The sequence below is a fragment of the Triticum aestivum genome, chromosome 6B (assembly GCF_018294505.1).
Source record: "Triticum aestivum cultivar Chinese Spring chromosome 6B, IWGSC CS RefSeq v2.1, whole genome shotgun sequence".
In the NCBI taxonomy this organism is placed as follows: Eukaryota; Viridiplantae; Streptophyta; class Magnoliopsida; order Poales; family Poaceae; genus Triticum; species Triticum aestivum.
Genome location: NC_057810.1, coordinates 60,271,477 through 60,343,565, shown reverse-complemented (window position 1 = coordinate 60,343,565; position 72,089 = coordinate 60,271,477).

The window sequence follows — 72,089 nt, the reverse complement described above, 5'->3', positions numbered from 1 at the left end:
GCCGCTCAAAATGTTATTCAATCTCTATTTTAAAATCGAGCTCTGGCACCTCTACAAATCCCTGCTTCCCTTTGCGAAGGGCCTATCTATTTACTTTTTATGTTGAGTCATCACCCTTCTTATTAAAAGCACCCGCTGGAGAGCACACTGTCATTTGCATTCATTATTACTAGTTTATATTGGGTATGACTTGACTGGATCTCTTTTACCATGAATTACAATGTTTAGTCAGTCCTTGATCTTTAAAGGTGCTCTGCATTTATGTTTTGCGGTCTCAAAAAGGGCTAGCGAGATACCATTTTGTTATATCATGTTATGATTAGTTTGAGAAAGTGTTGTCATCCGAGTTTTATTATTATGGCTCGCTAGCTGATTATGCTATTGATGTGAGTAACTGTGAGACCTATGTGTTATTGTGAGTATGGTTAGTTCATAATATTTGCTGAAACTTGAATGCTGGCTTTTCATGTTACAACAACAAGAGCAAACAGTGTTTGTAAAAGTTTTTCTTTATCACTTTCAGTTTATCAACTGAATTGCTTGAGGACAAGCAAAGGTTTAAGCTTGGCGGAGTTGATACGTCTCCAACGTATCTACTTTTCCAAACACATTTGCCCTTGTTTTGGACTCTAACTTGCATGATTTGAATGAAACTAACCCGGACTGACGCTGTTTTCAGCAGAACTACCATGATGTTGTTTTATGTGTAGAAAAGAAAAGTTCTCGGAATGTCCTGGAAATCCACGGAGGCACTTTTTGGAATTAATAAGAATTTTTGGTGAAAGAATTAATGCCAGGGGGCCCACAGCCTGTCCACGAGACAGGGGGGCGCCCCCCTAGGGCGCGGCCTCCTATCTCATGCCCCCCCTGGACCTCCACCGATGTCAACCCCAACTCCATATATTCCGTCTCGGGGAGAAAAAATCAGAGAGAAAGTTTCATCATGTTTTACGACACGGAGCTGCCGCCAAGCCCTAATCTCTCTCGGGAGGGCTGATCTGGAGTCCGTTCCGGGCTCCGGAGAGGGGGATTCGTCGTCGTCATCATCATCAACCATCCTCCATCACCAATTTCATGATGCTCACCGCCGTGTGTGAGTAATTCCATCATAGGCTTGCTGGACGGTGATGGTTGGATGAGATTTACCATGTAATCAAGTTAGTTTTGTTAGGGTTTGATCCCTAGTATCCACTATGTTCCGAGATTGATGTTGCTATGACTTTGCTATTCTTAATGCTTGTCACTAGGGCCCGAGTGCCATGATTTCAGATCTGAACCTATTATGTTTTCATGAATATATGTGTGTTCTTGATCCTATCTTGCAAGTCTATAGTCACCTATTATGTGTTATGATCCGACAACCCCGAAGTGACAATAATCGGTATACTTCTCGGTGATGACCGTAGTTTGAGGAGTTCATGTATTCATTATGTGTTAATGCTTTGGTCCGGTTCTTTATTAAAAGGAGGCCTTAATATCCCTTAGTTTCTGTAAGGACCCCACTGCAACGGGAGGGTAGGACAAAAGACGTCATACAAGTTCTTTTTCATAAGCACGTATGACTATTTACAAAATACATGCCTACATTACATTGATGAATTGGAGCTAGTTCTATATCACCCTATGTTATAACTATTGCATGAGGAATCGCATCCGGCATAATTATCCATCACTGATCCATTGCCTACGAGCTTTTCATATATTGTTCTTCGCTTATTTACTTTTCCGTTGCTACTGTTACAACTACTACAAAAACCCAAAAACATCTATCTTTACTTTTGGTACCGTTACCTTTATTATCATACTACTTTGCTACTGAATACCTTGCTGCAGATACTAAGTTATCCAGGTGTGGTTGAATTGACAACTCAACTGCTAATACTCAAGAATATTCTTTGGCTCCCCTTGTGTCCAATCAATAAATTTGGGTTGTACTTCACCCTTGAAAGTTGTTGCGATCCCCTACACTTGTGGGTTATCAGACGACGACGAGCGAAGCCACTTCCGGCCGACCCTCAGGTATGCTACCTCTTTTCTAACCATACCCTTGTTCTATTGCCCCATCTTCCATGTCGTTGCATGTGGATCTTTTTCCACTCCACCATCTTCCCAATTTTCTATCCTATGCTCTGCTGGCCACGCAGACGAAAACCATAATTTGCACTATTAAAGAAAACCTTACTTCATGTAGACTAATCCATGTCTGGGTTGAATAAGGAAAGGAAGGGAGACTCTACTGCCAAGAGAGTAGGCATCGAACCCGCATCTAGGTTGAAAAGGGGAAAATTAGTAGCTAAGGAACGAGTCTCGTGTCTCTTGGTTGAAGAAGGGTAGAAAGGTATGACAATGCAATAGAGAATGACCAGGTCGATCAGTTTGTTGTCCTCACATAGGAAAAAGGTGGCTAAAGAGAACAAAAATGGGACGTAATCCACATATGCTGTCTGGATATTTGTTGCTCTCGGCAACCATACCTCCCTCACCACTCTGCGTCCATGGAGGTACATTGTACTGGTGCGCACACTGCCTGAATGGGCCTCCCATGCTCTTATTGCCACTTTTTTTATGTTAGTATAATGCCAGCAGTCAAGTCAAGCAATGCTACTACTAAAGTGATGCCACATTTAACTAATGCCGCTCTCAGTCTAATGCCACCGATAAATTTAAGCAATGCCATTTAATGTCACTGGATTATTTCAGGGTTAGCTATTGATTGTGGATGTATTAAAGATTTTTCAGCTAAGGCATTCTAATGCAGTTGCACAGCCATTATACCAACGATGAAACTTGTTACTACCTTCAGATTTTTGCAATGTTAATGCTTATAGATTACATACCTCACTTTCATGAGATAAGTTAATTTTTTTGTACAGTGTCACCAAAATGCCAAGGCGCTGATGTCATTTTATTTTGGTTAAACTGCACAAACAATTATGAAGACAAGAGGAAAGGTCAAGAGTGGGCACCTCCTCCTCCGGCCGTTCTCTTGATTCATTCGATCAATTTTTTATGTTTGATCGATTATCAAGATTGGGATAGCAATTTTTAAGGCCCCCCGAATTTGAAATGATATTTACCTTGGAGGTACATGGTTTGCAATTTTTATATACTGTCATTAGTTAATAATGCTAGTTACCTTCAGACTTTTGTATTTGGTTTAATGCTCATGCACAGCTAGTATACCAATGCTAAAACTTGTTACCTTTACATTTTGTATTGTTAATTCTTATAGAAACCTTCTAGTGTTAGAGTTTATTGGAATCTATTCAGTAAAACCATTGTACTATACCCTGTAATAAACTAACTACTCCACTGTTGCACTAGCCACTGGATTAGTGTATATTTGTAGTATTTGAATGGTGTTGCATTAGCGTATGGACATAAATAAAGTGTGGCAAGCTTTCCCAGATATGTGCTCAAGAAAACTACTACCTGTTTTTCTAAATACTAGACGTTTGGGTACTTTAAATTGAACCGCAAAAATGTCTTATATTAAGGAATAGAGGGTGTAGAGTTCCCTCAAATTATCCCGGTAAAGCTAGTCACACCTTTGTTAAAATTAATGTTCATTATGTTATCGGAGGAGGTCTGTATGTTTGTCTCTAATGCATGTCGACTACATACCTGACATCATGATGTAATGTTAAGTCATTTCCTTTTGTACAGTGTCACTGAATTGTCAAGGAGGTGATGGCATTTTATTTTAGTAGAACTGCACAAAATTTGCTTAAAAGAGGAGGAAAGGTCAGGAATGGCTCAGTTTTTCAGAAAAAACTATGTATGCCTTCCTGACATCAGCCGTTGTTGCTTTATTTATTCCTTCAAACAGGTGGTTAGAAACAGTCTTGCTACCTTTTCCCATTAAGAAATTGGAATGCTTATATTTGTGAGTCTATGCTTCAACTAGTGTCAATTTTATAGTAATCACACTTTCAATATCTATGCAAACAGGGATGCTCGATTTTAGTGGAACTGCACAAAAAGTCCAACTAGTTCAACATTAGCAGCATGTTTTTTTTCCAAACCTTTATATCCAATTGGTGGCACTATGAGTTGATCATTACGAAGGTACATGGTTTGCTACTATCTTGCTACTCTTTTTGTACTGTCATTAGATAGTAATACTAGTGGTTTGCATGTGAATTTATTGGCAGGGTGGACCTACATTGGAGGTGCAGGACAGGATTCAATGATTGGATGATCAATTTCGGTTGTATCGATTTCACCTCTTCCATCACTGCGAACATGGATATCCTTGGTCTGATGAAGAATAGGCGCTATATATCTGCTCTGAACCAGCAAATCAATTCAGTATGAAATTGTCCAGGGCAAAACATAATTGTATCAGATTGTCCAGTGCAGAACATGACAGATGCTAAGCGGAAGAGACATGTTTAAACCGAAAATACATGGTGTGGTATATGTTTACTAGCTGCTTGATATTTGTGTAGACAGACATGTCTGCCCGTTGCTATTTGGCAAGTGTCCGCAATTTTGGTTGAACTGCACAAGAGAATAGTATAGTCACTGCATGCAGTGCAATTGAAAATAGAGACAGAAAGATTGGATAGTCACTTCATGGACTGATGAAAAGTAGTATTGTACTATTTATTGGCCAACACTAGGTGATTCATTGCTTTGGTCTGATTATACAATGGGCATCATTTTGCCTAAGTTAAAGTTTGTATTCCGAAAATAGTCTCGCGGTGTGATCGAGAGAAGACCAAATCATATTGTAGTGGATGTTCCTCCATCATGTGTGGTTCATTCTCATGGTTCCAGCTGTTGGTGAAACCACTTACGTTTGCAAGAGGAATTGTAGACTTCACAAACAAATTTGTCTTTCAGTCTGTACTGAATGTTGGCCAAGAGAAGCATCCATGTTAGTAGGAAGAACAGATGTTTTTGTTGGAAATATTCCCTAGAGGCAATAATAAATTAGTTATTATTATTATATTTCCTTGTTCATGATAAATGTTTATTATCCATGCTATAATTGTATTGATAGGAAACTCAGATACATGTGTGGGTACATAGACAACACCATGTCCATAGTAAGCCTCTAATTGACTAGCTCGTTGATCAATAGATGGTTACGGTTTCCTGACCATGGAAATTGGATGTTGTTGATAATGGGATCACATCATTAGGAGAATGATGTGATGGACAAGACCCAATTCTAAGCCTAGCACAAAGATCGTGTAGTTCGTATGCTAAAGCTTTTTTAATGTCAAGTATTATTTCCTTAGACCATGAGATTGTGTACCTCTCAGATACCGTAGGAATGCTTTGGGTGTACCAAACGTCACAACTTAACTGGGTGGCTATGAAGGTGCACTACGGGTATCTCCGAAAGTGTCTGTTGGGTTGGCACAAATCGAGACTGGGATTTGTCACTCCGTGTGATGGAGAGGTATCTCTGGGCCCACTCGGTAGGACATCATCATAATGTGCACAATGTTACCAAGGGGTTGATCATGGGATGATGTGTTACGGAACTAGTAAAGAGACTTGCTGGTAACGAGATTGAACAAGGTATCGGGATACCGACGATCGAATCTCGGGAAAGTACTATACCGCTAGACAAAGGGAATTGTATACGAGATTGATTAAATCTTTGACATTGTGGTTCATCCGATGAGATCATCGTGGAACATGTGGGAGCCAACATGGGTATCCAGATCCCACTGTTGGTTATTGACCGGAGAACGTCTCGGTCATGTCTGCATGATTCCCGAACTCGTAGGGTCTACACACTTAAGGTTCGATGACGCTAGGGTTATAGGGAATAGATATACGTTGTTACCGAAAGTTGTTCGGAGTCCCGGATGAGATCCCGGATGTCACGAGGAGTTCCGGAATGGTCCGGAGGTAAAGATTTATATATGGGAAGTCCTGTTTTGGTCACCGGAAAAGTTTCGGGTGCTATCGGTAACGTACCGGGACCACCGGGAGGGTCTCGGGGGTCCACCAGGTGGGGCCACCGGCCCCAGAGGGCTGCATGGGCCAAGTGTGGGAGGGGACCAGCCCCAGGTGGGCTGGTGCGCCCCCCCACCAGGGCCCAAGGCGCCTAGGGTTTGGGGAGGGGGCGCCTCCACCTTACTTGGGGGGCAAGTTTCCCCCTCTCCCCCCTTGGCCGCACCCTAGATGGGATCTAGGGGCTGCCGCACCCCTTGGGGCTGGAACCCTAGAGGGGTCGCAACCCCCTCCCTCTCCCCTATATATAGTTGAGGTCTTTGGGGCTGCCAACACATGATTTGGTCTCCCTCTTGGCGCAGCCCTACCTCTCTCCCTCCTCGTCTCTCGTAGTGCTTGGCGAAGCCCTACTGGAGTAGCGCGCTCCTCCACCACCACCACGCCATTGTGCTGCTGCTGGATGGAGTCTTCCCCAACCTCTCCCTCTCTTCTTGCTGGATCAAGGCGTGGAAGATGTCACCGGGCTGCACGTGTGTTGAACGCGGAGGTGCCGTCCGTTCGGCACTAGGATCTCTGGTGATTTGGATCACGACGAGTACGACTTCCTCAACCCCGTTCTCTTGAACGCTTCCGCTTAGCGATCTACAAGGGTATGTAGATGCACTCCACTCTCTCTCGTTGCTAGTCTCTAAATAGATAGATCTTGGTGACTCGTAGGAAAATTTTGAATTTCTGCTACGTTACCCAACAGTTTTTTCTATATCTTTGCTTTTGGAGCTACACATTTGTATATGATCTATGAATCATTGAGATGCATTAACATGTTGATCTTACGTATGGGAATCATACTAGTTAGTTTTAGTTGCGACACAAGATCTGAAGTGGCTGATCTTTTCTTTTGGAGCTACATATTTGTATATGATCTGTGAATCATTGAGATGCATTAACAGTTACTTATTTCTGTTCGCTCAGTGTTTACAAGTTACTGATCGATCACTAGCTAGCCTACAAATGCACTCCTGGCAGTTTTATTTGCGACACAAGATGCGAAGTGGCAGTTTTTTGAATAAAAATGCCTACCTCTCAAGAAACTGACAAGCTACACTATCGATCCTACACGGATAAAAATGCCTACCTCTGAAGAAACTGACAAGCTACACTATTGATCCTACATGGATAAATAGCGGATCATGCACATACTACCTCCTTTCCGGTTTGCAGGGCTCAATTCAAGAAACGACCTACTCAATCCTACACGAATAAATAGCGGATCACACACATACTAGTACCTCCTTTCCGGTTTGCAGGCCTTAATTCAAACCTCTCACCAACCGAGGTACTCCCTCCATCCGGGTTTATTAGTCCCGTGAGCAAAGCAGCAAGACCAAGGCATGGCAATAATTAACGGCATGCAGAAGTTTAAGCCTAATTAATTCCAGCAATTTAAGTGGCTGCATGTGTGCCCTCGGCTGCGACTCGTTGCATGCTGGTTCGCGTACTGCCTGTGAGCGATTCTGAGTGCCTGCATGCAGCCGGTCGTAATTAAGGCAGCTAAATGATGCGATAAAAGATACGCTTTAATTGTTGCAGGCTTTTTAAATCTGTGGAATCATTATTGACGAGGGAGATGATTCGAGTGCACTCGTTTGACCGCCATGCCGGCGTGCGACCCAGACGGGACGGGACGACACAGTCATAATTTCAGTTTCTCTAGTTTTCCACGGCAAGCTGGCGCGCTAAGCCATTATGCATTGAATTCCGATGACAGTCGCGCTACCTTCCGCCTATAAGTACTATTTCCCGGCCTTCTCCGGTGCCACCGTGACCCAACTCGCTATATCCTCATAAGCCCCCACCGGCCCGACATCGCTCGCCACATCCGCCATGCCTCCGCCCGTTAGCGGTAGGCAACGCCGGAGGCGGTCACCGCCGGAACTAGTGTTCGATTTCTCACCGGAAGGCAGACGAAGGGAGGAGGCATTCTATCCGTCTTTAGATGGCAATGCGGAGATCGAGGAGTTGTTGGAGTGCGACCGCATGGCGGAGGAGCAGGAGTTGTTGGAGCGCGACCACCTGGCGGAGGAGCAGCGTATCACCGATTTGCGCCGCCAGCAGGACATGGAGCAGTAGCGCACCGATGCTCTGAGTCGCGAGCAGAGCGCCCGCAACTGGGCCGACTACATGGAGGCCGGCGCCCGGCAAATAGCCCTGGAGGCTGTCGGGCACGCACGCGTTCGCGATGCCGATTTTTACTACCAGCTTATCAAGTGGGTTTCCCGCTTGGAAGCCGAAGCTTCAGTGGACCACGCCGGCATGGAAAGGGCCAACGCGTGCGAGCAACGCGCCCTATCGCACCTCTTACAAGTCTGAGGCGAGGCGCAGGACGCCGGTGCCGGCGTTTAGCGTGTACCACAGATGGCGGCCAGCATCGTGTAGTTAGCTAAGAGTTAGTTAGTACTTGTACGCTACTAGAGTATTAGTGGGAGTAGATAGTTAACTTGGCTATGATGGTTGTCAACGTGGAAGTTCAGTACTCTATATGTGGATCAGACATGTTACTTTGCTCTGAATGTTGAACTTCTCGTTTGAACGTATGGAATGGGCTGTTATTTTTTTAAATGGGTTGTATTTGTCCTCCACGGGTTTAGAGGCTGACTTGTGGGCCTAGCAAGTTGACGCGTACACAATCAGGAGATGATTGTACATGGAGAGGATGACACCAGGGACCCGTCAAGGTCATGGCAGTACGCAAGCAAGTGCCTCCTTATTTCAAGCCAATAAAAATGGCTCCTCCTAGTGGATTTTTGACATCTGGGTCCCATGCCATTGTCAACATAGTCAATAAACGAGAGAATTGCACAACGAGCGGCTGACACCAGGGACCCAGCAGCTTGCCCAGTTATTTTTGTTTTGGGTTAATTTGATAAATGCCACTCCAAATCTGGTGTATCCGAGAAATGCCATTGCAATTTCCAAACTTTGAAAAATGCCATTTCATGCCATTTCTAGTGGCATTTTTCGAAGTCTGGAGTGGCGTTTTCCAAAGTTTGCAAACTGCAGTGGCGTTTTCCAAAGTTTGCAAAAATTGTAGTGGCATTTTTCAAAGTTTGGAAATTGCAGTGGCATTTTTATGAATCGCCATAATTGGAGTGGCATTTATCTGATTTGTTTTTGAGACGGAAGCAGGGTGTCAACTGGGCTGTGCGGGACACTCTGGCCTATCTAGACAGCCTTTTCTTTTATGTTTACCACAGACCAGCCCAGTAGTTTTTTTTTCCTGAAAATGGCTAGCCCAGTTTTTTTTGTGATTTGTCAAGTAAGTCGCTTTATCAGGCATGTTGGGCTGCAAATCTTTCAAGACGAGGAGAGCTTCATTCGGCTGGCCGAGAAAATGGCCTATCAGTAATGAGAAATGGGCTGTACATTTTTAAAACACATCAAACTGACAATTAGTTTCAAATATCTTTTTTTCATTTCGAGATTTTAAATTGCATTGATTTTTATGCATGGACAATTTATTGGATTTTATATTTATATACATTTATTTTTAAAATCAGTCTGAATGTGACTCGAAATTTTGGGATTAGAAACAGTTCAGACCGCACCGACATATGCAAAATTTCATATAATTTTTTAACCGTGGCCACAATATGGGCTGTAATGCTAACAAAAAAATATGGGCTCCAAAAAAACCCGTAAGAATTAGCAAATGGGCTGTAAATTATTTGAAATAATGGCAGATGGGTTGTATGCTGTTTTCCACAGATTTGAGGCTTTCCATAGATGGCCTATATACTATTGGATGTCCATCCAATGGCCGTTGTGCTTCTTCAATCTCTGCTCTTCCTGCTCCAGCCGCTCAAACAAGCGCCGCCGGGACGGCCTGCTCCCTCCTCCCCACGGTCGGTTCTGCTGCCACGCAAGCCTCACCGCCCCACCGTATTCCCATCGCTGGCCTAGCCATCCCTCTACTCACCCACACCTGCTGTTATTCTTCGGAGACGGTAGACGAACCAGTAAACCCTCGTACAGTCGTACTCCCCTCCGCGTGGGAAACAACTGCCGAGTCTTCCCTGCCTACGTGTCATTCCCTTCCTAGGCCTCGCCGTCGTCCACCGCCCTGGTGCTCTCGGCATGGCGTGGTCAACGTGGTCAACGACCGACATGCATCTGAAGTGGACTGTACGTGGAGAGGCTGACAGCTGGGTCCACGGCCGCATGCAAGGAAATGCCTCCTTATTACGTGCAAAATAATGATTCCTCCACCTCACATATGGGACCCACCGAAAGGGCCTCTGTATTTCGCGAAAAATCGTTACCGCCGCTGACAGCTCGGACCCACCAGCTATATCTTCCCACGCAAGGAAGTGCCTCCTTATTACGCACAAAAAAAATGAATACTCCCCCTGCTATCTGGGACCCAGTATAGTGGGCCTACTAAGTTGATGAGGACGAAGGGCTTTGTCAACTTAGTCAATATGCACGATTCTAGCTCGACTGATCGTACGATGTCCATCCAACGGCCGTAGTGCTTCTTCAACCTCTGGTCTAGTTGCTCCAGCCGCCCAAAGCAGCGCCGGTCGTGCTGCCTGCTCCTACCTCCCGTGGCCGACTGTGCTGCCGCGGAGGCCTCACCGCCCCCATACTACTCCCACACCGCTGGCCAGGCCATCCCTCCACTCCACTCACCCACACCCCCTGTTATTCTACGGTGACGGTAGCGAGCCAAACCAGTGAACCCTCGTACTCCTCTCCACGTGGGCATGCACTGCCGCGTCTTCCCTGGCTCCGCGTCGTCCCCTTCCTAGGCCTCGCCATCGTCCACCACCGTGGTGCTCTCGGCGCGGCGTGGTCAATGTGGTCAACGACCGAATTCCATCGGAAGAATACTGTAGGTGGAGAGGCTGACAGCTCGGTCCACAGCAGCCGCAAGGAAGTGCCTCCTTATTACGCAGAAAATAATTATTCCTCCACCTGATAGCAGGGACCCACCGGATGGGCCACCAGTATTTCGCGAAAAAACGTTTGCCCCTGACTGCTGGGACCCACCCGACGGGCCACCGTATTTCGCGAAAAAAACGTTCCCCCTGCTGTCAGCTCGGACCCACCGAAAGTGCCTCCTTATTACGCACAAAAAAATGAATACCCCCCTGCTAGCTGGGACCCACCTTGGTGGGAGGCTGACTTCTGGTCCTACTAAGTTGACGGGGACGGAGGGCTTTGTCAACTTAGTCAATATAAACGATTCTAGCTCCAGTGACCGTACGATGTCCATCCAACGGCCGTAGTGCTTCTTCAACCTCTGGTCTTCTTGCTCCAGCCGCCCAAAGCAGCGCCGATCGTGCCGCATGCTCCTGCCTCCCGTGGCCGGATGTGCTGCCGCGGAGGCCTCACCGCCCCCTACTATTCCCACCGCTGGCGAGGCCCTGCGGCTACGACATCCTCACACCGCAGCCGAACCAGTGAACCCTCATACTCCTCTCCGCGCGGGCTTCCACTGTCGCGTCTTCCCCGGCTCCCTGTCGTCCCCTTCCTAGGCCTCGCCGTCGTCTACCGCCCCGGTGCTCTCGGCATGGCGTGGTCAACGTGGTCAAGGAACGACTTCCATCGGATGTGGACTGTACGTGGAGAGCCTGACAGCTGGGTCAACGGCCGCAGCAAGGAAGTGCCTCCTTATTACGTGGAAAATAATGATTCCTCCACCTAACAGCTGGGACCCACCAGACGGGCCACTGTATTTCATGAAAAAAATGTTTCCCCCTGACTGTTGGGACCCACCAGCTACATCTTCGCACGCAAGGAAGTGCGTCCGGGCAAAAAAACGATTCGCCCCCCTGACTGCTGGGACCCACCAGCTACATCTTCGCACGCACGGAAGTGCGTCCGGGCAAAAAAAACGATTCTCCCCCCTGACTGCTGGGACCCACCAACTACATCTTCGCACGCAAGGAAGTGCCTGACAGTCGGGACCCACCTGGTCGAAGCATATGTAGCGTTGTCATTCTGGTCGCGAACGTGTACATACATATATACTGGTCGATGTAGAGGCGCGCACGTGTTGTAGTAGAGGCGCGTACGTGTCGTAGTAGAGGCGCGCACGTAGCATGGACACATACGTACAACGGCCATGGTGCAAGAAAGAAAATACAGCCACGTACATACATACGGGCAGGGTCTCAAACGCCTACTGGCGCATACTTACGACCAAGGCTCGTGTACATGGCTGGGTCAGAACGGAGAAATAGCGTCGTCATCGTGTTCATGGGGACCCAACCGGCTGGGTCGGAACAGAATGCGTGGTCGTGTTCATCGGGAGGTCTTGGACGGAACAGGCGATGGAAACAAGGCCTGGCGTACCGCACAACAGAGGAAACAACCTTGTGTTCGACCGGCACATTCGGAACGGGGTCCTGTTGATCGGGAGGGGTCTGGCGTACAGCAAAACGGAGGAAATGGACCTCCTACGGTCGAAACGGGGGTCCTATTGATCGGGAGGGGTGTGGCGTACCGCAAAACGGGCGAAACGGACCCCCTACGGTCGAAACGGGGGTCCTGTTAATCGGGAGGGGTGTGGCGTACCGCAAAATGGACGAAACGGACTTATGTTCGAGTGCTATAGTCGAAACGGGGGTCCTGTTCATTGGGAGGGGTGTGGCGTACCGCAAAACGAGACTCCATGGGATACTGTTCATCTCCATCGTCGACCTCCTCCAGCCTCCACGGGCTACCATCGACCTCCTCCAGCCTCCACGAGCTCCTGTTCATCCAGCCTCCACCGCGCGCTAATCCACTGGCTATTGTTCAACCACCCCCTCCACGGGCACCCCTCCACCATCTACTGTTCATCCAGCCCTCCACACCACGGGGTCCTGTTCAACCACCCCTCCATGGGCACCCCTCCACCGTCTACTGTTCATCCAGCCCTCCACACCACGGGGTCCTGTTCATCCAGAGGCAACGCCACCGCTCACTGTTCATCCAAACCCCCCCGCAACACTCACTGTTCATCCAATCGATCGGCTTCAGTTAGCAGCAGTAGCGAAGGAATCGCTCGATCGGGTTCAGTTAACAGCCATCGATCGATTGCTCGGGTTCAGTAACGCGTAGCCTGCAGTGCAATCGCTCGGGTTCAGTTAGAGCCCAGCGCCTCGCTCGGGTTCAGTTAGAGCCAATGCCTCGCACACACGCGCGTACGTGTACGAGAGAAACGCGCATCTCTCGGCCCCCGACCTCCCACCGTAACCGGGAACTCCCCGAAATTTTCCTCGCCCTCGCTTCTACCATGGTTTTTTCTGTCATGGACGGCCCAAAGAATGTCATGCAACTACGTCTCGGGCCCGCCCAGGATGAAAAGCCCATTTTTTGTCATGATTTTTTGTCATAGAAGTAGGATCCCACCACATCTATGATGATACTGGGTTTTGTCACAATAGAAGTGTCATATGTATGACAGAAAAAAATTCGTTCGGCCCAAAATGTCACGGATGTGTCTTTTTTTGTAGTGGAAGCTGCTAGAATTGCTAGATCTGATACTAAAAGTAAACATAGACATGTTGTAGTCATGCATGTTATTTCTGTTAAAATAGGAGATCATTGTTATCATGGCTTATGTGATATGGATGCTAGTGCAAGTGCAATACCCCATTCCTTATACAAAGAAATTATGCATGATATTGCACCCGCTAAGATAGAAGAAATCGATGTTACAATTAAGCTTGCCAATAGAGATACTATTTCACCAGTTGGGATTGTTTGAAATGTTGAAGTCTTGTGTGGGAAAGTTAAATATCCTGTTGATTTTCTTGTTCTTGGTTCCCCACAAGATGACTTTTGTCCCATTATATTTGGTAGACCCTTCTTGAATATTGTTAATGCTAGGATAGATTGCGAGAAGGATATTGTTACGATTGGGTTAGGGGATATGTCTCATGACTTTAACTTTGCTAAATTTCGTAGACAACCCCATGATAAATATTGCCTAGTAAAGATGAAATTATTGGTCTTGCTTCTATTGTCGTGCCTCCTAAAGATCCTTTAGAACAATATTTGCTAGACCATGAAAATGATATGTTTATGAATGATAGGTGGGAGATAGATGAAGTATTATTTAAATAGGGACCTATTTTGAAACACAACTTGCATGTTGAAATTCTAGGGGATCCTCCACCACCCAAGGGTGATCTCGTGTTTGAGCTTAAACCACTACCTGATACTCTTAAATATGCTTATCTTGATGAAAAGAAGATATATCCTGTTATTATTAGTGCTAACCTTTCATAACAGGAAGAGGAGAAATTATTGAAAACTCTGAAGTAGCATCGTGCTGCTATTGGATATACTATTGATGATCTTAAGGGCATTAGTCCCACTCTATGCCAACACAAAACAAAATTGGAGAAAGATGCTAAACCAGTTGTTGATCACCAACGGCAGTTAAATCTTAAGATGAAAGAAGGGGTAAGAAAAGAAATACTAAAGCTCCTGGAGGCAGGTATAATTTATCCCGTTGCTGATATTCAGTGGGTAAGTCCTGTCCATTGTGTCCCTAAGAAGGGAGGTATTATTGTCGTTCCTAATGATAAAGATGAGTTGATACCGCAAAAAATTGTTACAGGTTATAGGATGGTAATTGATTTCTGAAAATTAAATAAAGCTACTAAAAAGGATCATTACCCTTTGCCTTTTATTGATCAAATGCTAGAAAGATTATCCAAACATACACAATTTTGCTTTCTAGATGGTTACTCTGGTTTCTCTCAAATACCTGTGTCAAAAGAGGATCAAGAAAAGACCACTTTTACTTGCCCTTTTGGTACTTTTGCTTATAGACATATGCCTTTTGGTTTATGTAATGCACCTGCTACCTTTCAAAGATGCATGATGGCTATATTCTATGACTTTTGTGAAAAGATAGTTGAGATTTCATGGGCGATTTCTCCGTTTATGGATCTTCTTTTAATGATTGCTTGAGCAACCTTGATCGAGTTTAGCAGAGATGTGAAGAAACTAATCTTGTCTTGAATTGGGAAAAATGCCACTTTATGGTTAATGAAGGCATTATCTTGGGGCATAAAATCTCTAAAAGAGGTATTGAAGTTGACAAAGCTAAAGTTGATGCTATTGAAAAGATGTCGTGTCCTAAAGACATTAAAGGTATAAGAAGTTTCCTTGGTCATGCCGGTTTTTATAGGAGGTTTATTAAGGACTTCTCTAAAATTTCTAGGCCTCTGACTAATCTCTTACAAAAAGATATTCCTTTTGTCTTCGATGATGATTGTGTAGAAGCATTTGAAATACTTAAGAAAGCTTTGATTTCTGCACCTATTGTTCAGCCACCTAATTGGAATTTACCCTTTGAAATCATGTGCGATACTAGTGATTATGCCGTAAGTGCTGTTATAGGACAAAGAGTTGATAAGAAACTAAATGTTATTCAATATGCTAGTAAAACTCTAGACGGTGCCCAGAGAAATTATGCTACTACTGAAAAAGAATTTTTAGCAGTTGTATTTGCTTCTGATAAGTTTAGACCTTATATTGTTAATTCTAAAGTAACTGTTCACACTAATCATGCTGCTATTAAATATCTTATGGAAAAGAAAGATGCTAAACCTCGACTTATTAGATGGGTTCTCTTGCTACAAGAATTTGATTTGCATATTATTGATAGAAAGGGAGCTGAGAACCCCGTTGCAGACAACTTGTCTAGGTTAGAGAATGTTCTTGATGACCCACTACTTATTGATGATAGCTTCCCTGATGAACAATTAGCTCTCATAAATTCTTCTCGTACTGCTCCATGGTATGCTGATTATGCTAATTACATTGTTGCTAAATTTATACCACCTAGTTTCACGTACCAGCAAAAGAAAAAGTTTTTCTATGATTTAAGACATTACTTCTGGGATGACCCACACCCTTATAAAGAAGGAGTAGATGGTGTTATTAGACGTTGTGTACCTGAGCATGAACAAGAACAGATCCTATGCAAGTGTCACTCCGAGGCTTATGGAGGACACCACGCTAGAGATAGAACTGCGCATAAGGTATTGCAATCTGGTTTTTATTGGCCTACTCTCTTCAAGGATGCCCGTAAGTTTGTATTGTCTTGTGATGAATGTCAAAGAATTGGTAATATTAGTAGACGTCAAGAAATGCCTATGAATTATTCACTTGTTATTGAACCATTTGATGTTTGGGGCTTTGACTATATGGGACCATTTCCTTCCTCTAATGGGTATACACATATATTAGTTGATGTTGATTACGTTACTAAGTGGGTAGAAGCTATTCCAACTAGTAGTGTTGATCATAACACCTCTATTAAGATGCTTAAAGAAGTCATTTTTCCGAGGTTTGGAGTCCCTAGATACCTAATGACTGATGGTGGTTCACATTTTATCCATGGTGCTTTTCGTAAAATGCTTGCTAAGTATGATGTTAATCATAGAATTGCATCTCATCACCCACAGTATAGTGGCCAAGTAGAACTGAGTAACAAAGAGCTCAAATTGATTTTGCAAAAGACTGTTAATAGATCTAGAAAGAATTGGTCCAAGAAACTTGAGGATGCATTATGGGCTTATAGAACTGCATATAAGAATCCTATGGGTATGTCTCCATATAAAATGGTTTATGGAAAAGCATGTCACTTACCTCTCGAACTAGAACATAAGGCATATTGGGCCATTAAAGAGCTCAATTGTGATTTCAAACTTGCCAGTGAGAAGAGGTTATTTGACATTAGCTCACTTGATGAATGGAGAACTCAAGCCCATGAGATTGCCAAACTGTTTAAAGAAAAAGTTAAAAGATGGCATGACAAAAGGATACAAAAGCGTGAGTTTAATGTAGGTGATTATGTGTTGCTTTTCAACTCTCGTTTAAGATTTTTTGCAGGAAAACTCCTCTCTAAATGGGAAGGTCCTTAAGTTATCGAGGAGGTCTATCATTCCGGTGCCATAAAAATCAACAACGTTGAAGGCACAAGACCGAAGGTGGTGAACGGCCAAAGAATCAAACATTATATCTCAGGTAATCCAATAAATGTTGAAACTAATGTTATTGAAATCGTGACCCCGGAGGAATACATAAGGGAAACTTTTCAGAATGTTTTAGACTCTAAAAAGGAACATGTATGTGGTACGATAAGTAAACCGACTCCAAAATAGTTCTAATAGCAATTTTTCTCTGTTTTGGAATATTTAAGAAAATAGGGAAAATAAGAAGTAGTCCGCGAAGGACACGAGGCGTCCACAAGGGTGGAGGGCGCGCCCTAACCCCCTGGGCTCGCCCTTCTGCCTCATGGGAACCTTGTGTGCTCTCGGACTCCGTTTTCTTGAACGATACTTCTTTTGGTCGGTAAAAATTCATTATATAACCTCCCGAAGGTTTTGACCACCGCACCACGCAAATATCCTCTGTTTTTGTTTCAAGATGTTTTCTCCCAGAGTTGTCAAGGCCAGGCATCATGTCGTCCCCCTCCTCCAACAATGAGGGCAATGATGCTTGGCTAATGAAGATAGAGCTGAAGAGAGAAGAACCCGGGGAGATCAACAAGGCCATGTAGGATCAAGCTCCGTCAGCAGAAGACGAAGACATCCTTCAACCTCATTACAATCTTCTTACCCCAACGGAGATTGAAGCTTCCAAGATGATTGAGTTAGCTCGCATTCAAAATAAGTATCTCACTCGTGAAAAAATTTTGTTGAAGGAGCATATCACCACACTCAAGGGCATTATCCGCAAATTGGAGGATCTCCTACGCTCGATGTGCGACTATCCATCATCACCACCATCTTCTTCACCAGCAAAGGAGAACTGAGTATCTGGTATGGGCACTCCCTTTGGCAACTGCCAAGCTTGGGGGAGGTGCCCCGGTATCATATCAGCATCACACTCCTATCTTTACCGTTTTTCTTAGTTTGATCCTTTTGGTAATATCTTGATCTAGTAGAATAAAGTTTTAGAATGATCTAGTTTTGAGTTTTGCTTTATGATCCCTCTATGTAATCGAGTCGGTGAGCTATATATAATAAAGATTAGTCTTAAGTCAAGGGCTTTGCTATCTTGCTATGATCTAGAGGGAATAAAAGAAAAAGAAAGAATAAAAAGAAATAAAGAGATCATATGGATCTTATGGAGGGTAATGACTTCACATATAAAGAGTGTGATGAGTAAAAGTTGTTGAGGGTTGACAAACATAGTTTTGGTCATCGTTGCAATTAATAGGAAGTAATAAAGAAAGAGAGGTTTTCACATATAAATATACTATCTTGGACATGTTTTATGATTGTGAGCACTCATTAATAGGAAGTAATAAAGAAAGAGAGGTTTTCACATATAAATATACTATCTTGGACATCTTTTATGATTGTGAGCACTCATTAAAATATGACATGCTAAAGAGTTGATGTTGGACAAGGAAGACAATGTAATGGGTTATGTTTTCTTATATCCGAAATAAAGTATATTGTCATGGATCATCCAACAAGTTGAGCTTGCCTTTCCCCCTCATGCTAGCCAAAATCTTTGCACCAAGTAGAGATACTACTTGTGCTTCTGAATATCCTCAAACCCGGTTTTGCCATGAGAGTCCACCATATCTACCTATGGATTAAGTAAGATCCCTCAAGCAAGTTGTCATTGTTGCAAGCAATAACAATTGCTCTTTAAATATGTATGATTTATTAGTGTGGGAGAAAATAAGCTTTATACGATCTTGTGATGTGGAAGAAATAAAAGCAATGGACTGCATAATAAAGGTCCATATCACAAGTGGCAATATAAAGTGACGTTCTTTTGCATTAAGATTTCGTGCATCCAACCATAAAAGCACATGACAACGTCTGCTTCCCTCTGCGAAGGGCCTATCTTTTACTTTTGTCTTATACCTTTTACTAGAGTCATGGTGATCTTCACCTTTCCTTTTTACATTTTATCCTTTGTCAAGCACCTTGTGTTGGAAAGATCCTGATATATATATATATATATATCCAATTGGATGTAAGTTAGCATGAACTATTACTGTTGACATTACCCTTGAGGTAAAAGGTTGGGAGGCAACACTATAAGCCCATATCTTTCTCTGTGTCCGATTAAAACTCCATACCCATAAGTATTGCGTGAGTGTTAGCAATTGTGAAAGACTAAATGTAGTTGAGTATGTGGACTTGTTGAAAAGCTCTTATATTGACTCTTTCCGATGTTAATTATGATAAATTGCAATTGCTTCAATGATTGAGATTATAGTTTGTTAGTTTTTAATGAAGTTTCTGATTCATACTTGACATTGTGAATAGATTGTTAATCTAGCATAAGAAATCACAAAATTTATATATGTTGCTGTTATAAGAATGATCATGATGCCCTCATGTCTGTATTTTATTTTATCGACACCTCTATCTCTAAACATGTGGACATATTTTTCGATATTGGCTTCCGCTTGAGGACAAGCAAGGTCTAAGCTTGGGGGAGTTGATACGTCCATTTTGCATCATGCTTTGATATTGATATTTATTGCATTATGGGCTGTTATTACACGTTATGTCACAATACTTATGCCTATTCTCTCTTATTTTACAAGGTTTACACGAAGAGGGAGAATGCCGGTAGCTGGAATTCTGGGCTGGAAAAGGAGCAAATATTAGAGACCTATTCTGCACAACTCCAAAAGTCCTAAAACTCCACGGAAGTTATTTTTGGAATTAATAAAAAATACTGAGCGAAGAAAATACTATAGGGGGGCCACCCACCGTCCACGAGGGTGGGGGGCGCGCCCTACCCCCTGGGCGCGCCCCCTGCCTCATGGGCCCCCTGGCAGGCCTCCGGTGCCCACCTTCTGCTATATGAAGTCTTTTACCCTGGAAAAATCATAAGCAAGCTTTTGGGATGAGACACCGCCGCCATGAGGTGGAACCTTGGCAGAACCAATCTAGGGCTCCGGCGGAGCTGTTCTGCCGGGGAAACATCCCTCCGAGAGGGGGAAATCATCACCATCGTCATCACCATCGATCCTCTCATCGGGAGGGGGTCAATCTCCATCAACATCTTCACCAGCACCATCTCCTCTCAAACCCTAGTTCATCTCTTGTATCCAATCTTTGTCCCAAAACCTCATATTGGTACCTATGGGTTGCTAGTAGTGTTGATTACTCCTTGTAGTTGATGCTAGTTGGTTTATTTGGTGGAAGATCATATGTTCAGATCCTTTATGCTTATTAATACCCCTCTGATTATGAACATGAATATGATTTGTGAGTAGTTACGTTTGTTCCTGAGGACATGGGAGAAGTCTTTCTATAAGTAGTCATGTGAATTTGGTATTCGTTTGATATTTTGATGAGATGTATGTTGTCTTTCCTCTAGTGGTGTTATGTGAACGTCGACTACATGAAACTTCACCATTGTTTGGGCCTAGAGGAAAGCATTGGGAAGTAATAAGTAGATGATGGGTTGCTAGAGTAACAGAAGCTTAAACCCTAGTTTATGAGTTGCTTCGTAAGGGGCTGATTTGGATCCATATGTTTCATCCTATGGTTAGTGAGGGAGTTCCGGACTAGGGGGTGTCCGGATAGCCGAACTATCATGATCGGCCGGACTCCAAGACTATGAAGATACAAGATTGAAGACTTCGTCCCGTGTCCGGATGGGACTTTCCTTGGCGTGGAAGGCAAGCTTGGCGATATGGATATGTAGATCTCCTACCATTGTAACCGACTCTGTGTAACCCTAGCCCTCTCCGGTGTCTATATAAACCGGATGGCTTTAGTCCATAGGACGAACAACAATCATACCATAGGCTAGCTTCTAGGGTTTAGCCTCCTTGATCTCGTGGTAGATCCACCCTTGTAACACACATCATCAATATTAATCAAGCAGGAAGTAGGGTTTTACCACCATCAAGAGGGCCTGAACCTGGGTAAAACATCGTGTCCCTTGTCTCCTGTTACCATCCACCTAGACGCACAGTTCGGGACCCCCTACCCGAGATCCGCCGGTTTTGACACCGACATTGGTGCTTTCATTGAGAGTTCCTCTGTGTCGTCACCGATAGGCTCGATGGCTTCTTCGATCATCATCAACGACGCAGTCCAGGGTGAGACCTTCCTCCCCAGATAGATCTTCGTATTCGGCGGCTTTGCACTGCGGGCCAATTCGCTTGGCCATCTGGAGCAGATCGAAAGCTACACCCCTGGCCGTCAGGTCAGATTTGGAAGTTTAAACTTCACGGCGGACATCCGCGGGGACTTGATCTTCGATGGATTTGAGCCACAGCCGAGCGTGCCGCACTGTCACGGCGAGCATGATTTAGCTCTGCAGCCGGACAGTACCCTGGAGGCCGCACTCGAACCCGCTCTGATCTTCAATTCGGAGCCGGTTGCGCAGGTCGAGGACGGATGGCTAGACACCGCCTCGGGAACTGCAACCTCTACGGCGATAGAGCCGAACAATGACCTTGTCCCTCATGAAGCTTGTGACTCCGAGGTGCCGGACTCCTTGCCGGACTCCGAACCTCCCGCGCCCTCTTCGATCAAATCCGATTGGGCGCCGATCATGGAGTTCACCGCAGTGGACATCTTTCAACACTCACCTTTCGGCGACATCTTGAGTTCGCTAAAGTATCTCTCGTTATCAGGAGAGCCCTGGCCAGATTGTGGTCAAGACGGTTGGGATGCGGACGACGAAGAAATTCAAAGCCCACCCACCACCCACTTGGTAGCCGCTGTCGACGATCTAACCGACATGCTAGACTACAACTCCGAAGACATCGACGGTATGGACGAAGATGCGGAGACGACCAAGAACCAGCGCCTACTGGGCACTGGAAAGCCACCTCATCATATGACATATACATGGTGGATATCCCAAAGGATGGGAATGGCGAAGAAACAGCGGAGGATGACCCCTCCAAGAAGCAGCCCAAGCGCCGGCGTGAGCGGCGCCGCTCTAAATCCCTCCACAGCAAGAATGAAGACTCCGGCACCGGAGATAATAATACACCGGACAATGCCGAAGATAACCCACTCCAGCAAGATGCAGCGCAGGAGGACGGAGACGCCAGCCCTCATGAGAGAGCGGCAGAAGAAGAGGTAGAGGATTATATGCCTCCCTGCGGAGATGAGGCAAGCCTCGACGACGATGAATTCATCGTGCCTGAGGATCCCGTCGAACAAGAGCGTTTTAAACGCAGGCTTATGGCCACGGCGAACAGCCTCAAGAAAAAGCAGCAACAGCTTAGAGCTGATCAAGATCTGCTAGCCGACAGATGGACTAAAGTCCTCGCGGCCGAAGAGCATGAGCTCGAACGCCCCTCCAAAAGCTACCCTAAACGCAAGTTACTCCCCTGATTAGAGGAGGAAGCGTATGAACCCGCATCACCAGGAGACAATACGGCTGACCGACCACCCCATGGCCGCGACAGAGAGGCCTCTAGGCCCTTCACTAGACCCGTACCCCGGCATCGCTCGAAAAGCAAAAGGCCACAGGGGAATGCTCCGGATTTGCGAGATATATTGGAGGATAAGGCAAGACAATCAAGATCAATCTATGGATTGCGTGGGGGCCCCACGGTACGTGACGACAGCCGTCAAGCCGGACACAGTAAGTCCGGCCGGGTCGAACAAAATAGGCAAAGTTCTTCTGAGCTCCGTCGTGATATCGCCCAGTACAGAGGCGCCGCACACCCACTATGCTTCACAGATGAAGTAATGGATCATCAAATCCCCGAAGGGTTTAAACCCGTGAATATCGAATCTTACGATGGCACAACAGACCCCGCGGTTTGGATTGAAGACTATCTTCTTCACATCCACATGGCCCGCGGTGACAATCTTCACGCCATCAAATATATCCCCCTCAAGCTTAAAGGACCAGCCCGGCATTGGCTTAACATCTTGCCAGCAGAGTCAATTGGGAGTTGGGAAGACTTGGAAGCCGCATTCCTCGATAACTTCCAACGCACGTATGTGCGACCACCAAACGCTGATGACCTAAGCCACATAATTCAGCAGCCAGACGAATCGGCCAGACAATTCTGGACACGGTTCTTAACCAAGAAAAACCAAATCGTCGACTATCCGGATGCGGAGGCCCTCGCGGCCTTCAAGCATAACATCCGCGACGAGTGGCTTGACCGGCACCTGGGACAGGAAAAGCCGAAATCCATGGCAGTCCTCACATCACTGATGACCCGCTTCTGCGCGGGTGAGGATAGCTGGCTAGCACGCAGCAACAACCTCAGCAAACATTCTAGCAGTCCGGATTTCAAGGACCGAAATGGCAGGTCGCGTCATAACAAAAACAAGCGCCGCATCAACGGCGACAATAGTGAGGATACGGCAGTCAATGCCGGATTCAGAGGCTCTAAACCCGGTCAGCGGAAAAAGCCATTCAAAAGAACTGCTCCGGGTCCATCCAATTTGGACCGCATACTCGAATGCTTGTGCCAGATACACGGCACCCCCGCAAAGCCAGCTAACCACACCAATAGGGACTATTGGGTATTCAAGCAGGCGGGAAACTTAATTGCCGAAAACAATGACAAGGGGCTGCATAGTGACGACGAGGAAGAGACCCGACCGCCGAACAATAGAGGACAGAAGGGTTTCCCCCCACAGGTGCGGACGGTGAACATGATATACGCAACGCACATACCTAAAAGGGAGCGGAAGCGTGCACTCAGGGATGTATACGCGATGGAGCCAGTCGCCCCGAAGTTCAATCCATGGTCCTCCTGCCCGATCACTTTTGACCGAAGGGACCACCCCACCAGCATCTGCCACGGCGGATTCGCCGCATTGGTCTTAGACCCAATCGTCGATGGATTTCACCTCACCAGAGTCCTGATGGACGGCGGCAGTAGCCTGAACCTGCTCTATCAGGATACAATGCGCAAAATGGGCATAGACCCCTCAAGGATTAAACCTACCAAGACGACCTTTAAAGGCGTCATACCAGGTGTAGAAGCCAATTGTACAGGCTCAGTTACACTAGAAGTGGTCTTCGGATCCCCGGATAACTTCCGAAGCGAGGAGTTAATCTTCGACATAGTCCCGTTCCGCAACGGCTATCATGCCTTGCTCGGACGTACCGCGTTTGCAAAATTCAACGCGGTGCCGCACTACGCATACCTCAATCTCAAGATGCCAGGCCCTCGAGGAGTCATCACGGTCAACGGAAACACTGAACGTTCTCTCCGAATGGAGGAACACACAGCGGCTCTCGCGGCAGAAGTACAATGCAGCCTCTTAAGGCAGTTCTCGAGTCCGGCCATTAAGCGGCCAGACATAGCTAAGCGCGCCCGTAGTAACCTACAACAAGACCACCTGGCATGTTCCGAGCACGCGTAGCAGTGCGGCCCCATCCCCAGCCCCTACAAAACGTCAAAGCAGGTCCTTCGCGTACACCATTACGCTCTGAAGATACCATGGGCATGGGGAGAGGGGCACGACCACGATAAGCCCAGACTGCGGCTCAACCACACCAGGGGCTCTCAAGTGTGTCGTTCTTTTTTATTTTTACCTTCTATTTTTTACCCACAGGACTCCGTTCGTCAGAGGCCCTGTCCGGCAGCAGACCTGCCGAACTCACGATGCAACAGCCAGGGAAGGATAAAGGCTACAACGAATATACAGGTGGTCTCCATTACGAGAATTTTTATACACCAATCCGCAGCCTACCCCTGGAGGGGGACATGTTTAACAGTCCCATCCCTTGCTTATCGCACTATTTGTATCGTTCTGCATTCATAGCAGCACTTATTGAATAAAACAATGCAACACCTTTTTGCTTATCATTGCATTTCGTTTTCATGCATATGTTCATTTACGACATGTTGCATCCGTACACTTTGGTACGGTTAAAACACACCAGGGGCTTATGTTCCCCGCATCATGGTGTGATAAGTCCGAACACTTTCACAAGTGCGGCACCCCGAACTTATAGCATTATATGCATCGGCTCCGAATCATGTCTTGGGTCAATAGTTGGGTTTACCCGGCTCCCATGTTTTGGTACCTTACGTTCCGTTATATCGGCTAAGGTAGCACTGGGAGAACCATTGCGATTGCGCCCCAGTTGAGCTGGGTTAACGCCTCAGTGGAGAAAGCTAAAACTGACCGTCATGATGAGGCAAGAGCCGGCCGCTGTTCGAGAGGTTTTTGCGAGTCCTTAAAGACTTATGCCGCTTAGAGCGAGGAGCCGGATCTTGTCCGGCTCAGGCATGGATAGTGCCCCAAATTCGGCCTTCTGAAGACTAGGGGCTTCGCCGAAATTTAAATTTATAGAATTCTATGGCTAAGTGAGAGTGTTCAAGCATTATAAGTCCGGTTGCCTTGTTCGCTGTGTTGAGCGCCTCCCTAGATGGACCCAAAAATGGGAACAAGAGTGCTCAAGTTTATCCCGAACACCCCAGCACTCGTGGCATGGGGGCTGAAGCCGACGACTTGCCATCTCTCAGATTTGATAAACAGCCGCACAGAAGGTAATATTTTAAATTAACAAGCGTTGCGTAGCACATATGAACTAAGTTTTCAGCGCACAGGATAACAAAATGCGGGTCTACTCAAAAATTACATCTTTGGAGTACTCCCCCGCAATAGTGCGGGCGCCCTTTAGCACACTCTTATAATACATCTCGGGCGTGCGATGCTCCTTGCCCTCTAGTGGTGGGTCCGTCACAAGCTTCTGGGCATCCATCTTGCCCCAGTGCACCTTTGCGCGGGCAAGGGCCCGACGGGCACCCTCAATACAGTCGGAGTGCTTGATGACTTCCACCCACGGCCACGCATCCACCAGCCGCCGCACCAGGCCGAAGTAGCTCCCAGGCATGGCCTCCTTGGGCCTTCATGGCCTGTTCGGCCGCCTTGTGGAGCTCGACCAGCTGCTTTAGCTGGTCGCTAAGGGGCACCGGATTTCCGGCCTCAGCATACTGAGACCAGAAGACCTTCTCCGTCGAGCTCCCCTCCTTGGCCCGGTAGAATGCTACGAGGAAGATCTGCGAACGCTCCTGGAGAGCTCCGAATTTGGGTAAGCAACAGGTAATTAACACTCACATGCTTACTTTGCATGAAAAATGCCTTACCCGCTGCTATTTTCTTCACTGCCTCAATCTCCTGGACGGCCTTGTAGGCTTCGGCCTTAGCGGCTTTGGCACTCTCAAGAGCCGTTGCAAGCTCAGACTCTCGAGTCTTCCAGTCACGCTCCAGGCTCTCATGTTTTTTCATGAGATCCTGGAGCTCTTGATGTACCTCCGCCACCCGCACCTCCTGCTTCTCTCGCTCGGTGCGCTCCGCGGCCGCATTGCGTTCGGCCGCGGCCACCGCCTCTTTCAGGGTCGCCACCTTGTTAGTGGCAACTGCAATACCCACGTTATCCTTGTCATTCTTTTTGCAACCAAAATCCTTTTCTGTAAGGTACAATTTTAATAAGGTATTACTCACCTTCCTTGTCCTCGAGTTGCTTCTTGGCACGGCCGAGCTCGTTCTCGGACCGCTCGAGGTTCTCCTTCAAAGTATTGACCTCCGCAGTCAGTGCGGCAAAGGTCAGCAGCGCAGCCTGCAATCCCATATTGACATATTTATTATGACTCCTGCGTATATCTTTTTAGATCCTCAGTCCGGCTTTTTCTTTCCGAACATCGAACCGAGCATCAGGGGCTACTGTCTATGCGGTACCATTTTATACATATTGAAATTCTTACCTCAAAGCCTGTTAGAAGGCTGCTGCAGGCTTCGGTCAGCCCGCTCTTGGCGAGCTGCACCTTCTGAATCACCGCACTCATAACAGTGCGGTGTTCCTCTTCGATGGAGGCGCCATCGAGCGCCTCCAGCAAGCTATCCGGTGCCTCCGGTTGGACGGAGGCTGCCGGCGTCACGGTCTTGCCCTTCTTGCGAAGGGGTCGCCCGCCGGACTCCGGAGCCACTGTGGGTTCCGGGGCCGAGTCCGGTGCAAAGTCCGGGAGGTTGTCCTGCGACACCTCCGGGGCCCTCTCCTCCTGGTGGGTCCCTTCCTGGGATCCCACCTCGGCATCGTCCGTGTCACGGGGGGTGGAGGCAGTCGGAAGAGAATCCATGTCCGACGCACCTAAGGACCTGCTCGATGAAGCGGGAAGATCATCCTTAGGCGGACTGCAGGGTTGTATACGGCATTAGAAAGACATTATGTGGCGAGAAATATAAACCTTGAAGTTATTCGGGAGTCCGAATACTTACGATCTCACCAGGGGCTTGGCCCTTGGAGGCCAGTCCTCGTCGACGTCACTGGCGTTGGCGGAGCAGTCCGGGGGAAGAGTTTTTCCCTTCTTGGACCCTTCGGCCTCCCTTGTTGGAGAGGCCTTCCTTTTCTTCCCTCCCCCGCTGGGGGAGAGGCTTTCTTCTCCTCCTCACCTTGGTGGGAGGAGTCGGCCTCGGATTCATCATCCGATAGCACCTGAAAAGGGGAACTCTTCCGAGCCCCCGTGGCCTTCTTCTTGGCCTTCTTCTCTGGCACCACGTGGGGTGCCGGAGCCAGCAGCCCCGTTAGGCGGGCGTCCGCTGGGTCCTCTGGCAATGGGGCCGGACAGATAGTCCATTCGGCCTTCGCCAGCCAGTCCTGTCAAAGGTAAAGGGAGTTTAGATCCCGCATAGAGTCAAACTATGGAAAACAAGTGGCAAAATCACTTACCTCGTCAGCTGGACGCTGCGAGCGGAATCCGCGATCTTCGGTAGCGGATGCGGGAGCCTCGGCGCCCTTGAACAGCACCTTCCAGACATCTTCGTACGTAGTGTCGAAGAGCCCGCTCAGAGTCTGGTGCTGCGCCAGATCGAACTCCCACATGTTGAAGCCCCGTCGTTAGCACGGGAGAATCCGGTGGATGAGCATGACCTGGACTACGTTGACAAGCTTGAGCTTCTTGTCCACCAGCTTCTAGATACAGGCTTGGAGTCCGGTCAGCTCCTCCGAATCCCCCCAGATCCGGCCACTCTCTTTCCAGGAGGTGAGCCGTGTAGGGATGCCGGATCTAAATTCGAGGGCTGCTGCCCAATCTGGGTCACGCGGCTCGGTGATGTAGAACCACCCCGATTGCCACCCCTTAATGGTTTCCACGAAAGTGCCCTCCAGCCACGTAACATGGGACATCCTGCCCACCATGGCGCCTCCACACTCCGCTTGGCTGCCCTTCACAACCTTCGGCTTGACACTGAAGGTCTTGAGCCACAAGCCGAAGTGGGGCTGGATGCAGAGGAAGGCCTCGCACACGACGATAAACGCCGAGATGTTGAGGATAAAATTCGGGGCCAGATCATGGAAATCTAGGCCGTAGTAGAACATGAGCCCCCGGACAAAGGGATGAAGTGGGAAGCCCAGTCCATGGAGGAAATGGGGAAGGAATACTACCCTCTCATGGGGCCTGGGGGTGGGGATGAGCTCTCCCTCGTCGGGGAGCCGGTGCACGATGTCGCTGGACAAGTATCCGGTGCTGCGCAGCTTCTGGATATGCCCCTCCGTGACGAAGGAGGCCATCCACTTGCCTCCTGCTCCGAACATATTTGGATAAGGTTGAGGTTAGATGTGCGGACCTGGGCGCTGGAGCTCGAGTTCACGGAGATGGATAAGCCAAGGAGGAAGAAGGCGCAGGTAAAAGGATTGGATCTTTATCCCCTTATGGGCGGACGGAAACATGCGTCCCCACCGGCCTGATAAAACTCGCTTATCTCCCAAGTGCCGCAATCAATGGCGCGGTTGGGTTACCCACGTCCGTATTGATGGGAATCCCGGAATAAGGGGAACATGATCTTTGCTTCGACAAGACGTGCCAAGGAAACCGCCTCGCTAAACGCGCTGAGATGGAACAATAAAAACAATTTGAAGGCTTGGTAGTGGTGTGACGTTACACCACAAAATACGTCAGCAGATTGAACTTGTGTAATATTATTCTCTCTACGGGGGTACGTGGAATTTATTTTTGCAGAGCCGGACACTATCCTGGTGTTCACAATCTTCTATAAATTATTCGGAGGAAGAACTCGCCTTGCAATGCCGAAGACAACATGCGCGCCGGACTCGTCGTCATTGAAGCCTGGTTCAGGGGCTACTGAGGGAGTTCCGAACTAGGGGGTGTCCGGATAGCCGAACTATCATGATCGGCCGGACTCCAAGACTATGAAGATACAAGATTGAAGACTTCGTCCCGTGTCCGGATGGGACTTTCCTTGGCGTGGAAGGCAAGCTTGGCGATATGGATATGTAGATCTCCTACCATTGTAACCGACTCTGTGTAACCCTAGCCCTCTCCGGTGTCTATATAAACCGGATGGATTTAGTCCATAGGACGAACAACAATCATACCATAGGCTAGCTTCTAGGGTTTAGCCTCCTTGATCTCGTGGTAGATCCACTCTTGTAACACACATCATCAATATTAATCAAGCAGGACGTAGGGTTTTACCTCCATCAAGAGGGCCCGAACCTGGGTAAAACATCGTGTCCCTTGTCTCCTGTTACCATCCGCCTAGACGCACAGTTCGGGACCCCCTACCCGAGATCCGCCGGTTTTCACATCGACAGTTAGGTTTACCTTAATACTTCTTTTGTAGTTGCGGATGCTTGCAATAGGGGTTAATCATAAGTGGGATGCTTGTCCAAGGAAGGTCAGTACCCAAGCACCGGTCCACCCACATATCAAATTATCAAAGTAACGAACGCGAACCATATGAGCGTGATGAAAACTAGCTTGACGATAATTCCCATGTGTCCTCGGGAGCGTTTTCCTTCATATAGGAATTTGTCCAGGCTTGTCCTTTGCCACAAAAAGGATTGGGCCACCTTGCTGCACCTTATTTACTTTTGTTACTTGTTACCCGTTACAAATTACCTTATCACAAAACTATTTGTTACCGATAATTTCAGTGCTTGCAGAGAATACCTTACTGAAAACCTCTTGTCATTTCCTTCTACTCCTCGTTGGGTTCGACACTCTTACAAATCGAAAGGACTATGATAGATCCCCTACACTTGTGGGTCATCAAGACTCTTTTCTGGCGCTGTTGCCGGGGAGTGATGCACCTTTGGTAAGTGGAACTTGGTAAGGAAAAATTTATATAGTGTGCTGAAATTTACTGTCACTTGTTACTATGGAAAGTAATCCTTTGAGGGGCTTGTTCGGGGTATCTTTGCCCCGACCAGTAGAGCAAAGAGTTGCTCCTCAACCTACTGAACCTACTAAAAATGTTTACTTTGAAATTCCTTCGGGTATGGTAGAGAAACTGCTAGCTAATCCTTTTACAGGAGATGGAACATTGCATCCCGATTTGCACCTAATCTATGTGGATGAAGTTTGTGGATTATTTAAGCTTGCAGGTATGCCCGAGGATGTTATCAAGAAGAAGGCTTCCCTTTATATTTGAACGGAGAGGAGGCTATGTGATGATATGGGATCATGGAACTACAACCGATTGAAATTGGAATTTCATCAGAAGTTTTATCCTATGCATCTTGTTCATCGTGATCGTAATTATATATATAATTTTTGGCCTCGCGAAGGAGAAAGCATCGCTCAAGCTTGGGGTAGGCCTAAGTCAATGTTATATTCTACCCCAATCATGAGCTCTCAAGATAAACTATTATTCAAAACTTTTATGCTCGGCTTTCTCTCAATAATCGCTCCATGCTTGATACTTCTTGTATTGGATCTTCTATGATGAAGACTATTGAATTGATATGGGATTTATTGGAAAGAATTAAATGCAACTCTGAAGATTGGGATCTCGATGAAGGTAAGGAGTCACGTATAACACCTAAGTTTGATTGTGTTAAATCTTTTATGGATACCGATGCTTTTCATGAATTTAGCACTAAATATGGACTTGACTCTGAGATAGTAGCTTCTTTTTGTGAATCATTTGATACTCATGTTGACCTCCCTAAGGAGAAGTGGTTTAAATATAAAGAAACATCGCTATTTGAAGGATAATGTTATGTGATTATCGCCTGAGCAACTCATTGCTATGCAAACTGAGATTAAAAAGCTCAGTGATGAATTTGACGCCTAAAAGGCAGAATGGCTGGGAGCCAATGTCAGATTCGTCAAAATGGCAAAGAAATTCACTTCAAGTGATGAAGTTCCTCCGGCTGAAGCATCTGAAGCAGCCGACTGAACAAAATGCATGCATCGCTGATGAAAATCAGGCTGCTAATGAAACTGCAAGTACCAGGGCTACTGAAGAAATTCCAGCCTCTGAAGAAACTGCTAGGGCAACCACTAGTGTTGCGCCCGAAGAACAAGACAGGCCAGCTGAAGCATCTGCTGCTGCGCCTAATGAAATTGCCCAAGACAGGCCAACTGCATCAGTTGTGCCTAAAGAAATTGATCCAATTCCCTCTGCTCCGCCTGCAACCACACCAAGCTCAGTGATACGTCTCCGTCGTATCTATAATTTTTGATTATTCCATGCCAATATTCTACAACTTTCATATAGTTTTGGCTACTTTTTATACTATTTATTGGGACTAACATATTGATCCAGTGCCCAGTGCCAGTTCCTGTTTGTTGCATGTTTTATGTTTCGCAGAAAACCAATATCAAACAGAATCCAAACGGGATAAAAACGGACGGAGAATTATTTTGGAATATTTGGGATTTTCTGGAGGAAGAATCAACACAAAACAGTGTCCGAGGTGGCCACGAGACAGGGGGCGCCCCCCCCCCCCCCCCCCCCGGGCATGCCTTGGACTCTCGTGGGCCACCTGTAAGGTGGTTGATGCCCTTCTTTTGTCGCAATAAAGCTAATTTTACGAGAAAAAACTGGGCGAAAGATTCACCCCAATCGGAGTTACGGATCTCCGGATATTAAAGAAACGGTGAAGCGGTAGAATCAAAGAACGCAGAAATAGAGAGATAGATCCAATCTTAAGCCATGGGAGCCAAGGACCAGAGGGGAAACCCTTATCCCATCTAGGGAGGAGGTCAAGGAAGAAGAAGAAGAAGGGGCCCTCTCTCCCCCTTGCTTCCGGTGGCGCCGGAGCGCTGCCGGGGGCCATCATCATCACCGCGATCTTCACCAACACCGTTGTCATCTTCACCAACATCTCCATCACCTTCCCCCTTCTATATCCAGCGGTCCACTCTCCCGCAACCCGCTGTACCCTCTACTTGAACATGGTGCTTTATGCTTCATATTATTTTCCAATGATGTGTTGCCATCCTATGATGTCTGAGTAGATTTTCGTTGTCCTATTGGTGATGGATGAATTGCTATGATTGGTTTGAGTTGCATGTTTTATTATTGGTGTTGTCCTATTGTGCCCTCTGTGTCGCGCAAGCGTGAGGGATCCCCGCTGTAGGGTTTGCAATATGTTTATGATTTGCTTATGGTGGGTGGCGTGAGTGACAGAAGCACAGACCCGAGTAAGTAGGTTGTTTGCGTATTGGATAAAGGGGACTTGATACTTTAATGTATGGTTGGGTTTTACCTTAATGAATCTTTAGTAGTTGTGGATGCTTGCTAGAGTTCCAATCATAAGTGCATATGATCCAAGTAGAGAAAGTATGTTAGCTTATGCCTCTCCCTCAAATAGAATTGTAATAGTGATTACCGGTCTAGTAACATAGTCAATCGCTTAGGGACAATTTCACAACTCCTACCACTACTTTTCCACACTCACTATATTTACTTTATTGCATCTTTAATTAAACAGCCCCTAGTTTATGTTTACGTGCTCTTTATTAGCTTGCAAACCTATCCTTTCACACATACAAAGTACTTCTAGTTTCATACTTGTTCTAGGTAAAGCGAACGTCAAGCGTGCGTAGAGTTGTATCGGTGGTCGATAGAACTTGAGGGAATATTTATTCTACCTTTAGCTCCTCGTTGGGTTCGACACTCTTACTCATCAAAAACTGTTATGATTCCTACACTTGTGGGTTATCACTCAGTTCTTCCTTCTACTCTGTAAGTGAAGAAAACAAAAGCTGCGGAGCGAGCTGCTATGAAGAAAAGGAAAGCATCCATTTCCTCCGAATCTTCTGCACCCAAGAAGGCTAGATTTTGACAAGCTAAATTGAGAATCATATTTATGTTGTTCTTCTCTCATGCATGCCATTGATACGTCTTCAACGTATCTACTTTTCCAAACACTTTTGCCCTTGTTTTGGACTCTAACTTCCATGATTTGAATGAAACTAACCCAGACTGACGCTGTTTTCAGCAGAACTGCCATGATGTTGTTTTATGTGTAGAAAACAAAAGTTCTCGAAATGAACTGAAAATCCACAGAGGCAAGTTTCGTAAAATATAAAAAATACCAGCAAAAGAATCAAGACCAGAGGCCCACACCCTGTACACGAGGGTGGGGGCGCGTCCACCCCCCTGGGCGCGCCCCCTGTCTTGTGGGTCCCCTGAGGCTCCGCCGACCTCAACTCCAACTCTATATATTCCATCTCGCAGAGAAAAAAATTAAAGAGAAATTTTCATCGCGTTTACGATACGGAGCCGCCGCCAAGCCCTAATCTCTCTTGGGAGGGCTGATCTAGAGTCCGTTCGGGGCTCCAGAGAGGGGGATTCATCGCCGTCGTCATCATCAACCATCCTCCATCACCAATTTCATGATGCTCACCATCGTGCGTGAGTAATTCCATCGTAGGCTTGCTGGACGGTGATGGGTTGGATGATATTTACCATGTAATCAAGTTAGTTTTGTTAGGGTTTGATCCCTAGTATCCACTATGTTCTGAGATTGATGTTGCTATGACTTTGCTATGCTTAATGCTTGTCACTAGGTCCCGAGTGCCATGATTTAAGATCTGAACCTATTATGTTTTCATCAATATATGTGTGTTCTTGATCCTATCTTGCAAGTCTATAGTCACCTATTATGTGTTATGATCCGACAACCCCGAAGTGAAAATAATCGGGATACTTCTCGGTGATGACCATAGTTTGAGGAGTTCATGTATTCACTATGTGCTAATGCTTTGTTACGGTTCTCTATTAAAAGGAGGCCTTAATATCCCTTAGTTTCCGCTAGGACCCCGTTGCCAAGGGAGGGTAGGACAAAAGATGCCATGCAAGTTCTTTTCCATAAGCACGTATGACTAGATTCGGAATACATGCATACATTACATTGATGAGCTGGAGCTAGTTCTGTGTCACCCTATGTTATAGCTATTACATGAGGAATCGCATCCGACATAATTATCCATCACTGATCCAATGCCTACGAGCTTTTCACATCTTGTGTTTCGCTTATTTACTTTTCCGCTGCTACTGTTACAACTACTACAAAACTGCTATCTTTACTTTTGCCACTGTTACCATTACTATCATACTACTTTGCTACTGAATACTCTGCTGCAAATACTAAGTTATCCAGGTGTGGTTGAATTGACAACTCAACTGCTAATACTTAAGAATATTCTTTGGCTCCCCTTGTGTCGAATCAATAAATTTGGGTTGAATACTCTACCCTCGAAAGCTGTTGCAATCCCCTACACTTGTGGGATATCAAGACTAATTTCTGGTGCCGTTGCCAGGGAGCATAGCTCTATTCTTTGAGTCACTTGGGATTTATATCTGTTGATCACTATGAGGAACTTGAAAGACGAAAGAACCAAGATTTTTCCCTCAACTACGAGGGGATGTAAGGAACTGCCATCTAGCTCTGCACTACATTCTCCTTCCATTATTAGTAAGCTTGCGACACATAAACCTGCTACTGCTATGAATTCTGATATGTCACATGTTATTGATGATGCCACTTCTGCTATGCATGATACTTATGATGAAACTACTTCTATGCGTGATACTACTGTGCCGTTAGGTGAATTTCTTGATGAACAACTTGCTAGGGCTAGAGAGAATGAAATTATTGAAGATGCTATTATTGATGACAGTGATGATGAAAGTTCTCCCCCTGATTATGAATTACCTGTTGTTCCTGAGGGTTATGTTATGGAAGAGGAAGCTGCTAGAGCTATCTTTGCTTGTAAAGATAGATATGATCTTAAAAAGTTATTAGCTAAATGGAAGCAGCAGTCTCTTAATGCTAGAATGAAACCTGACCCTGCTTTTGCTACTTCACATATATGTATTACTGATAAGGATTATGAATTCTCTGTTGATCCTTAAATAATTACTTTGGTTGAATCTGATCCTTTTTATGGCCTTAAATCTGAAACTATTGTGGCACATCTTACCAAGTTGAATGATATAGCTACCCTATTTACTAATGATGAGAAGTATCGCTATTATTATATCCTTAAGATATTTCCGTTCTCATTAAAGGGTGATGCTAAGACTTGGTTTAATTCTCTTGATCCTGGTTGTGTGCGTAGTCCCCAGGATATGATTTATTACTTGTCTGCTAAATATTTCCCTGCACATAAGAAACAAGCTGCCTTGCGGGAAATATATAATTTTGTGCAAATCAAAGAAGAGAGTCTCCCACAAGCTTGGGGGAGGCTTCTCCGATTACTTAATGCTTTGACTGATCATCCTCTTAAGAAAAATGAAATACTTGATATATTTTATAATGGACTAACCGATGCTTCCAAGGACTACTTGGATAGTTATGTTGGTTGTGTTTTCAGGGAAAGAACAGTCGACGAAGCTGAATTACTATTGAATAATATGTTGCTAATGAAAATAATTGGACTCTTCATGAGCCAATTCCTGAGACAATCCCTGAGCCAATTGAGCCAATTCCTGAGGCAATTCCTGAACCAATTGAGCCAACTCCCGAGCCTATTCCTAAACCCACTCCTAAGAAGAGAGGTGTTCTATTTATCAGTCCTGAAGATATGCAAGAGGCAAAGTAATCAATGAAAGAAAAAGGTATAAAAGCTTAAGATGTTAAGGATTTACCACCTATGGAAGAAATACATGGTCTTAATATACTGCCTGTTGAAGAACCACGTTGTCTTGATAACCCGAGACAGGTAGTAAAGGTAAATTCTCTCTATAGATATGATAAAGTTGAAATTCCTTCTACTAAATTTCATAGCCAATGCTTAGATGAATTTGATGACTTTATGGCTAGAGAAGAAAGTTTTAATGCTTATGTTGGTAGAGAATTAAAGAATAATGCTTTCGAGATAGGACGCTTTGGGTGATTATATGGCTAGAGTTAAAGGTGGACTTAAACTCATTAGCAAATATGCTTCTATGGTTGCTACTCAAGATGAGCAAGTACTTAAAGCTCAAAATGATTTGCTTGATGAATTAAATAATAAACCTGACTTTGTTGTTAGAGTGGCTACTAGAACTGGTAGAATGACTCAGGAAACTTTGTATCCTGAAGGCCACCCTAAGAGAATCGAGCAAGATTCTCAGAGAAATAACTTAGAGGCACCTAGTTCTTCCAAAAGAAAATGAAAAACGATAGGACTTTGCATGCTTCTAGTGAACCTAATGTAGAAACACCTAAGAATCCCAATGATATTTCTATTTCTGATGCTGAAACACAATCAGGTGAAGAACATGAACCTAGTTGTCGGAGTAAATGACCACGGGTAGCCTAGCCGGCTCCCTTTGGCCCTTTGAAAAAACAATAGGCCGATCGAGCCATGGAGCACCCAAGACGCGGGGCCGCCTTCCTCCGGCCGGCTACCTCACAAGCCGACTACTGGAAGGCGGCCCGGCCCTAAAACTCTCTTGGAGGACGCCAAGATAGGGCCGACTCCAAGAAGCCGACCACGAAAGGACCGACTCCAAGAAGCCGGCCCAAGAAGGCCGACTCCAAGAGGTCGGCCCCTGGCGAGCGGCCAGGGCCGTGCCCTGAAAGTCTGCACCCCCATAATGATGATGGGATAGGGCGTGGCAACAGTAAAGCCTGCCACCCCCGAATCTCGGAGCACGCATGGCTACAGTACGCCGTACGGGGCAGCCATCACCTGTCCGGCGTGCCACTGTTGCCATGCTGGTCATGACATCCTCCACGACGGGCTGCCAGTACGGCACGCAGGCGGCGGGCCCCTTCGGTCAGAGAGACGCCCGAAGGCAGCCTTGCCTCCCCCAGCCAGCTTGGAGCACGGCCGGCTTCCTATGGCCGGCTTGCCCCCCTCCTCGGGGCACGCGCACCATTAAGGAGACAAGACGAGGTAAGGCTACAGTGAGAGCCCGCAAGGTGGCGGCACTGTAGCCATGCTTACCTTGACAAAGCCCTCGTCATTAGAGGCAAGGCAACAGTAACCAGCCCCCGACAAGACCCCCAAGCGGTGGGGCCGGCTTGTCGTCCAATGAGCCGGCAGCCGGCGGGACCCACCAGTCAGCGGGCCCCAGCGGCCGGCGGAGAAGCCGGCGGCCATACACACTGACGGCTAGGGCCCGCGCCCAGCCAGATTACCGTTGTACCCCCAGGGAGTAGCCCTATATAAACCCCCCGGGGCACCCATGCAAAGGGTTGATCTCATATAGTTTTAGACACCACCATAGGGAGAGAAGAGAGCTAGCCTTGCCCTTGTTCCTCCTCACACCGAACAGCTCAAGGAGCCTCTTGTAGCTTCTTGTCGATCTAGTGATCATGCGGAGACCCCACAGAACAGGAGTAGGAGTATTATCTCCACGGAGAGCCCCCAACCTGGGTAAGATCCACTAGCGTGCATGTCTTCGCCTCATCCCGTTTCCAGGCACCGACGATGTCTTACTGGCTCCCACAATGATAAGCCACCCATTGGCATATGTCGCACCTACCACCCGACATTTGGCGCCCACCATGGGGCCAGGTGCACCATCGTCCGGAGACCTGCTCTGGACGGGAACCCTTTATCTCCCCAGCGAGCGTAGCCAGCCCGGCACGTCCGATGGCGCTTACCTCGACGCGCTGCAAAGCATCGACGACACCTGCGCGGCGAGCTGCCTCACCGACCTTCTTGGCGAGGCTCGCATCTCCGACGAGCCCGCATCCGACGCGGGCACAGGATGCCCCAAGAGCCACCTCGCCAGCCTCCTCGACCAACTCCAAGTCTCCAGCGAGCCTACCGCGGACTTGGAGTCGGTTGGCTCCACCGACCCGATGCTTGTCGACTCCGACACGGTGTCGCTCGACGCCTTCCCCATCAACGTGATCATCTTCGACGACCCTCTTCCTCGAGCCGACAGTGGCGGCAGCACCGTCACCGAGGTGCTAGTCATCAGCCACGGCGTCACCTCTGACGAAAATGCCCACAACGCCCTGCAAGCAACGCTGCACGATCTGTCCGCTCCCATCCCAGCGGACGCTGACGTCGAGACGCTGGAGGCACGCCTCCTCGCCCTCCTTGCGGAGGGCCAGAGGATAGCCTCCATGAGACGCCTCACTGAAGCTCACCGGCGCGAAGTTGACCGAGCCGCCTTCGGTACGCCGCCTCCTAAGGGGCCAAGCCGAGCCGGCATCGTCAAGAAGCGCGGCGCGGCCATCGCCAGCATGCTGGGAGCGGACCGCCCAGTCTACGCCACGCCTCTCGAGAACCTACACGCCGCTCAGTCGATCGTGGATGAGTTGAATGGACTGGGGGCCGACGAGCTCCCCTACATGACCAGACGCATCCAGCAGTTGATCGACGCGGTCGCAGAGCGGCACGAAGCTGGCATCCGCGCTGGAAGCCCCCCTCGCTGAGAGCACGGCGCGATGTTATGTACGCCGACTGCGGGCGGCACCCGCGCAAGGCAAGAGAAGGAGCCGGCTGCTAGCCGCAGCCGGACTCGAGCCACCATCGAGCGCGACGCAGAAGGCCGCCTGTCGGTGTCAAAACCGGTGGATCTCGGGTAGGGGGTCCCGAACTGTGCGTCTAGGCGGATGGTAACAGGAGACAAGGGACACGATGTTTTACCCAGGTTCGGGCCCTCTTGATGGAGGTAAAACCCTACGTCATGCTTGATTAATATTGATGATGTGTGTTACAAGAGTAGATCTACCACGAGATCAAGGAGGCTAAACCCTAGAAGCTAGCCTATGGTATGATTGTTGTTCGTCCTTCGGACTAAAGCCATCCGGTTTATATAGACACCGGAGAGGGCTAGGGTTACACAGAGTCGGTTACAATGGTAGGAGATCTACATATCCGTATCGCCAAGCTTGCCTTCCACGCCAAGGAAAGTCCCATCCGGACACGGGACGAAGTCTTCAATCTTGTATCTTCATAGTCTTGGAGTTCGGCCAATGATAATAGTTCGGCCATCCGGACACCCCCTAGTCCAGGACTCCCTCCGTAGCCCCCGAACCAGGCTTCAATGACGACGAGTCCGGCGCGTATGTTGTCTTCGGCGTTTGCAAGGCGGGTTCTCCTTCACGCTCCATGTGTTTGCCGGATAGTGTCCGGTTGCTTCATATATGTTGTGCTCCTTGGCTTCCACGTCCAATAAAGGCCTTCTTCCACGTGTTGTACGAAGGCGAAAAGCCAGGGTATTCTTACGTTTTACCCCCCAGCTGCGCGAATAAGCTGCCTATAAGAGAGGCGAGGATCCAGATCCAAATCACACCATCCTCCTTCCGCAAGTACTCATCAAGGCGCATCTGACAAGAAATCCATTCCATCATGGATAGTCGACGCGGCTCCTCTTCTTGCGCTCCCAATCCTCAGCCAGGAGATTGGAGGAGATGCTCAGTCCCGCATAGCAAGTTAGTGACGCTTCAAGCAGAGGGATACCTTCCCCCAACCTTTATGGTTCCGGTTCGAGCCGGACTGGCCACCTACAAGGGTGGGAAGCAGGCGGAGAGCGCACCCAATCCCTCCAAAGGAGAGCGGGTATGCTTCGTCCCCTACTTAATAAGGGGACTCGGATTTCCCATACATCCGTTTCTCCGGGGGCTCCTGGAGTTCTATGGACTCCAACTTCACCACCTCACGCCTGCCTCCATTTTGCACATCGCGGACTTTATAGCTCTTTGAGAGCTGTTCTTGGGCATCGAGCCCCATTTTACACTATGGAAGAGGTTGTTTTGCCTCGTACCCCATTCTCACGAGGGGTCGATATATCAAGTGGGCGGAGCCGAAATATGGCGCATCGCTGGGACCGGATACCTATCCGGAACCCCGAAGAAGGCGTCCGAAGACTGGCCTTCGGAGTGGTTCTATATGGAAGACGCCCCGCTACCGGATCCAGTTCAGATCGGCCTCCCGGAGTTTAGCAACGCTCCTCTGAAGAAACTCCTGAGTTGGCGCCCACGGAGCCCTCAACGGGAAGATGACAGGAGCGTCCACTATCTGATGGGCCGGATACGGTTACTAGCCCATTCCGGATTAACCATGATTGGAGTCATGGCCACATGCATTATGCGAGGGGTGCAGCCGCTCCAATATAGGGGCCACCCCATGTGGGATTTCAACGGGGATAATGACGCCACCCGTCATGGCCGCACGGGGCCGGGATCGGCCGCCGATCTGGTGAAGATCATGTCCGGCTTGTACAAGGGGGAGGAGGAGGACTTCCTCTGCACGAATCCATTGAATGGATTCTCCATGAATAACCTTCGGAGCTGGGTAAGCGTACGCTTAGATATCTTATCCGTGCTTTCAAAGATAAGTGTCTTACTTAATGATTTCGATGCAGGAACTACGCTGGGATGTGGAGGGCATAGAACGCCAAACTCCACAACCCGAGGATCCAGGAAGATCCCTTGATCCGGCCTCCGAAGAGGATCCGGACATAAAGGTGGATTTGATTGATGGGGTGTTCCACCAGCTCAGCATAGACAATGCTTTAGTCGCCATTACAGCTGGCTACCTCGGTTTATGTCCGGCTTCCCAGGTGAGTACGACCGAAGTCCTGACACCGTTACTTTTTTAATGCTTATTTCTGACCACCGTGTACCAATGGTGCTTCGCAGGAGATGCCTTTACGGCAGGAAGCCGAGCCCGCGGTGACTAACCAAACGAGGTCAGTGCGGCCTAGCAGGCGGAAGAGGAGTGCGGCGCGAATCGAAACGTCGCCGCAAAGGTATGGTGCACCATTGTCTTTTAAGGGAAAGACTCCTGGGAGGTATATTAATGCTCATGATTCTTCCAGGAGAAAGAGCGCTCGCCGGACTGAGTCCGGAGAGGGTGCCAACCAAGCCTCCGCCAGCCAGGCTCCAACGCCTGGTCCGGAGGGGGAGGCGAGCGCAAGGCGCGAGCCGGATGCTCCTCCAACGGAGGATGCCAACAGGTTGTCCGCCACCAGGTCTGAGGTGGAGAGCGCCATGAATCACAGGCACCGTCAGACAGTTCTTCGTGACGCGTGTTTCTCCCAGAGGCGTTGAATGCCTTTAATGCGGGAGACGCGCACCTCCGTGCTGCTCAAGATAGTTTAACCAGAGCCATGGAGCAGTATGTAAAAGACATACGGGTGAGAAATTTTAATAGTTATATATGCCAGTAGCCCCCGAGACTTAAAATAGTTAAACTAACTGATTTAAGGATTATTTGTTATGCAGGATCTTACCGAGAAGAATACCCACCTGTCCCAGGAGCTTCAAGAATGCAAGGCCCAACTTGAGGCCGCACTAGCCGCTGTCGGGGGAGCCACGGAGACCCCCTCTGGTAATTCATATTTTGAAAAGAAGTAGTTTATGAAGTGCGGCGTGTGTGTATAGTCTGACAATAATATTGCAGAGGGTGCCGGACTAGATCCGGACAAGCAACATCTGCTGCGGCAGTTGAAGGCCGGCGAGAAGGTGCTTATGAGGGTGCAGCAGGAGAGGAACAAACTCCAAGATGCCAACACCCAGCTGGGCGAAGAACTAAAAGATGTTCGGGTCCAGCTATCTAACTCTGTAAAGGAGAATCAGCGGCTTGGTCGCGGCATTTATAGTAAGTTCTTGAGCAAACTCTTTTGAAAAGAAGAGTTCGGCGAGGAAGTCGATTGACGGAAATGTGTCTGTAGGCGTGCTCACGGGTCGTCTGGCGGAGGAGATGCCTGGTTCCACAGGAGACCCTCTTCCCGAGCTGCTGCAACTGCACGAACGTGTTCGGCAGGCGATGAGCGGCGTCGTTCAGGCCTTATGGCCTCCCGTCTCCCTACCCGAGGGTCTTGGAGGGCTTGCTGAGAAGCTTCAGGGAGTACGGCGGCGTCTCTATCTGTGGAAGATATCGGCATGCCGTCAAGGCGCCAGGGAGGCCTGGGCCATGGTAAAGACGCGGTACCCGAAGGCTGACCCAAACCACATGGCCGAGGTCAGACCTGTGGGGCCTGATGGGAAGGAGATCCCTGTGAGCCTGATGTATGGCCAAGTAGAGTTGGCCGCAAAGTATTCCCAACAGGACTGTAAATTAGACAGCCTGTTAGATGGGATTGAAGAGGAGTACAATCAGTCAGTTTGACGATGTAATTTTAAAATGACATGTAAAATGCCTTCTAGCCGGATTGTAGATCGTTTGTCTTTGCGGACCTTTTCGCTTCAACCTCGGGACCCAACAGTCTGGAGTGTGTCCGAATACCCTTACGGTTATAAAAGAACCGGGGTATGCATGGAGACAAGGCGTAGGGGTCATAATTGCTTTATCAGACAAGTGCCCAACTATCTATGTTATATTACATGGTTAGTAAGAAACATCTTCCAGGGAGAATAGTTCCGTTAAGGGTTCCTTTCCCTGGGAGGCATGCCCTAAAGTGCATGTCCGGACTGCGAAAATAGCAAAAAAAGCATCTGGGGGCAGATAAATAGGTAAGTAATAAATCATCTTTCAGGTCACCGACCGAATATTCCCTTAAGAACGCTAGCCTTCGGCTTCACCCAGTCCGAGGTACACATCCGGCTGACCCGGCAGTAACAATCGCAGAGGTGCTCCCTTTACCTCCTAGTCGAACAATCGGGAACGTAGGGGTAAGCACAGGAGCCAGGCAACCCGGCTTGGCCAAAACTTAAGTCATATCGATGCATATAATGGTGATCAAAAGGCACATGCGGAAGTGTGACACATGTGTTGGGCATGAAGCCCATATAAATAAGCTTCTGTTAAAGAAGCCCCCAGGTATAACGAGTGCGAGTAGCACATCAAGTGAGTGCGAACAAAGCGCAGATCATCCCTAAAGAGGCTTGTACTGAAAGGGGGGGGAAGGGGGGAAAACAAAGACAGCGAAAAAATATGAAAGGTGGATGGAGGAAGGAGACGAACCCTGAGTCCAGCGCTAGGCGTAAAATCTTTGGAGACGGGCTGCGTTCCATGGGTTTGGCTCGAGTCGGTTGTCAGATGCGTTTCATAGACGGTATGCACCGCCGGTAAGGACTTGGTCGATGATGAAGGGACCTTCCCATTTGGGCTTAAGTTTGTCCTTTTTCTTGTCCGGCAGGCGTAGAACTAGCTCGCCAACATTGTAAGTTTTGGCCCGTACTTCCCTGCTTTGATATCTTCGAGCCTGATGTTGATAGAATGCGGAACGGGATTTTGCCATGTCGCGCTCCTCCTCTAAAGCGTACAAACTGTCCTGCCGATCCAACTCGGCTTCTCTTTCCTTGTACATGCGCATGCGAGGTGAGTCATGAATTATATCGCAGGGCAAAACTGCCTCAGCACCGTATACCATAAAAATGGTGTGAATCCGGTTGTGCGGTTTGGCGTGGTCCACAGCCCCCAGAGTACGGAGTCGAGCTCCTCTCCCCAGTGCGTGTTAGATTCCATGAGGGACCGCACTAATCTGGGTTTGATGCCGCTCATGATTAGACCATTTGCTCGTTCCACTTGACCATTAGTTTGAGGGTGGTAGACTGAAGCGTAGTCGAGCTTGATGCCCATGTTTTTGCACTAGAGTTTAACCTCGTCGGCCGTGAAATTCGTGCCGTTATCAGTGATGATGCTGTGGGGGACGCCAAAACAGTGTACTACCCCGGATATGAAGTCTATCACAGGTCCAGATTCTGCCGTTTTAACCGGCTTGGCCTCTATCCATTTGGTGAATTTGTCCACCATGACCAATAAGTATTTGTCCTTGTGGGTTCCCCCTTTAAGGGGTCCAACCATGTCAAGCCCCCAGACCGCGAACGGCCAAGTGATGGGTATGGTTTTGAGGGAGGTGGGTGGCATGTGGCTCTGATTAGCAAAGAGCTGGCAACCGACGCATCGTTGGACTAAGTCCTGAGCATCTGCCCAGGCTGTCGGCCAATAAAATCCTGTACAGAAGGCCTTGCCTACAAGGGCCCGGGCAGCGGTGTGGTGCCCGCCGAGTCCGGCGTGAATTTCAGCCAGGAGATTTCGCCCTTCCTCTTCAAAGATACACCTTTGAAGGACTCCGGTTGTGCTTTTCTTATGAAGTTCTCCCTCATGGACCATGTAGGCTTTAGATCGCCGAACTATGCAGCGGGCCTCATTTTGGTCTTCGGGGAGTTCCTGCCTGATTAAGTAGGCTAGGAATGGTTCCGCCCACGGGGCAATTACTGCCATTATCTCGTGGGTTGAAGGTGTTATTTCATTGGTGGAGTCACCGATTGTGTTAGAATGTTCTGTGTTGGGTGGTGCAGTTGGTTCCGGGTTGTCGTTCTCGGACTCCTCTTCCCATAATACGGATGGCTTAAAGAGCCGCTCCAGGAAGATGTTTGGAGGGACGGCATCGCATTTTGCGCCGATGCGTGCCAACACGTCTGCTGCTTGGTTATTATCCCGGACTGCATGGTGGAATTCGAGTCCCTCGAACCGGGCTGACATTTTTAGCACAGCATTACGGTAGGCTGCCATTTTTGGATCCTTGGCGTCAAAGTCTCCATTTATTTGGGATATTGCGAGGTTTGAATCCCCGCGCACCTCTAGGCGTTGAATACCCATGGAGATTGCCATCCGGAGGCCATGTAGAAGGGCCTCGTATTCGGCCGCATTGTTGGAGTCCATGTACATTATTTGAAGTACGTATTGGACTGTGTCTCCGGTTGGGGACGTCAAGACGACGCCAGCCCCCGAGCCAGCCAACATTTTGGAGCCGTCGAAATGCATGATCCAATTGGAGTATGCGCCGTACACTTTAGGGAGTTCGGCTTCGGTCCATTCGGCGATGAAGTCAGCCAAAACTTGCGACTTTATAGCTCGCCGTGGTTTGTAGGTTATGTCAAATGGTAAGAGCTCAATGGCCCATTTTGCAATCCTGCCCATCGCGTCGCGATTATTTATAATATCGTTGAGAGGCACTTCGGAGGCCACCGTTATGGAACACTCTTGAAAGTAGTGCCGCAGCTTCCGGGATGCCATGAACACCGCATACGCTATCTTTTGATAATGTGGGTACCTAGACTTGCATGGAGTTAAGACGGTGGATACGTAGTACACTGGTTTTTGAAGAGGGAACTTGTGCCCTTCTGTTTCTCGTTCGACGACGAGTGCGGCGCTGACAACTTGATGTGTTGCCGCGATGTATAATAACATAGGTTCGCCCAGGTTGGGCGCGGCCAGGACCGGATTTGTTGCCAATATGGTCTTGATTTCTTCGAGTCCGGTCGTGGCAGCATCTGTCCATTCAAAGTGTTCGATGCGTCGGAGGAGGCGATAGAGGGGCAGCGCCTTTTCTCCCAATCGGGAGATGAAGCGGCTTAGAGCCGCCACGCATCCAGTTAGTTTTTGTATTTGCTTGAGGTTTTTTGGGATATCCAATTGCGACAGAGCCTGGATCTTGGCTGGGTTTGCTTCAATTCCTCTGCCGAATACAATGAAGCCCAAGAGCTTTCCGGCTGGTACGCCGAAAACACATTTTTCCGGGTTGAGCTTAATGTCGTATGCTCGAAGGTTGTCGAATGTAAGCCTCAAATCGTCTACTAGAGTTTCGATGTGTTTGGTCTTACCGACCACATTGTCTACGTATGCCTCCACTGTTTTGCCTATCTGGCTAGCCAGACATGTCTGAATCATGCGCTGATATGTTGCGCCGGCGTTTTTGAGTCCGAAGGGCATTGTGTTGAAGCAGAATGGTCCGTATGGAGTAATGAATGCCGTTGTGGCCTGGTCTTTTTCCGCCATCTTGATTTGATGGTATCCGGAGTATGCATTGAAGAAGCACAATGAATCGTGCCCTGCGGTAGCATCGATGATTTGGTCGATGCGAGGGAGAGGGAAAGGGTCCTTTGGACAGGCCTTGTTAAGGTCTTTGAAATCGACACAAAGGCGCCAGGATTTGTCCTTTTTTGGTACCATTACCAGGTTGGCTAGCCAGTCCGGATGTTTTATATCTCTGATGAATCTGGCTTCTAAGAGTTTGGCTAGCTCCTCTCCCATTGCATGTCTTTTGGGTTCGGAAAACCGCCGAAGAGCCTGTTTGACTGGCTTGAATCCTTTTAGGATATTTAGGTTGTGCTTTGCCAGCCTGCGTGGGATTCCTGGCATGTCTGAAGGGTGCCAGGCGAAAATGTCCCAATTTTCCCGAAGGAATTCTCGTAGTGCGGCTTCTACATCAGGATTTAATTGTGCCCCAATGGAGGCCGTCTTTGTGGGGTCCGTTGGATGGACCTGGAATTTGACTATTTCGTCTGCTGGTTTAAAAGAGGTGGACTTAGACCTCTTATCGAGTATCACATCGTCTCTGTCCACCGTGGAGCGCAGCGCAGTGAGTTCCTCTGCCGCTAGGGTTCGGATAATGCCTCTAGGGCCAGTGTGGTTGTCTTATTTTTAGCGCGGAGTGCTATATCTGGATCACTGACAAGAGTGATTATTCCATTGGGCCCGGGCATTTTGAGCTTCATGTACCCGTAATGAGGTATAGCTTGGAAGATTGTGAATGCCTCTCGCCCTAACAAGGCGTGGTATCCGCTGCCGAATGGGGCCACTTGGAACGTGACCTCTTCGGACCTGTAGTTGTCCGGCGAGCCGAACACTACGTCTAGTGTGATTTTTCCTGTGCAGCGTACTTCTCGACTAGGGATTATTCCCCTGAAGGTTGTGCTGCTTCGCTCAATGCGGCTCCAGTCAATTTCCATTTTTTGAAGGGTTTCCTCGTAGATGAGGTTTAATCCGCTGCCGCCATCCATGAGTACCTTGGTAAGACGAAAGCCGTCCACTATCGGACTGAGGACCAATGCGGCTGGTGCTCGAGCTGTTCGGAATTTAGGTTCGTCGCTGGCATTGAAGGTGATAGCCGTGTCGCTCCATGGATTTGTTGTTGCTACTTGGTAGACTTCGGCAAGGCTACGGATTGTTCGTTTCCGCATGTTATTTGATGCGAAAGTCTCGAAGACTGTTAATACCATACTGGTACTGTTGGGCTGGTTGCCCGGGGCTAGAAAGCCTTCGCCACTTTTGGCCACCTGCCGTAGTATCCAACATGCTCGAAGGCTATGTGTTGGAGTGGCGCCCTCCGTACCGTGGATTTTACAGGGTCCGTTGAGCCATCCCTCCAGTACGGTTCCATGCCCTTTAGGGGGTTTTTGCTTTTTGGTTTTTAACCCAGGTGCTTGAGTATGACACACCCTTTTATTTCGGACTGGGGTTGTATTTAGGGCCGGATTGTCCCAAAACCTGATTTTGGTTTTCCAGGCGCTCTCCATCGTAGTATTTTTGTACAATGGTCGCTAGGTCGGCGAAGCGTGTAATTTCGCAATGACTTATGGCGTTCATGATTCCCTTGTCCGTGCAATTGTTGCAGAAAATTGAAATCACACTTTGTTCACGGCAGTCCTTTATCCTGTTCATAACCAGGAGGAATCTGGCCCAGTAATGATGTACTGTTTCATCGGGCTCTTGCCGTATTTGAGATAGATCGCTTATGTTTGGGTGGGCGGGTGGAATTAAGTTCGGAACCCCGCCCGATCTGAGGCTCAAAGGCCAAGAAGTTTGCGGAGTTGGAAGCTTGGTTTGTTGGATGTTTTCCGACAAATCTGGTCCGATGCCTGACTTTAGGTTCAGTATTTGATTGACGTCCATCCCTCCGCGGGAATCCGGCATGGAGGGATCGAGAATCCGGACATAGCTGGTTTTTAACATAGAAGAAGAGTCGTCGCATTGTTCCTCTACCACAACAACGTGGTGGGTAGCCTGGGGAGAGTTAATTTCTCTCAGATCGGTTTTAAGACCAATCTGATCGTAGTCTGTAGCGACTCCCAGGGCGGCGATGCGATCCAAGAGCTCGTTTACGGAGGAGAGCTCAATCGGATCTAGCTGCTCGGCGAATTCCGAGCTGACGTGAAGATCTCTTTTGATGACCTGAGAGGTCATCGTCGGGGCGGTGGCCGAACAGGCAGTCATAAGAAAACCACCTAGCCGGATAGTTTGGCCGGCGGCCAAAGCTCCCTTGACGACAGCGCCGTCTTTAAAGACGGGAAAAGGCATCCTTCCTGATCGCGACGGCACAGAGGAACTCTCAATGAAAGCACCAATGTCGGTGTCAAAACCGGGGGATCTCGGGTAGGGGGTCCCGAACTATGCGTCTAGGCGGATGGTAACAGGAGACAAGGGACACGATGTTTTACCCAGGTTCGGGCCCTCTTGATGGAGGTAAAACCCTACGTCCTGCTTGATTAATATTGATGATGTGTGTTACAAGAGTAGATCTACCACGAGATCAAGGAGGCTAAACCCTAGAAGCTAGCCTATGGTATGATTGTTGTTCGTCCTACGGACTAAAGCCATCCGGTTTATATAGACACCGGAGAGGGCTAGGGTTACACAGAGTCGGTTACAATGGTAGGAGATCTACATATCCGTATCTCCAAGCTTGCCTTCCACGCCAAGGAAAGTCCCATCCGGACACGGGACGAAGTCTTCAATCTTGTATCTTCATAGTCTTGGAGTCCGACCAATGATGATAGTTCGGCTATCCGGACACCCCCTAGTCCAGGACTCCCTCACCGCCCTCGAGCTGTGGAGTGATGAGGCGACCCGCCTCCTCCTACGCCTCATGGGGAGAGATATCCCACCCCGCCGCCTGTCACGCATCTGACTCTTAGTGGCCGACTGGGCCACCGTGAAGGAGTCGGCGAGAATGATGCCCGCCATCAAATCGACCGCCTTGTGTGATCCCTGGCTTTAGAAGAAGAAGACGATGTGGGCCCACCCTGCTTCGTCCCCCGCATCAGCGATGAGCCCTTCCCCAAAGGGTTCTTGCTCCCAAGAGACACGCCCAAGTACAATGGCTCCGTGAAGCCGGAAGATTGGTTGATTGATTACTCCACTGCAGTCTGCATAGCAAGCGGCAACAGGCCTGTTGCAGTGAAATATGTCCCCCTCATGCTCAAAGGCACGGCGTGCACCTGGCTCAACAGCCTGAAGCCTTACAGCGTCAACAGCTGGCTAGACTTCACGGAAGTCTTCATCCGCAACTTCACCAGCACATACACACGGCCTCCCAAGCCTCGCTAGCTTTCCTTGTGTGTTCAAAAGCCCAACGAATCGACACGCGACTACCTCACGCATTGGGTCGAGCTCCGCAACTCCTGCGAGGGGGTGCACGAGGTTCAAGCTATAGAATACTTCACCGCCGGGTGCAAAGAAGGCACCCTCCTCAAGCACCGACTCCTCTGCGACGAGCCGACTACCCTCGACGAGATGTTGATCATAGCAGACAAGTACGCCATGGCCGACTCCTCAATGAAGACCAAGCTCCAAGTAGACACCTCCGGAAAGGTGCTAGCTCCGGCTCCCAAGATGCCGGCTAGAGAATCCAGCCGACGCCCGTACCAGAATGACCACAAGCGCAAGGCCCCTATGTCGTCTTCCACCAGCTGGCAGGTGGCCATGGTCGAAGACGAACAACCTGAAGGGCGGCCGGCACCCAAGAAGTAGAAGGGTTGCAGGCCGGCTTGGCAGCCGGCTTTCTCCTACGAGCAAACCCTTGATGCCCCATGCAAGTTCCACAGTGGCGCGAAGCCGTCCAATCACACAACTCAGAAATGCCATTGGCTCACACGAATCTCCAAGGGCGAAGGGTTGTTGCCGCCTCCGCCTGCGGGCCAGCCGCCTCCAGCCCCTCAGCAGCCGGCCGCTCGGCCAGCGGTCGGAGCTATTCAAGACGAGTTCCCCGATGAACAATCCGCTTACGTCGTCTTTACAAGCCAGACTAAAGAACGGCGCAGCCAGCACCGACAGCAGCAAGAAGTCAACGCGGTCGCCTCCAACAACCCCGAGTTTATGCACTGGTCGGAGAAGCCTATCAGCTGGAGCCAGGCCGATCACCCAGAGGTGATGCCGTCTCCTGGTTCCTATGCATTGGTTTTGGACGCCACCATTGCGACAGAAAGGCGAGCCGCCCGTTTCTCCCGCGTGCAGATAGATGGCGGGAGCAGCATCAACATTCTGTACCGTGATACCATGGAGAAGCTCAACATCAAGCCGAAGCAGCTCATGCCAAGTCGGACTATGTTCCATGGCATCGTACCCGGCCTATCCTGCTCACCGATCGGCAAGATCAAGATGGATGTCCTCTTTGGGGGCAAGGATCGTTTCCGCTGAGAAGCAATATGGTTTGAGGTAGTAGATCTGGAGAGCCCGTACCACGCATTGCTTGGCCGACCTGCTCTGGCCAAGTTTATGGATGTACCTCACTACGCCTACCTCAAGATGAAAATGCCGAGTTCCAAGGGCATCATCACCATAGCTGGAGACTACAAGAAATCTTCTGAGTGCGCGGTAGCTAGCAGCCGGCTGGCCGAGTCCCTTGTGATTGCCGAAGAGAAGAAGATGCTGGATCGAGTCGTGGCCATGGCTGGCAAGCAGCCGTTCTGTCCCCCGACCCCAAGGAATGTGATGCTCAAGGTTCTTTCCAGCCGGCCAAAGAGACAAAGAAGATACCTCTGGACCCGGAGCACCCGGGGAGGTACGCCGTCGTGGGCACCGGCCTCGACAGCAAATAGGAAGGCAAGCTCGTCGATTTCCTCCATGAGAATCGGGACATCTTCGCATGGTCTCCCAAATACATGTCGGGTGTCCCGACGGATTTCGCCGAGCACAAGCTACATGTCCGATCTGACGCCAAGCCGGTCAAGCAGCCCTTGCGCCGCCTGTCAGAAGAGAAGAGAAGAGTAGTCGGAGAAGAAATAGCCTGGCTTCTGGCAGCTGGCTTCATTATGGAGGTGTTCTTTCCAGAGTGGCTTGCCAACCCGGTCCTGGTGTTAAATAAGAACAAGCAGTGACGCATGTGCATTGACTACACCAGCCTCAACAAAGCCTGCCCTAAAGATCCTTTTGCTCTACCAAGGATTGATCAAGTGATAGACTCCACAACCAGATGCGAGATGTTGAGTTTCTTGGATGCTTACTCGGGCTACCACCAGATAAAATTGGACCCAGCTGACCGCCTGAAGACCGCCTTCATCACCCCATTCGGAGCTTTCTGTTACCTGACTATGACATTCGGCTTGAGAAATGCCGGTGCCACTTTTCAGTGTTGCATGCAGAAATGCCTCCTCAAGCAACTCGGCAGAAATGCCCATGTCTATGTAGACGATGTTGTGGTGAAGACGGAGAAACGCGGCACCTTGCTGGAAGACCTCAAGGAGACCTTTGAAAATTTGTGCCGGTTTCAGATCAAGCTCAACCCTGAGAAATGCGTGTTCGGGGTACCAGCCGGCCAACTTCTGGGCTTCCTGGTCTCCGAACGCGGCATCGAATGCAACCCAGTGAAGATCAAGGCCATAGAGAGAATGAAGATTCCTACCAAGCTGCGAGACGTCCAAAAGTTCACCGGAAGCCTGGCATCTTTGAATCGCTTCATCAACCGACTCGGACAGAAGGCTCTCCCCCTCTACCGACTCATGAAGAAGTCTACTCACTTCGAGTGGAATGACCAGGCGGACCAAGCTTTCCAACCAGCTGTCGAAGCAACCGGCTGGTCGGCTTCCTTTCTTACTCTGCTACAATCTAAGAAAGCTCGAGTACTTATCCTCCCAGACGGCCAATTCCTTACCCGGCCATAGACTGCAGAGCAGCTGTCCGGCTGGAAAGGCGGCGACCAAGGGAGGGCGGCAAAGGAAAATAGTCAACGGATGAAAAGCAAGTAGGAATGGAAGCCAAGCACATGCATAATCATATTTACACAAAAGGCCTTCGAAAGGTCGGCATTCGACATAGTTTGAATACACCCCCGGTGGGTGGAACTGCGCAAATTTAATAAAAAGGTGTTCAAGGAGTAACGAGCAGGAAAGTAAAGACGGCGAGTCAGGCCAAGGGAGCAACGGGGGAGTCGGGCAGGTTGGTGGAGACGGCAGTGTTGGCTGGAGGAGTGGCCGGCTAGCGAGTCTCGGCTTGATCATCACCTGCGGCAGGCGGTGCGTTCACACGTGCCTCGTTGCTGGAGGCACGATCAGGCTGAGGCTGGCTAGCTGCTTCACCGTCCGGCACAATGTCTTCGCCATCATCCTCCTCCTCCTCTTCGCCCTCGTCGCTGGAGTCAATCTCCTCCGCCGAGTCTTCACCGTCTGCCGGGTTCAACCCGAACCATTCCTTCGGCTGAGCGACACCATCTTCGTTTACCTCAGGAGCAAAGGCGCTGGTGTCGGTGAAGTCGGCGATCGCCGAGGCACGCTGGATGATAGCCGGCCGCACCGCCTCCAGCTCCTCGTCAGCTTCCTGCCGCCAGGTGCGCAGATGGTCCAAGTTCAGCCCAGGATACCAAGCCCGGACGAACTCTAGCGCCCGTCGAGCGCCGGACCGAGCTGCTGAAGCCTTCCAGGCCTCGAGGCGGCCGACTGCTACCTCCAGCCAGTCGGCAGTCCGGCTGGGGTGTGGGGAATCACCTCGCCGGGCCAGAGGGCGGCCAGCACCTGCGCTTCGGCACATTGAAGACGGCGGAGCATGCGGTAGGCCGGCTGGAGGCGGGCTTGGATCGCCAGTAGCTGCTCCTCAAGCGACCAATTGGCGTCTAGTGCGATCTCAACCCCAGCCTGCCTTCGGGCCTCACTGTGAGCTTCGATGGCCTGGTTGGCGGCGACGGAGTAACCGGGGAAGTATTCTTCACAAAGAAGAAAGAAATAGAGCAAATTAGAAGATAAACCAGATTACAAGGACGAGTAAAGGAGCGAAGAAGAAGGTGCACTACCGTCAATCAAATCTTCAACCCGGCCGTAGCCCTCGCTCAGTGCCTGCCTCGCCTTGGCCCAGCTCGCCGCCTCGGTCTCATACTTGGCTTTGAGGGCAGCCTCGTTGTCCTGCGCCGTCTTTAGGGCCTCCTTGTGGTTCTCCTCCTGGTCGGCCAGCTTCTTGGCCAGGCGATCACGCTCCTGAACCAAGGCGTTGCACTCGTTTTCCTTGGAGCGAAGGGCGGTCTGGGCCACACCTAGCTGCTCCCTCGAGTCGGCATTGGCTCCTGCTGATATGGAGAAGAAGAAATTAATGAAGAAGTCGTCAGGAAAGATCCGACCCGACTGCTCAGCAGTCGGTCCGAACCTCGGGGACTACACCTAGTGGGTGCGCTGGCACGCCCCCACATGAGATAAAAAACCAAAGCACTCACTCTGGCTCTCCGTCAGATCGGCGGTCTTCTGATTCATCTCCCGGGCCTGGGAGTTGAAGGTAGCGGCGTGGAAGTTGTGATAGTCCTGCAAATAGGACGAAGGTGCGAACAAGAATAGATCATTAAATCAAAGTCTTCTGAGAAGTTCCAAGCCACCTTCTCAACAGCCGACTCGGAACTCGGGGACTACACCCAGTGGGTGTGCTGACGCGCCCCCACGGAAGAAATCAAGAGCAAAGACTCACCCGAATGGCCGACCGCGTTGTAAGAAACTCTTGGGTATACTGCTTCAGCGCGGTGGCCTCAGATTGAAGTCGGCTCCGGATATCCTGTGCTGCCACATTCAGCATGGTCGTCCCACCGCTCGGCGTCCACCCTGGCGAGCTGACGCTGGCCGTCTCCAGGTCATGGGCCAACGAGCTGGAGCCCGCGGCCCTCTGCGGGTCTGGCTCTGAAGTCGCCCTCCCTGTGCGCCGACGAGTCAGCGACAGGACCACAAGGTCCGCCCTTACAGTCAGCTCGTCTCCAGCCGGCTGCTCAGGCGGCGCCTCGGGCCGGCCGCCTTGGCCCGCCCCGGCCGACGAAGGCGGCATCGCCTCTCCCTCCGGGATGACTATGTCACCCCCCTCCCTCTCCATCGCCGGCTGGTCGCGGCCGGCTTCCTCTTGCGGGGGAACCGGGATTTCGGGGGCCACGGTGCAGAGGGGGATGAGGAGTTGTGGAGGCTGGCTACATAGGGCCTCCGCTGCCCTCTCTGCGGCCGCGGCCTCCGCCTGAGCCTTGGCCGCCGCGTCGGCCTGCGCCTCAGCCGACTCCGCCGTCGTCTCCTGAGCCGCCTCAGCGGCGGCTGCCCTCTGCTCCTCCGCCTCCCACTCCTCCCGCGCCTCCCGCGCATTCCGCTCCGTCGCCACTTGGAGCTCAGCACGTGGGTCTACGCGGCGGGAACTTGCAGATCCCCCCGCCCCTTCGACTATGGAGGCGGCTGTAGTCCGCTCAAGAGAGAGCGGAGCCCTGGTTGATAAGACAAGAAAAGGCTTAGAAGAATGCCGACTAAAGAGAAGAAAGAAAGGCGTGCGAAAATTAACACTTACGCCGAAATTGCCTGCGGCTGCTTCACCACATTGCGGAAGCGTGCCGCCTTCGCGGCCGCCTCGTCCCGCTTGGTCGCCGCCGCAGAACCCTTGGGCTTCTTTGGCCGACCGCCGAAGAGAGTCGGTGCCGCCCGGCATTTCTGCACGCCGCCCCGTGCAGCCGGCCCGCCAGAAGGGCCCGCGCCTTGATGGTCGGATGCCAGCTGGCGGCGCGGAATAGGTTTGGCCTCATCATCATCAGGCTAGTCATCAAAACCGGCGGTGAACCCGGAGCCGCCTACCTCGCCACCTCCCCCCACGGCGTCGTCGTCTAAGGTGGCCACCCCCAAGTCGGGGTCGTCCAGGTCGTCCGCCACACGGTCGGGAGCGAACTCGTGCTCCGCCCCCGCGGTCCCGGCCGACAGATGAAGGAGGGGGTTCTGATTAAAAACAAGCCGACTGGTCAGAAGCCGGCCAAAGAGAGCTCCGTAACAAGAGGAGAAGAAAAGAAGGAAGGCTTACCACAGGCGGACGGTTGGCGTGAGAATACGGCTCCTTGCCGTACCGCCACTCCTCGGTGAGCTTGCAGTTGGCGATGTAGTTCACCATGTAAGATACCTCGTCGTGCGGCATCTCCTTGGTGCTCAGTCAGCTTGGGTCGAAGTGGCCGCTCATCTGACTGATCAGATGAGGGTGGCCTTGGAGCGGGAGCACCCGGCGCTCCACGAAGGCGGCTATCAGGTCGGACCCAGTCAGGCCCTCCGACTGGATTAGCACCCGAAGCCGGGCAACGGCACCAGCCCCAGCCAGCGTTAGCGACCTGGCCCGGTAGGACCACGAGGGATGTCTCCTAGCCGGCGGGCCAGCTATGTAAGCCGGCAGATTGACGTAGTCGCCCTGCGACGCGACGTTCTTCACATGAAAGTAGGATTTCTGCCAAAGCTTCACCGACTGGATCAGCACGATGGGCGGAAATGGGTTGTCGGTTGTCGATCTCCGTATGGCGATGAAGGTGCCGCATGGAGCCGGCACGCCCGCGACGACCGTGCCGAGCTTGGACTGGAAGAACTCCCCCCAAAGTTCGATGGTGGGGAGGACGCCGAGGAAGCCTTCGCACAGAGTGACGAAGGCCGACAGCAGCACCACCGTGTTTGGAGTGAGGTGGTGCGGCTGGAGATGATAAAACTCGAGAAATGAGCGGAAGAAGCCGCTCGCAGGAAGGCCGACGCCGCGCAGGCAGTGCGAGTTGAAGATTAGTCGCTCGCCCTCCTCCTGTGCCGGCGAAATCTCCCTCTCTAGCGCGAGGCGGACCCGCACGAGGTCCCTGCCCAGCAACCACCGCGTCTTGCGGAGCAAGTCGATGTGGTCTTCACGGATGTTGGAGCCATCCCAGGAGCTCGACGTCGGAGCCATGAGGACGGGAAGGCGACGGAAAGCACGGCGACGGAGAGCGCGCGATTCGACAGCGGCAAGACTGCAGCACGCCAAGAAGAATGGCGGAAACGTGGCACGGTGGAGAGCCGCTGCGGCGACGGAGAGGAAGAAGAAGGGAATGGCGGAGCGAGGGCGAGCATGCGAGCGACTGCCGCTTCCCCTCCTCCCCCTACTTATAGCCCCACACGGCGAAGCCGAGGAGGCGAGGCATGGGGGGCGTGGGATTGACTGCGCTCACTCCCCCATGTCCCACGATTATTGCGCCTTTACGGCGAGTAGAAACCGCCGCCAGAAGACGTGCGGTCAGTTCAGGCCGCAAAAGATCCGTGCCCAGACCGAGGCGTGGAGGTGGCGGGCCCCGGTCTATAGCGGCGTCCCGTCACGCGTGTGGGCTGGCAGACCCTTCCAGCCGAAGGGTGCCACGTGGCGTGCAGGCAGCGGGCGGCTAGCCCGCAGCCTGGCCAGCAAGCCAGCTGGTTCCCGCCTTTAGATTTCGAAGAAACTTCATCGAGAAGGCATGCATAAGTGAAGTCGGCTCCTACCTGCCGGCTCTTTGGGATAGGAAGTTGGATGAGCTTCTCGTTCCCTTTTCAGCCACGAAGCCCAACCAGCTTCAGGGACTACTGTTGGAGTAAATGACCACGGGTAGCCTAGCTGGCTCCCTTTGGCCCTTTGGAAAAACAACAGGCCGATCGAGCCGTGGAGCACCCAAGACGCGGGACCGCCTTCCTCCGGCCGGCTACCTCACAAGCCGACTACCAGAAGGCGGCCCGACCCTAAAACTCTCTTGAAGGATGCCACGATAGGGCCGACTCCAAGAAGCCGGCCACTAAAGGACCGACTCCAAGAAGCCGGCCCAAGAAGGCTGACTCCAAGAGGCCGGCCCCTGGCGAGCGGCCAGGGCCGTGCCCTCAAAGTCTGCACCCCCATAACGATGATGGGACAGGGCGTGGCAACAGTAAAGCCTGCCACCCCCGAATCCCGGAGCACGCATGGCTACAGTACGCCGTACGGGGCAGCCATCACCCGTCCGGCATGGCACTATTGCCATGCTGGTCATGACATCCTCCATGATGGGCTGCCAGTACGGCGCACAGGTGGCGGGCCCCTTCGGTCAGAGAGACGCCCGAAGGCGGCCTTGCCTCCCCCAGCCGGCTTGGAGCACGGCCGGCTTCCTATGGCCAGCTTGCCCCCCTCCTCAGGGCACGCGAACCATTAAGGAGACAAGACGAGGTAAGGCTACAGTGAGAGCCCGCAAGGCGGCGGCACTGTAGCCATGCTTACCTCGACAAAGCCCTCGTCATCAGAGGCAAGGAAACAGTAACCAGCCCCCGACAAGACCCCCAAGCGGTGGGGCCGACCTGTCGTCCAATGAGCCGGCAGCCGGCGGGACCCACCAGTCGGCAGGCCCCAGCGGTCGGCGGAGAAGCCAGCGGCCATACACACTAACGGCTAGGGCCCGCGCCCAGCCGGATTACCATTGTACCCCCGGGGGTAGGCCTATATAAACCCCCCGGGGCACCCATGCAAAGGGTTGATCTCATATAGTTTTAGACACCACCATAGGGAGAGAAGAGAGCTAGCCTTGCCCTTCTTCCTCCTCACACCGAACAGCTCAAGGAGCCTCTTGTAGCTTCTTGTCGATCTAGTGATCATGCGGAGACCCCGCAGAGGAGGAATAGGGGTATTATCTCCACGGAGAGCCCCCGGCCTGGGTAAGATCCGCCGGCGTGCATGTCTTCGCCTCATCCTGTTTCCAGGCACCGGCGATGTCTTACTGGCTCCCACAATGATAAGCCACCCGTTGGCATATGTCGCACCTACCACCCGACACTAGTGATAATGTTAATGATAATGTTCATGTTGATGCTCAACCTAGCAAAAATAATGAAGTAGAGATTGAACCTGCTGTTGATCTTGATAACCCACAATCAAAGAATCAACATTATGATAAGAGAGATTTTGTTGCTAGGAAGCACGGTAGACAAAGAGAACCATGGGTTCAGAAACCCATGCCCTTTCCTCCTAAACCATCCAAGACAAAGGATGATGAGTATTTTGAGCGCTTTGTTGAAATGATTAGACCTATCTTCTTATGTATGCGCTTGACTGATATGCTTAAAGTAAATCCTTATGCTAAGTATATGAAGGATATCATTACAAATAAAATAAAGATACTGGAAGCTGAAATTTTCACCATGCTTGCTAATTACACTTTTAAGGGTGGAATACCAAAGAAACTTGGAGATTCAGGGGTACCTACTATACCATGCTCCATTAAAATGAACTATGTTAGAACTGCTTTATGTGATCTTGGATCCGGTGTTAGTGTTATGCCTCTCTCTTTATATCGTAGACTGGAATTGAATAAGTTGACACCTACTGAAATATCTTTGCAAATGGCTGATAAATCAACTGCTATACATGTCGGTACTTGTGAGGATGTGCCTGTTGTGGTTGCAAATGTCACTATCTTAACGGACTTTGTTATTCTTGATATTCCCAAGGACGATAGTATGTCGATTATCCTTGGTAGACCCTTTTTGAATACTGCAGGGGCTGTTATTGATTGCAACAAAGGCAATGTCACTTTTCATGTTAATGGTAATGAACATACGGTACACTTTCCGAGGAAACAATCTCAAGTTCATAGCATCAACTCTATTGGAAAAGTTCCAACTATCATTATTGGAGGTTTTGAATTTCCTCTGCCAACTGTCAAGAAAAAGTATGATATTCTTATTGTTGGGGATGTTCATATCCCCGTTGAGGTAACCTACTGTTATTCGAAATATCACCGGTTCCGTGTTATTCGGAATGAGTTTGTTAACAAGACTTGATCAACCTTGTTAGTGGATTCATTTTGATGATCATGAGATGGATGAAACTAGAAGGCACAACCTTCTGTACCCTCTTTTTACTTTCTGTTATTTAAATTAAATAAAGAAAAAGTAGTATTATCTGTCTATTTTCTGAATTATCCGTACAATAGAAAAATATCTCGAAAATAAAAGTGCTCCAAATGCCCTGCAAAATTAGTATGATTTTTTATGGAATATTTGAGGATTTTAGGCACTGAAAACACTGCAAGAGGGGCAAGCACCTGCCCACGAGGGTGGAGGGCGCGCCCACACCCCCTGGGTGCGCCCCCCTATCTCGTGGGCCCACGGTGGCCCCCCACCACTTATTCCTGCACCCACACACTCCATCTTCTTGCCAAAAAAATCCCCATCCAGCTCAAGCACGAGTTCTAGCTCATTTTGCTGTGATTTTTGATCTCCTTGCTCAAAGCTTCATTCACAAAACTGCTTCGGGAGATTGTTGCTTGGTATGTGACTCCTCCATTGGTCCAATTAGTTTTTGTTCTAGTGCTTTATTCATTGCAAATTTATACTGCATAGGTGACCATGTTCTTGAGCTTGCATGTTAAATTTATGAGGTCCCAAGTAATTCTAATGCATGATATAGGCTCTAGGCACTTGTAGGAGTAGTTGCTATCAATCTTGTTTAGTTTTATTTATTTTATTTTATTTTGAAGTTACTAAAAATTTCAGAAATTTTCAAAAATGTGAAGGAGATTTTTTAGGGGCTCTTCTAGCCAAGGCTCCCAGGATAAACAAGCTAAAGATAAGGAAAATGCCAAGTATAATCTTCGTCGCTTAGCGGAAGTACGGCCGTGTGAATGGCCATGCGATGATTTCTTAAGAGAAGCCGGCATTTATGAAGACTTTTATTCCTTGGTTGAAAATGTTGGCCTCACCGACTTCCTCCATGACCGGATCGATCAGTATCTCTTACTCACCAATACTTTCGTTCAAAACTTTTATTATTATCCTAGAAATTCACCGCCTTCAGTATCATTTCATTTATATGATGAATTCAGGGAAATGTCTTTACGCAATTTTTGCGCGGTGTGTAAAATACCCTTTGAGGGTAAATTAGAGGAACCACATCGTAAAGATGTGGATGGATTTGTTAACACTATCACTGTAGGGGATTTAAAGAAGGGTTCTGATGCGAGAATCTCTAGCATACACTTTCCTGTTTTACGCTACTTTGCCATATTTGCTAGTAGATGCTTAATTGGTCGTGGAAATAGTGTAAACTTCAATGTCCCTAATATTATTATTTTGTTCCATGCCTTGTTTGGTGATAATAATTTTAGTATGGGTGTCGTTATTGCTAAACGTCTAAACCTGAATCGTATAAAGGGCCCCATCTTTGGAGGTACCTATGCTGCACGTCTTGCTAAATATTTTGAGATACCTATTAGGCACCATGAGAAAGAGGAGACAATATTGCCTCCTTACATTTTAGATTACAGGAGCATGGTAGCACATGAGTTTATTGTTCATGATGATGATTAGATGCTCCTGTATAACTTGAGATTTAATAAGCAACACAATGAGACTATTATTCTGCTTGCACCTCTGTTGTTTGATTTGACTACAGATAATTATCTTGTTAGGCCGGAAGCGGTGTACGCCCATCGAGGCCAAGCATCCAATCCAGAGCCTGAGGCCGAGCCGGAACCTGCACTGGACCCTTATCTAGCATCATCCTACCAGTGAGATCCGGAGGAGACGGCCATCCAGTGGTATCCTAATTACACCCCTCAGTACACCGGGGAGAGTAGCCGCAATCCGTGGCATTAGACCAACTTAGGACAACAGCCTAAGCTTGGGGGAGTACGTATTTCTCACCGACTTTACATTCATGTTCACACACTATTTTAGTCGTCGGTGCTCATACTCTTTCATTGTATTATCCATGCTAGTTTAATTTTCTTTTTCTAGTTTTCTTCTTGTGTGTTTGATAAACCTTAAGAAAAATCAAAAAAAATTAGTTAGTTTAATTTCCATGCTTATAGTAGAAATTAAAATGAAAACACTAAAATATTTTCCGTTCTTCTTTTACTTGTTGGGAGCTTTCCCATGTAGATAGTTTTATTTTATTTTCTTTCCTTTGGGGGTCGAGAGTAGAAGACCATATTGAAAATGTTTAGTGGCTCTCATATGCATGATTGTTTATTTAGCTTAGAGCCCATATTACTTTGTCTTCTCTCTTGAGTTCAATGCTTGCAGATTCCAGCTTAGTCCCATGCACGTGCACTATTATTATTATACACATCGTTCGGTCGTGCAAGTGAAAGGCAATAATGATGATATATGATGGACTGATTGATATGAGAAAAGCTGGTATGAACTCGACCTCTCTTGTTTTTGTAAATATGGTGAGTTCATCGTTCCTGATTCAGCTTATTATGAAGTAAACATATTTGCAATGACATTTAGAGATTATAGTTGCTTGTGCCATGCTTGATTAGCTATGAGTTATAATGGTTTACCTTGTGTGCCAACATGCTATTAGAATGATTATGATGTGCTATGATGGGATGGTATCCACCTTTGAATAAATTGAGTGACTTGACTTGGCACATGTTCACACATGTAGTTGAAACAAATCAACATAGCCTTCACGATATTTATGTTCATGGTGGATTATATCCTACTCATGTTTGTATTCGGTGTGAATTAATTTTAATGCATGTTCATGACTGTTGTCGCTCTCTCAGTTGGTCGCTTCCTAGTCTTTTGCTAGCCTTCACCTGTACTAAGCGGGAATACTGCTTGTGCATCCAAACTCCTTAAACCCCAAAGTTATTCCAATAAGTCCACCATACCTTCCTATATGCGGTATTTACCTGCCATTCCAAGTAAATTTGTATGTGCCAAACTCCAAACCTTCAAATAAAATTATGTTTTGTATGCTCGAGTAGCTCATGTTTCAACTAGGGCTGCCTATATCTTCCATGCTAAGTGGGTTATCCTCAAGAGGAGTGGACTCCGCTCCTCATTCATGAGAAAGGGCCGGTAACCGGGATGCCCAGTCCCATGATCCAAAAAGATCAAAGCAAATCAATATAATTAAACAAAAAACCCCCAGGGCTATTGTTAGTTGGAGGCACTTGTTGTTTCGAGCAAGCCATGGATTGATGCTTGTTGGTGGGGGGGGGTATAAACTTTTACCATTCTGTTTGGGAACTGCCTATAATGCATGTAGTATGGAAGATACAGCCATCTCATAGTTGTTGCGTTGACAGTGAAAGTATGCCGCTCAAAATGTTATTCAATCTCTATTTTAAAATCGAGCTCTGGCACCTATACAAATCAATGCTTCCCTCTGTGAAGGGCCTATCTATTTACTTTTATGTTGAGTCATCACCCTCTTACTACAAAGCACCCGCTGGAGAGCACACTGACATTTGCATTCATTATTATTGGTTTATATTGGGTATGACTTGAGTCGATCTCTTTTACCATGAATTACAATGTTTAGTCAGTCCTTGATCTTTAAAGGTGCTCTGCATTTATGTTTTGTGGTCTCAGAAAGGGCTAGCGAGATACCATTTTGTTATATCATGTTATGATTGTTTTGAGAAAGTGTTGTCATCCGAGTTTTATTATTATGACTCGCTAGCTGATTATGCCATTGATATGAGTGATTGTGAGACCTAGGTGTTATTGTGAGTATGGTTAGTTCATAATATTTGCTGAAACCTGAATGCTGGCTTTGCATGTTTACAACAACAAGAGCAAATAGAGTTGTAAAAGTTTTTCTTTATCACTTTCAGTTTATCAACTGAATTGCTTGAGGACAAGCAATGGTTTAAGCTTGAGGGAGTTGATACGTCTCCAATGTATCTACTTTTCCAAACACTTTTGCCCTTGTTTTGGACTCTAACTTGCATGATTTGAATGAAACTAACCTGGACTGACGCTGTTTTCAGCAGAACAGCCATGATGTTGTTTTATGTGTAGAAAACAAAAGTTCTCGGAATGTCCTGAAAATCCACGGAGGCAAGTTTCGGAAAATATAAAAAATACTGGCGAAAGAATCAAGACCAGGGGGCCCACACCCTGTCCACGAGGGTGGGGGGCGCGCCCACACCCCTGGGCGTGCCCCTGTCTCGTGGGCCCCCTGAGGCTCCGCCGACCTCAACTCCAACTCTATATATTCCGTCTCACGGAGAAAAAAATTAGAGAGAAAGTTTCATTGCGTTTTATGATATGGAGCCGCTGCCAAGCCCTAATCTCTCTCGGGAGGGCTTATCTGGAGTCCGTTCGGGGCTCCGGAGAGGGGGATTCGTCGCCGTTGTCATCATCAACCATCCTCCATCACCAATTTCATGATGCTCACCGCTGTGCGTGAGTAATTCCATCATAGACTTTCTAGACGGTGATGGGTTGGATGAGATTTACCATGTAATCAAGGTAGTTTTGTTAGGGTTTGATCCCTAGTATCCACTATGTTCTGAGATTGATGTTGCTATGACTTTGCTATGCTTAATGCTTGTCACTAGGGCCCGAGTGCCATGATTTCGGATCTGAACCTATTATGTTTTCATGAATATATGTGTGTTCTTGATCCTATCTTGCAAGTCTATAGTCACCTATTATGTGTTATGATCCGACAACCCCGAAGTGAAAATAATCGGGATACTTCTCGGTGATGACCATAGTTTGAGGAGTTCATGTATTCACTATGTGCTAATGCTTTGTTCTAGTTCTCTATTAAAAGGAGGCCTTAATATCCCTTAGTTTCCGCTAGGACCCCGCTGCCACGGGAGGGTAGGACAAAAGATGTCATGCAAGTTCTTTTCCATAAGCACGTATGACTATATTTGGAATACATGCATACATTACATTGATGAACTGGAGCTAGTTCTGTGTCACCCTATGTTATAGCTATTACATGAGGAATCGCATCCGACATAATTATCCATCACTGATCCAATGCCTACGAGCTTTTCACATCTTCTGTTTCGCTTATTTACTTTTCCGTTGCTACTGTTAGAACTACTACAAAACTGCTATCTTTACTTTTGCCACTGTTACCATTACTATCATACTACTTTGCTACTAAATACTCTGCTGCAGATACTCAGTTATCCAGGTGTGGTTTAATTGACAACTCAACTGCTAATACTTAAGAATATTCTTTGGCTCCCCTTGTGTCGAATCAATAAATTTGGGTTGAATACTCTACCCTCGAAAGCTGTTGCGATCCCCTACACTTGTGGGTTATCTGCCATCAAAGGAAATTGTTCCTTTTGGTGAAGACTATGAGACTCCTGATGAATCAGTTGAAGAAAATCCTTCTGCTGCTTCCACAGAGCAGATGGATGAAGAAATTGAAGTTGATGTTATCACTTCAACTCCCCAGGTATCATCGCCAACGCCTCAGTTTTCACAGCTGAAGAGGCCGGCGTTGAAGAAATGGAAGTGGATGAGGATGTGGACATTGGGAGCACCACACCGGTGATGAACGATGATTTTTGGGACAGTCAGCACCCCAACTCTCCTCTGTTCACACCGCTACAACAAATTTCTCAGTCCCCAGTACCAACAGAAGTTCAGATGAGCTCTGAAGAAATTCACACTGCCCCTTCCATCCATGAAGAGATTCCAGCCACTAGTGCTGATGAAAAGACTGTTGAAGAAATGGAGGCCCAGGCTGCAAATGAAGCAAAAACTGAAATTCCTCAGCCTGCGGCTCCAGAGATTGAGATTCCTGAGGTTGTGCTTCAACTGACTGATACTCCTTAGCCAAAGCCGAAGAATCCATTCTTCAAGACTCCAAAATTCAAGGATGATGCCTTCTTCAATGAGCATGTATTCTTCACTGACTACAATCCCTATGACTCTGCTCGTCTGAGGAGGAAGCGTTTCTGGACTGCCAGCCAAGCCAACTTCTACTCTTCAGTGCTCTTCAATAAGGACAAAGTCTTTGACCATGAGCATATTCCTCACATGGACATGAATCAATGTCTTGCTTCGCACTAGTCCTCACTGCTATTCATGATGCTGGACTGCTAAACTTCTGCACTGACATTTGTGATTGGAATGAAGAACTCTTTCTTCAGTTCTATGCGATGCTTCACATCACTGGCAATGTTGAAGATGTGAACTCATGGGAGTTTGACTGGATGACAGAAAATACTCACTATAAGGCACCGGCCACTAAATTGCTTCATGCCATGCCTGTCAGTCCTCCCCGAGAAGGTGCGTGTCTTATCTACAATGAAACTGAACTGTCTGATCACTTCATGCAAGTGTTGATGAAGCCATTGAAGCCTGGTCAAGCCTCAAGGACAAAGTTCCTTGTGAAGGAATTGCAATATGTGCCTAGGACCGTATATCGCATTCTGACCAAGTGATAACCCACAAGTATAGGGGATCAATTGTAGCCTCTTTCAATAAGTAAGAGTGTCGAACCCAACGAGGAGATAAAGGTAGAACAAATATTCCCTCAAGTTCTATCGACCACCGATAAAACTCTACGCACGCTTAGCATTCGCTTTACCTAGAACAAGTATGAAACTAGAAGTACTTTGTATGTGTTGTTGGATAGGTTTGCAAGAATATAAAGAGCGCTTAAATATAAACTAGCGGCTGGTTAGATAAAAGAAGCAATAAAGTTAGTATAGCGAGTGTGGAAAAGTGGTGGTAGGAGTGTCGGAATTGTCTCTAAGCAATTGACTACTTTACTAGACCGATAGCAAGTTTTATGTGGGAGAGGCATAAGCTAACATACTTTCTCTTCTTGGATCATATGCACTTATGATTGGAACTCTAGCAAGCATCCGCAACTGCTAAAGATCATTAAGGTAAAACCCAACCATAGCATTAAAGTATCAAGTCCCCTTTATCCCATACGCCACAACCCCCTTACTCGGGTTTATGCTTCTGCCACTCAACCAACCCATTATAAGCGAATCATGAACATATTGCAACACCCTACAGCAGGAATCCCTCACGCTTGCGTGACACGGAGGGCACAATAGGATAGCAATGTAACCACAAGCAAATTAAACCAATCATGGCAATTCACCAATTACCGATAGGACAACAAAAATCTACTCAGACATCATAGGATGACAACACATCATTGGATAATAATATGAAGCATAAAGCACCATGTTCAAGTAGAGGGTACAGTAGGTTGCGGGAGAGTGGACCGCTGAATATAGATGGGGGAAGGTGATGGAGATGTTGGTGAAGATGACGGTGGTGTTGGTGTAGACCGCGGTGATGATGATGGCCCCCGGCGGCGTTATGGCGCCCCCGGAAGCAGGGGGAGAGCCCCCCCTTCTTCTTCTTCTTCCTTGACCTTCTCCCTAGATAGGAGAAGGGTTCCCCCTCTGGTCCATGGTCTCCATGGCGTGGAAGGGGCGAGAGCCCCTCCGAGATTGGATTTGTCTCTCTGTCTCTCTCTGTTTCTGCCTCCTCAGATTTTGCCCTTTCACCGTTTCTTATATTTCCGGAGATCTGTAACTCCGATTGGATTGAAACCTTCGCCCAGATTTTTCTCCGAAAATTAGCTTTCTTGCGGCAAAAGAAGAGCATCAACCGCCTTATGAGGTGCCCACGAGGGTCAGGGGTGCGCCCCCTGCCTCGTGGCCCCCTCGGGCACCGTCCCGTGTTGGTTTTTCTTCCCAAAAATCATAAATATTCCAAAAATATTCTCCGTCCGTTTTTATCCTGTTTGGACTCCGTTTGATATGGGGTTTTGTGCGAAACATAAAACATGCAAAAAAAACAGGAACTAGCACTGGGCACTGGATCAATATGTTAGTCCCAAAAATAGTATAAAAAGTTGCCAAAAGTATATGAAAGTTGAATAATATTGGCATGGAACAATCAAAAATTATAGATACGTCGGAGATGTATCAGAATCCCCAAGCTTAATTCCTGCTCGTTCTCGAGTAGGTAAATGATAAACAAGATAATTTTTGATGTGGAATGCTACCTAGCATAATCTTGATCATGTAATCTAATCATGGCATGAATATTAAGACACGAGTGATTCAAGGCAATAGTCTATCATTTGACATAAAAACAATAATAATTCGGGCATCCCAACAAGAAGTCATGTCTTTCAAAATATCAATGCTAAAGAATGCTATCCCTACAAAATCATATAGTCTTGTATGCTCCCTTTTCTTAACACAAGGTACCCCTCATGCCAGTCCCGGTGTCAGCCAAGCAATTGGTTCATACTTTTTAATGCGCTTCAGCTTTTTCAACCTTCACACAATACATGAGCTCAAGCCATGGATATAGCACTATGGGTGGAATAGAGTATGATGGTGGAGATTGTGTGGAGAAGACAAAAAGGGAGAAAGTATCACATCGACGCGGCTAATCAACGGTCTATGGAGATGCCCATCAATTGATATCAATGCGAGGAGTAGGGATTGCCATGCAACGGATGCACTAAGAGCTATAAGTGTATGAAAGCTCAAACTGGAAACTAAGTGGGTGTGCATCCAACTTGCTTGCTCATGAAGACCGAGGGCATTTGAGGAAGCCCATCGTTGGAATATACAAGACAAGTTCTATAATGAATATTCCCACTAGTATATGAAAGTGACAGTATAGGAGACTCTCTATATGAAGAACATGGTGCTACTCTGAAGCACAAGTGTGGTAAAAGGATAGTAACATTGCCCCTTCTTTTTTTTGGGCGGGCTTCTTTGGCCCCCTTTTTTTTATTTAGGCTTCTTTGGCCTCTTTTTTCATGGGGCAATGCTCTATAATGATGATCATCACACTTTTATTTACTTACAACTCAATATTACAAGTCGATATCTAGAACAAAGATATGACTCTATATGAATGCCTCCGGCGGTGTTCCGGGATGTGCAATGATCTAGCATAGCAAATATATCAAAAAACGGACAAGCCATGAAAACATCATGCTAGCTATCTTACGACCATGCAAGGCAATATGACAATGAATGCTCAAGTCATATATATGATGATGATGGAAGTTGCATGGAAATATATCTCGGCATGGTTGTGGAAATGCCATGATAGGTAGGTATGGTGGCTGTTTTGAGGAAGATATAAGGAGGCTTATGTGTGATAGAGCGCATCGTATCACCGGTTTGGATGCACTGGCGAAGTTTGCACCAACTCTCAAGGTGAGAAGGGGCAATGCACGGTACCGAAGAGGCTAGCAATGACGGAAAGGTGAGAGTGCGTATAATCCATGGACACACATTAGTCATAAAGAACTCATATACTTATTGCAAAAGTTTATTAGCCTCGAAGCAAAGTACTACTACACATTCTCCTAGGGGGAGGTTGGTAGGAGTTAACCATCGCGCGCCCCCGACCTTCACGCAAAGATAAACAATCAAAATACAATGCGCGCCAATTTGGTTACATAGTTAGGAGACCATACGTGCATGCTTCGGTAATCACAAACCTTAACACCAATATCCTTACTAAACACAACCATTTACTAGTACCTCCCACATATTATCATCTCTATATCGCAAAACTATTGCAAGGAATCAAACATATCATATTCAGTGATCTACAAGTTTTATGTAGGATTTTATGACTAACCATGTGAATGACCAATTCCTGTCATCTCTCTAAATAGATATAAGTGAAGCAAGAGAGTTTTAATTATTTCTACAAAAGATCTGCGCACGCCCTAATAAATATAAGTGAAGCAAAAGAGCATTCTACAAATGGCGGTTTTTATGTGAAGAGAAACAGGCAATCCAAACTTCAAATGATATAAGTGAAGCACGTGAAGCATTCTATAAAGCCATACTCAAAATATATAAGTGAAGTGCAATGAGCATTCTATAAATCAACCAAGGACTATCTCATACCAGCATGGTGCATAAAAGAAAAGTGAAAACTAAATGCAAAAGAGGCTCCAAGACTTGCACATATCGCATGAACGAAACGAATCCGAAAACATACCGATACTTGTTGAAGAAAGAGGGGATGCCTTTCGGGGAATCCCCAAGCTTAGATGCTTGAGTCTCCTTGAATATTTACTTGGGGTGCCTTGGGCATCCCCAAGCTTGAGCTCTTGCCTCTCTTCCTTTTCCTCATATCGAGACCTCCTCGATCAAACACTTCATCCACACAAAACTTCAACAGAAAACTCGGTAAGATCCGTTAGTATAATAAAGCAAATCACTACTCTAGTACTGTTGCAAACCAATTCATATTTTGTTTTTGCATTGTGTCTACTGTAATATAGCTTTCCATGGCTTAATCCACTGATAGAAATTGATATTTCATCAAAACAAGCAAACTATGCATCAAAAAAAGAACAGTCTATAGAAATCTGAACATTCACCATACTTCTTATATCCCAAAAATTCTACCAAAATTATGAAAAATAAACAATCTGTATAGCAAGACAGTGCAAAAAGTTTCAGAACCGTTTGACGTTCCAGTAAAAAATGTAAAATCGCGCACTACAGCCAAAGTTTCTGTCCTGCACTGCACAAACCAACAAGCATTGTAAACATCCTAAAGGCAAACCTTAGCACATTATTTTTATAATACAATGGAATTTTACAAGGGGATAATTATTTTTGATGAAAAGTTTCTGTAATTAAGATTCACAAAGTTTCCGTGAGCATGAACAAAGTTCAAGGAGCTCTCCCACTTCAACAATGCTTGTCTCTCTCACTTTCACTTTCCTTTTTAAAAAGTTTTGGGTTCCCCTCTTTATTTTTTTTGTTTTTTAGACTATATAAAGGCACTCAACAGAAATAAATGACTCTCTAAAACTTCCGGGTTGTCTCCCTAGCAGCGCTTTCTTTAAAGCCATTAAGCTAGGCATATAGTGCTCAAGTAATAGATCCACCCGGAACCCAAGGTATATCAAAGCCAATTTTAATTAAAAATGATTTGTGATTTAGTAGTGAGCACAAAGTAACATATATCATGCAACGACGAAGTCTAACTCTCTTCCTATGCATCGGCATGTCATAAAAGAACAATTCATGCACACCAAGTAAAGGCCAATGCATAGTATAAGCAGTTTCTTGCAATTTTATCATATTGGAAACATTGAGAGGCGGAGATATAGTTACTCTCTCATAATAATTGCAAGTAGGAGCAGCAAGCACATGCATATTACATTCATCAAAATTATCATGTGCAACGGTAAAAGGTAAACCATCAATATAATCCTTAATAAGCACAAACTTCTCTGATATAGTGTAGTTTGGAGAATTCAAAAAGATAATAGGACTATCATGTGTGGGTGGAATAGCAACAATTTCATGTTTAACATAAGGAACTATAGCAACTTCATCTCCATAAGCATCATTCATATTGGCATCTTGGCCACAAGCATAGCAAGCATCATCAAAAAGGGATATTTCAAGAGAATCAACGGGATCATAACAATCATCATAGCACTCATCCTTTGGTAAGCACAAAAGGGAATTAAACAATGTATGAGTTGAAGAGTTACTCTCATTAGAAGGTGGGCACGGGTAGCTGATCCTCTCTTCCTCTTTTTGTTCTTCGCTCTCCTCATCGTCTTTTTCATCCAATGAGCTCACAGTTTCATCAATTTCTTCTTCCATAGACTCCTGCAAAATATTAGTCTCTTCCTGGACAGCGGAGACTTCCTCAATAAATGCATCAATATAGGAATTAAATTCATAATTATCATAGCAATATTTAAGTATAGCAAAAATTTCAGGTCTGTAAACAGCATCATCAAGATTTTCACACTCTTTAAACAAAGATTCAATTTCATAAGCACCCATAAAAGCAACGAATTCTTCTATTTGTTCCACATCATAGTAATCATATATACCATTAGCATAAGAAGCCAAGGTTTTATCATCATTAAAATTTGCATGAAAAAGGGAAGGTGTGGAACCTTCATCCTAGAGCAACAAGTATAATCATATCTCAAGCATAGTTCCCGAGCATACCAATGCAACATATGAATTTTATCCCATAATAATTTCCATGTTTGATTCAAGCGATAATCCCTAAAGTATTCACGTTGATCCAATGTGTCTCCCATTACATAATTGAATGGGGTTTTCTCGGGATTATTAAAGTAGTACATAATATTTTTCACATAACCAGCATCGAGGGTTTTAGGAGGTTCCCCATCTCCATGAGTAGCAAGTACACCTAATTTTTTTTGGTATTTCGTGTTCCATATCCATAACTGAAGATAGAGAACAACTTAGAACAGCAAATAAAATCTACTTAGTGATAAAGCAAACAAGCACACACGAGAATATTCACCCCACGCTATAACTCCCCGGCAACGGCGCCAGAAAAAGGTCTTGATAACCCACAAGTATAGGGGATCAATTGTAGCCTCTTTGATAAGTAAGAGTGTCGAACCCAACGAGGAGCTAAAGGTAGAACAAATATTCCCTCAAGTTCTATCGACCACCGATACAACTCTACGCATGCTTAGCGTTCGCTTTACCTAGAACAAGTATGAAACTAGAAGTACTTTGTAGGTGTTGTTTGATAGGTTTGCAAGAATATAAAGAGCACTTAAATATAAACTAGGTGCTGTTTAGATAAATAAGCAATAAAGTTAGTATAGCGAGTGCGGAAAAGTGGTGGTAGGAGTTGTGGAATTGTCCCTAAGCAATTGACTACTTTACTAGACCGATAGCAAGTTTTATGTGGGAGAGGCATAAGCTAACATACTTTATCTTCTTGGATCATATGCACTTATGATTGGAACTCTAGCAAGCATCTGCAACTACTAAAGATCATTAAGGTAAAACCCAACCATAGCATTAAAGTATCAAGTCCCCTTTATCCCATACGCCACAACCCCCATACTCGGGTTTATGCTTCTGTCACTCAAGCAACCCACTATAAGCGAATCGTGAACATATTGCAACACCCTACAATGGGAATCCCTCACGCTTGCGCGACACAGAGGGCACAATAGGACAGCAACATAACCACAAGCAAATTAAACCAATCATAGCAATTCACCAATTATCGATAGGACAACGAAAATCTACACAGACATCATAGGATGACAACACATCATTGGATAATAATATGAAGCATAAAGCACCATGTTCAAGTAGAGGGTACAGCGGGTTGCGGGAGAGTGGACCGCTGAATATAGATGGGGGAAGGTGATGGAGATGTTGGTGAAGATGACGGTGGTGTTGGTGTAGATCTCGATGATGATGATGGCCCTCGGCGGCGTTCCGGGTCGCATTGGTTTTTCTTCCCAAAAATCATAAATATTCCAAAATTATTATCCGTACGTTTTTATCCCGTTTGGACTCTGTTTGATATGGGTTTTTCTATGAAACATAAAACATTCAACAAACATGAACTGGCACTGGGCACTGGATCAATATGTTAGTCGCAAAAATAGTATAAAAAGTTGCCAAAAGTATATGAAAATGAATAATATTGGCATGGAACAATCAAAAAATATAGATACGTCGGAGACGTATCACGAAGACACTGAGTCCAATCAAAGTCCATGACTCAAATGATGAAGAAGTTGTTGGCATCATGAAGAATTTCTTGTTCAATATCAT